General features: G+C 36.8%; 2 protein-coding genes across 4 annotated transcripts; both read left to right on the forward strand.

Moving 5' to 3' along the window:
- The first annotated feature begins 1478 nt into the window (after nucleotides 1-1478).
- Nucleotides 1479-52082, forward strand: LOC107769529 (protein DETOXIFICATION 12-like). Of its 3 annotated transcripts, XM_075249849.1 has the most exons (11): nucleotides 1479-1975; nucleotides 10773-12347; nucleotides 27026-27088; nucleotides 28006-28051; nucleotides 49133-49404; nucleotides 50008-50552; nucleotides 50679-50765; nucleotides 50866-50922; nucleotides 51008-51246; nucleotides 51413-51618; nucleotides 51722-52082. In XM_075249849.1, the coding sequence occupies exons 5-11, from the start codon at nucleotides 49168-49170 to the stop codon at nucleotides 51761-51763; spliced, it is 1413 nt and encodes a 470-aa protein (XP_075105950.1). In that variant the 5' UTR covers nucleotides 1479-1975; nucleotides 10773-12347; nucleotides 27026-27088; nucleotides 28006-28051; nucleotides 49133-49167; the 3' UTR covers nucleotides 51764-52082. The 3 variants fall into 3 exon arrangements, with proteins under 3 accessions (XP_075105950.1, XP_075105948.1, XP_075105951.1); XM_075249847.1 differs by lacking the exon at nucleotides 27026-27088; XM_075249850.1 differs by lacking the exons at nucleotides 27026-27088; nucleotides 51722-52082 and having other exon boundaries at nucleotides 51405-51541.
- Nucleotides 52083-53422: 1340 nt separating this feature from the next.
- On the forward strand, nucleotides 53423-56638 carry LOC107769528 (protein DETOXIFICATION 3-like). Its single transcript, XM_016588754.2, has 7 exons — nucleotides 53423-53726; nucleotides 54347-54891; nucleotides 55003-55089; nucleotides 55178-55234; nucleotides 55328-55566; nucleotides 55906-56111; nucleotides 56199-56638. The coding sequence occupies exons 1-7, from the start codon at nucleotides 53490-53492 to the stop codon at nucleotides 56238-56240; spliced, it is 1413 nt and encodes a 470-aa protein (XP_016444240.2). The 5' UTR covers nucleotides 53423-53489; the 3' UTR covers nucleotides 56241-56638.
- Nucleotides 56639-72089: the final 15451 nt, after the last annotated feature.

The following is a 72089-nucleotide window of genomic DNA, read 5'->3' on the forward strand; positions in this document are numbered from 1 at the left end:
TACAATAAGAATACAAATAATTTACAATTTATCGATAAAATATCTACAAACTAGGTACATTGAATTTTAATATCCCAATTTCCATTCAATTATAGCATAATTGGGATTTTCGACATAATTGCGTTTTTTGCAGAAGATTTGTAAAAGCTTTAGTCGTTTTTGATTTGTGAAAACATAAAACAAAGCATCTACAATCAGAATACAAATAATCTATAATTTATTTACAAAATATCTACAAACTGGGTACATTGAATTTTAATATCCCAATTCTCATTCAATTGTAGCATAATTGGGATTTTTGACATAATTGCATTTTTTCAGAAGATTTGTAGAAGTTTTAGTCATTTTTTTATTTGTAAAAATAGAAAATACAACATCTACAATCAGAATACAAATAATCTATAATTTATCTACAAAATGGGTACATTGAATTTTAATATCCCAATTCCCATTTAATTGTTGCATAATTGAGATTTTTGACATAATTGCCTTTTTTCAGAAGATTTGTAGAAGTTTTAGTCATTTTTTTATTTGTGAAAACAGAAAATAAAGCATCTACAATCAGAATACAAATAATCTACAATTTATCCCCAAAATATCTACAAACTGGGTACATATTTGGACTCGAAATGCTTCCCTTGAAATGTATGTTTCACATTTTTGATACATATTTTTGTCCAAAATAGTACTAAATCATCCACTTAAATACAATTTTTATATAATGTTGTTCAACTTTCATACAATAGGTAAATGAATAAAAGAAAAATAAATAAACAACTGTCTACAATTTCTTTTACAATTTTTCTACAATTTCTGCAATATACGTCTTCTTCTTCTTCTTCTTCTTCTTCTTCTTCTTCTTCTTCTTCTTCTTCTTCTTCGACGAGTTTCAATCTGAAATTCAGTCAAAACCAAGTCTAATCTTCACCAAAACCCCTCAAAATTGAGATATAAACTCCAAACCATATTCCTAATTATTTTCAACAACACCCAATCCAAACAAATAATGATTTTTGAAAACCCAAATTTGAACTCAAAGCTTCAAAGCTTTTTAAAGGTTGTCAATGGTGGAATTGCTGCTCTCTTTTCCTTTGCTTTGTATATTCGCCATAATTGCTTTTGTTGCAGAACAATTGTAGAAGATTTTGTCGATTTTGATTTGTGAAATCAGAGAAAATGTTGAAACAGAGTTTAGCGCAAAAAACAGAGTACGAAAATTTTTTAAAGAAGTCCACGATAGTGATTACTATGCGTGATCTGCGTTGGAAGATCTGGAAAATATTTAATTTTCTTTTTTAGCGCGCCTAAATAAGGAATCCTACAGCTATAATGATTCCTTATTTAATGCATTGTATATACTATGTAGAAATACTATTAGCATGAAGGGTAATATGCAAACTATGAACATATTTGGTAATATAGTTTCCTATATGGTATAGAAACGAAAATTTTCCTTTACCCAATTCCCACACAACCCAAGCCTATTCCCATTTACCCTTATCTGATAAAATAAAATCCTAGACAAAAAAATAACAATGAGATCTCTTTCTCTTCTAAAATGAAGAACGTTGTTTCCCCTGCTTCTTCTTCTTTCTTTACCTACAAAAACTTTAACCTGACTCTTACACTTAGAAATTCTCACCTATCTCGCTCATTGATATAGATGCACACATAAGTACTCCCTCTCATCCCCTCACGGAGATGGGAAACAGTTTTCTGATTTAAACATTTGGACCCAGATCTGAAAAATTCGAAAAAAAAGAAGACCAAAGGATCCCATCCATTGTTCAGAGTTGCTTTTTTACTTTGCTGGATTTTTAAAGCTGTTGGACGTGTGGGATTGTTGCTGCTTTGTTGCAATTTCGCTGAGATCCGTGGCTGGTTTCCTTACTTCTTATGTTAGCTTTTATTCGGAAGTTGTCGTATTGTTCTTTTGGGTCTGGTGTGAGAAACCTTTTGGTATATCTCTATTGAGGTAAGCTCTTACCAATATTCCATATTTAAGCTCACTTGTTATGTTAAATTTAATCCTGAAACGGATTTGATATATTCTGAAATTGATTCAAGAATAGGATGTAAATCTTGTTCATTTTATATGTTAAACCACTGTGTTGATGTTTTTTTGAATGGTTTTAAGTTGAATAAAATGTCACATTTTAATGAGCATGTTATTGATTTTATTGTGGAAAGCTACAACTGCAATTGTTAGCTATAAAGATTTTTGCTTAGTACTTCAAGTTTGTAGTCGTGTAGTATCGTATATCCAATAAAGTGTTTTTTTAGTGTGGTTAAATTGAATGCATCTGGAGTGTAACATTTTTTTTTTGAATTGTTAAATATGTAACTTGATCTCATTTTTCCTGATGGACGACTATAACTTATTGGATTCAGTCATATAAACAACAATTTTGGCCCATAATATATTGTGTTTCCTCCCTTTTAGCCTTAGTCTGTTATTATCAAATACCTTGTATGGTTATTACTTGATATCAGTGCTTCTTCTACCTTTTCTTTAGCCTAGGGTCTATCGGAAGCAGTCTCTCTGTCCTTCTAGAGTAGGGGTAAGGCTACATGCATCAATACCCTCCGACCCCACTTATGAGAATACATTGGGTTGTCATTGTTGTTGTATGGTATACAAGATTTTTATGAAAGGTATTTTAATTTAGTTTGAAGTATATTATATTGCTCATACTTGGCCTCATATAATCTCAAAGACTAGGAAAATAATTCAACCGTAGTTTGCTTTAGGCACGCAATTAAAATTATTACAACTACGGGTATGGTTCCCGTGACGTGGTTGCGATACCTAATTTTAAATTAGATTAAAGTAGGAGCATCTTTAGTTTGCCCTAGAGAAAAATACAAATCTTTTCTTTTAAAAATGAATTGAGGTGTGCCATACGCAAATAAAATCCATAACCTATGACCCTTACATAAATAAATTTAGTATAGAAAATGCCTTGAACTATCGTAGCTTGCTTTAGGCGCGTTAATTAAATAATTGTCATAGCTACGGGTACGGCTCTCGTGACATAATCGTGACGCTTAATTACTAAAATTCGGGGGTACATTTATATGACCCGGCCACAACAACTAATAATGCTAATAATTTAAACATGTTGTAAATTGTGGGTACAGTTTCCGTGACATGATTCGCAATGTGTACCAAACAAGCAAATGTACGACAATCGTAACTTGTTCCAGAATAATTTCACAAATAATTAAAAGCGGTTAAAAGTTAAAAATGCACTATAGGTTTAAAACGTATAGTAAATCAGATAATAGGCCAATATTAATAGTTTAAGCGACCGTGCTAGAACCACGGAACCCGGGAATGCCTAACACCTTCTCCCGGGTTAACAGAATTTCTATTTCTGGTTCACAGACTTATAAAGTAAAGTCGAAATTTCCTCGATTTGGGATTTTAAAATAAACCGGTGACTTGGGACACCACATAAATTATTCCAAGTGGCAACTCTGATTAAATTAAATAATCACATATTGATTTATGTCACTTTAATTGGAAAAACTCCTATATACCCTCGGGTGGTAAAAGAAAGGAGGTCTGATAGCTCTGACGACTCCGCTGGGGAAAAGAACCCAGAATCTCTGGTTTAGGGTTCAAGAATTCGAACTTAGAATTATTTTTATATTTGGCTTTTATTTATTATCTGGTTTTATTACATGTTTGGGCCTAATGTACTAAATGTTGTTTTTTACCGCTTTGATATTATCTGAACTGTATATAAACTGCTACGAAACCCTTCTCTTCTCATCTCTAGGGATGTGCACGCTGGCGTGACTCCTCTCTAGTTAGTGTCATACCTTAAATTAGGAAGAGGCTCGGACAAGTTATAAAGCCGGATGGCCTTTTGGTTTCCGGTACGTTGCCCTCCCTCCCGGCTCCAATTGTACGCTCGGGTAAGCCAGGTCTAGAACAATACACCCAGGTTTTAAACCTAGAATAACTTAGCTTCATGTCAGATCCCTAGTAGGAACGCTTGTTTGTATCATGTGCATTTGACTTTGGGGACTCAACACAGGGGTTGGGTCCGTCTAGGACAGGTTTACCCAAATTAAAAGACAATCCTGATGCATCTTACGTGCTACTTACACATTGTTTATTTCGGCTTGCATGTTGACCGACTTCTAGAATAGGGAAAGAAAAAAAGAGAAAAAACAGAAAATCAAAAAAAAAGTGAGGCAGATGTTTACGAAATTCTGAAAAAAGAAGTCATTTCAAAATGAGCCAAAATTTTCAAGTGTCATGTTTCCCTTGTTTTGTCAAAACTGGCAAACTACGCGGGTCTGATTCTACCGAATGTGAGATACGTAGGCAAACCTCATCGGTTCCGGTCCACCATTTCAAAAAAATTCAAAAATATTTCCCTTTACTTCTTTCTTTAGAAAGTCTTTCTTTTAAACCCAAATTTTTTTTAAAAAAAAATAATACAAAAATATTTTCTTTTAGTCTCTCTCAAAATCCAAAAATATTTTCATTCTTAGTTCAAAAATTCAAAAGAAAATTCTAGATTCAAAAATATTTTCTCTTTTCTTTATAAGTATTTCTTTCATAAATTCAAAATAAAAATCCAAAAATTCAAAAATATTTTCTTTCTTCTTTAGAAGTTTTCCTTTCGAAATTCCAAAAAAAAGAGAAAATATTTTCTTTCTTCTTTAGAAGCCTTTTTTCAGAAATTCTCAGGAAAAAAAAGCAAAAAATCAAAATCGAAAAATATTTTCTTTATAAGTCTTTCTTTCGAAAAAAGCCCAAAATCCAAAAAAAAATGAGTTAGTTTATTTACTTTATTCCTAATTTTCCCGAACTATGCAAGTTCCGATTCATGTTCCCACATGATACGTAGGCAACCCACATCAGGTTCGATCAAATAATTTTGAAAGGAAAAAGAAAGAAAGAAAAGAAGGTGAAAAAAAAAGAGGAAGAATGATAATAATAAGGACTGACTGAGTCCATTCTAACATGTTTTTATTTTGAATTGTGAAGAAAGTTGAGGTGTTCGGTTTGTGGTAAGCTTGCAACACAAGATCCAAGGAAAAAATATCAATGACAACTGACATCGAAGCTGTTACAAATGCTCAAGAGACTCAGGGTTAAAGGGTTCAACAAGAGTCTACTGTAGTTGAGGAAAATAGACTACTGAAATAAAAAATGACTGAAATGTGTCAAGCATGGGCCAATGGCCAAGGACCGCCTTTTTCTTCTCATGGTTTCCCAAAGTTTCAATCCATCTTGACTACTACCATTCTAGTTTCATTGTCTGATCAATCCTGTCCACCTGGGTTCAGTCCTTATCCCAACTGTACGACTACAGCTGGGACTTCTATTGCATGCTCTCAAAGTTTGTCATTCACAACCAATCAGATAACCTCTATTGTTATGCATGTCTTCACCATCCCACATCCGACGGTGGTGCAGAGGAAAACTCATGAGTCACAATTTTCTACCCAACAAGAGCAGTACCATTCTCCTGAGTACCACTTGTACTTGTTTGATCTTCCTACAAACATTGAGAAGCCTGCCCGAAAGATGGCATAGGAAGAAATGACCCAAAGAGTGAAAAGCTTAGAACAACAGTTGAAAAACATGCAAGGGTTGGCAGGTCAGAAGAGTATTGCTTTCAAAGATCTATGTATGTTCACCGATGTCCACTTGCCGCCTGGTTTCAAGACTCCCAAATTTGAAAAGTATGATGGACATAGAGACCTCATAGCCCACCTGAAAAGGTATTGTAATCAACTAAGAGGTGCGAAAAGAAATGAAGAATTGCTAATAGCTTATTTTGGGGAAGGCCTTACGGGAGTAGCATCCGAATGGTTTATGGATCAAGACACATCTTGCTGGTGCGTCTGGGACGACATGACACAAGCCTTTGTCAAACAGTTCCAATACAACATCGACATCGCCCCAGACCGCAATTCCCTTTCAAACCTGAAGAAGAAACCAACTGAAAGTTTCAGGGAATATGCCATTAAATGGAGAGAGTAAGCAGCTAGAGTTAAGCCATCCATGGACGACCACGAGCTAATCACTGTCTTTCTTCAGGCTCAAGAGCCAGATTATTTTCAAAACATGATGTCCGTAGTGGGTAAATCATTCTCGGAAGCAATCAAAATGGGGGAAATGGTTGAGAATGGTCTTAAGACAGGCAAAATTATAAGTCAAGTAGTTCTCAAAGCTGCAACTCAGGCTGTCCAGATTGAATCTGATAATTCTAGTGACACGAATGAGAAGGACGAAGAAATCATGATGACGTCAGGTTCGAGACGAGGTCCTCGAAGAATGTCTCGAAGGTATGACCAGCCTCGTCTGTTTTCCGATGATGCTCCTGCACACTACTATTCACCTCTGAACTCACAATACTCTGTTGCTCCATCTCAGTATGTTGGCCAGCCACCAAAATACCCTATAAGGCGAGTACGAGCATCACAAAATCTCCACCAGCCTCCACAAAATTTTCAAGTGCCCTATAACCCACATCCAAACCAGGGGTATAGGGGGAACAAAGGTTGAAAGATAATTTTACGTCAATAGGAGAGTCTTATGCAAGCTTATTTGAGAGGTTAAAGCATTATGACATGATCGCACCTATTCCTCCAAATCATGTGAACCCACGTGCAAGAAGCTTCGACCCTTCTAAAAATTGTGAATATCATTCCAATGCCCAGGGGCACAGTTTTGAAAGTTGTCGGGATTTAAAAAGAGAAATAGAAAGGATGATCCAGGAAAACCTGATTGTGATCCAAGACAATGATACCCAGAATATCACGCAGAATCCTTTACCTGCACATGATGATGCACACTTTGTGGGGATGATGCCTGGTGACATAAAGTATGAGAATCCTCTTGGAAACTCGCCGATTGAAATTGGAGAAGACCATGGTGATTCCGATGAGCAAATTTGTGGCTAAATGTCAAGCTTAGCAATTGAAAAGTTATTCTCTCCTCACTAGGAAGGAATCTTGGTAGTTTGTTTTGATGTTTTTTCTGTTATTTGGGTTATTTCAAGGTTGTGATTTAGATTTTATTTGATTTATTGAGTCAACCCCTTCTATCGTTCTATTATGTGTGCATGAGTCATGTCTGTCTGTTTTTGTCGCAATTTTCATTATCCGGATTATTTTAGGGTTGTAACTCGGATTTTAGGTTGCTTGTTTAGTTGTCAAACCCTTCTATCCTTATTCAATAAAATACAGTTTGTCCTTATGTGTCATTCTATTCCTAGTTCTTTTCTCATTAGTTCTAATGACATGACATGCATGCGGAAATTTTGGCCAGATCTTAGAAAATGATTTAATCTGAAATTGGATAATTAAGAAAAAACACTTTTGAGGATGAGTAAAGAGTTGAAGTATTTTGGAATTAAGGTCGAGTAAAATTCACCTTCAAATCATTGTGAAGATCGGGCTTGAGGATATTTAATCAATTGAAGTTTGTTGGAAAGTTTGACACTAAGGGATGGAAAGTGTCTTGTGACCACGACACACCAAGAAGAAAGACATGTTCATCAATATCGTGATTGCGAAAGGATACAATAATTGGCGTTCTTGAGGCTGGGAGGCCCTTTTTCTGCTATCCAAACACTTTATATCCTTTGTTACCCCTTTTGAACCTGTGTTATTTTCTTTGACCACCCTCTTTTAAAATCAAGTTTAGAATCAAGAGTCAAAAAAAAATGAAAAGAAAATGAAAAAAATGAAAAAAATGAAATAAAAGTCCATGTCCCAAAAGTACAAACTGGGGCAATTCTTAGAAAGTACAAGTGAAAAAAAAATTAAGAAGAAAAGAACTGGCAAATGTCCATGCCCCCAGAAAATAGAAGCGGGGGCAACTTGTTTTTTAAAAAAAAAAACAAAAGGCAAAAAGGACAACGAAAAAGAAAGAAAGATGAAAAAAAAAATAGTTAGGTCAGATGTTTGAACTACGTTCGACCTGATTCCTTAAAAAAGGATACGTAGGCAGTCTCACGGTTCGGTCCAACCAAATAAGAATTCGAAAAAAAAATTCTAAAAAAATCCCTAATAGCTGAAACTGAGGCAAAGATTTTATTTCATTTTTGAAAGAGTCGATTCCAAGAGTTGCAAGTCTACAACCCCAATCATTTTGAGCCTTCATGCCTACCTTTCTTTCCAACCCTATCTAAAAACCTTCTCAATAAGACCTCTAGATAAGCCTTCAAGAATGTCAAGAGACACATGCAATGAGCAACAGTTGTCACACGACATAGAACACTATCAAGTTGCTCAAGAAAGCAACAGAAAAAAAAAGAAAAAAAATGAGAGAGTTTTACTAGTGAAAACTTTCACGGGCACTGTAAAGCGACGGTAAGTAGAGATGAATAAATGAGAGAGGCTTGTTGGTGAAAATCCCTCGGGGCACCACTAGTCGAAATTGAGTCGTGAAGTTGATGCAAAGGATTGGCACGAACAAGCCCGACTTCAAAGTCATAAGAATGGTAAAAGGGAAGATTTGGTCAGTTTGATAGATCGGTTGTTAAGTCCAAATGCATATAATGATCATTAAGGCTAGTTATTGAAAAAAAAGGAAAAAAGAAAAAAGAAAATAACCTTCCTTCTTTCCTTTCCGACAGGAGCATTTCTTGTTAATACTGTTTCTTTGCATCATTGTGTCCTTCACTCTTAGTCAGTCTTTGTCAAAACAAGTAAGAAAAGATTTCAAAAATTTGCTACCAGCTTTTCAGTTGCACAAAGTAAATTTGGTCAGCGCACTCGGGTGTTACTGTCAACGTGCCTTAAGGATTCAAGCAAAGGCTCCCCCAAAGACTCTTGTCAGCCTACTTGGCGCAAGCAAAGATAACTTGTGATTCTCTTGCTCAAAAAGAAGAAAGTCATTCAAGATATCAGAAAAGGTCACCTAAGCAAATATCTCCAATTGGGATAAGGCTGATTGAGCCACAACTACAAATGGTACTGGGTATGAAACAATTAGGATTGATGCATAGCAAGAGTCTCTTGAAACCAACTTAAGCTGATTGAGCAGAAGCCAAACTGCCAAAGACGTCAAGGCCACGAACCGACCACCACTTTTAAAACTGACAAAATTTTCTTTGTTTGAAACAGGAACAAAGCAGTGCAAGGAAAGTGGTTCAAAAAAAAGAAAAAAAAAAGAAAAAGAAGAGAAGAGAAGAGCCGACAAAAGGAAGTTTCTCAAATCTTTGCCTTTACTTGTCTGCATGTGCATAAAATTTTGTCATTGCTTTTCACATTTTTCCTCCTAGGATAAAAGTCCTAGTCTGATGGATTTTTCTCCCAATAAAAATCTTAGTCTGATGATTTTTCTCCTAAGATAAGAAAACCTAGTCTGATAAATTTTCTCCTAGGATCAAAATCTTAGTCTGATGAATCTTTCTCCTGAGATAGAAGACCTAGTCTGATGAACTTTCTCCTAGGATAGAAATCTTAGTCTGATAATTTCTTTCCTAAAATAAGAAAATCTAGTCTGATGAATTTTCTCCTAGGATCAAAATCTTAGTCTGAGGAATCTTTCTCCTAAGATAGAAGACCTAGTCTGATGAACTTTCTCCTAGGATCAAAATCTTAGTCTGATGAATTTTTCTCCTAAGATAGAAATCTTAGTCTGATGAATCTTTCTCCTAAGATAGAAAACCTAGTCTGACGAACTTTCTCCTAGGATTGAAATCTTAGTATGATGAATCTTTCTTCTAAGATAGAAAACCTAGTCTGATAAATTTTCTCATAGGATAGAAATCTTAGTCTGATGAATCTTTCTCCTAAGATACCAAAAAAAGAAACCTAATCTGATGAACTTTCTCCTAGGATCAAAATCTTAATCTGATGAATCTTTCTCCTAGGATAGAAATCTTAGTCTGATGAACTTTTCTCCTAATATAAGAAAACCTAGTCTGATGAATCTTTCTCCTAGGATCAAAATCTTAGTTTGATGAATCTTTCTCCTAAGATACCAAAAAAAAAAGGGACCTAGTCTGATAAACTTTCTCCTAAGATAGAAATCTTAGTCTGATGAATCTTTCTCCTAAGATAAAGAGACCTAGTCTGATGAATTTTCTCCTAGGATAGAAATCTTAGTCTGATGAATCTTTCTCCTAAGATAGAAAACCTAGTCTGACGAATTTTCTCCTAGGATAATTTGAAAAAAAAAAGGATGTCTCGATTTAAAAAAAAAGAGGCGTTGGGGAAATTTGTTTAAAAGAATGATTTTCTCAAAAGAAAAAAAAAGAAAAAATGTTGATTTTTTTTAAAAAAAAAAAAGAAAAAAAATCCTTCTTGGTTCATTTTAGCATAGGTACACAAGTCAATAGTCTCACTTTCCAAACATAGGGCCTCACTCCCTAGTTGATGTCAGCATAACTTGGTAATCTTTCCAACATAGAGTTTCCACTCCCTAGTTGATTTTATTTTATATATAGGGTCTCCACTCCCTAGTCTGTTTTTTCAACATAGGGTCTCCACTCCCTAGTTGATTTTATTTTAGTCATAGGGTCTTCACTCCCTAGTATGTTTTTCCAACATAGGGTCTCCACTCCTTAGTCGTTTTTCCAACATAGGGTTTCCACTCCCTAGTTGCTTTCATTTTAGACATAGGGTCTTCACTCCCTAGTCTCTATTTTCTTAGGGTATACTAACCCATACTTTTAACTGCTTTCAATAAAGAAATAGTTTAGATTTTTATTACAATAACTCACGAAATTTTCCTAGTGAAAACTGAGGTAGAAAATTTCGTTCGTTTATTTGCTTTGGTACCTGAACAGGTTTTTACCATGAGGCACCAGGTTCGAGACGACATAAACAATGAGTCTCAATCCAGAAAAAGAAAAAAAAAGAAGTGAACTCAAAGTGCAGAAGTGGAGAAAAGATATGGACTGCTCAAGACGTGATTGAAGTCACAAGCTTTGCACGTCCCGCCATTATCTGAGAAGTTGGAAAAGGAGAGAACCAACACCTGCAACTAACAAGCATCAAGATTCAGATCAAAGTCCACATGAAGAACCAACCAAAACTCAAGACCAAGCTTCAGAAGACTCATAGATATGAATCTTGTAACTCGTAGTTGATAGGCTTAGCTAGTTTAGGGTTTGTTTTTCATTTTGGTGTAATAAGGAGCTCAGCAAGCAGAAACAGCAGCAACAGCAGTGAAATCACAGCTTCTCGATAGTCCCAGCTACCAAAACTTCCAAAACTACACCGACCTGATTCCTTTATAACCAAGGATATGTAGGCAACCTCCGAAGCAAGGTTCGGTCAAACGTTTTTTAAAAAATGCTTCCAAATAGAGTTTCAAACGGGCAAATACTGCTCGTAATTGCTCACTTTATTTTTGCCCGAAAACTCTTCATGTTTTCGAGCAAAGAGGGGCAGTTGTGAGCACCTAATTTTTGCCCTACATGAAAATAACTCCTAAAAATAGACCAAAAATAATTTTTATTGATTTTTAGGAGTTTTTCTTTATTTAGTTGCATTTCATGCATTTTTAATATTTTTAAAAATCATAGAAAATCATAAAGAATTTTCATCTTTTAACTTCATATCATCTTAGGTTCAATTTGCATGTAGAAATTTATTTTATTAAGTAAAAATCACAAAAATGATTATTTTCTACATATTTAGATTTTAGTCTTTAAAATTAGCATTTTTCTTTAGTTTTAAGTTAATTAGTTGTTTTAATGTTAAAAATAAATAAAAAATTTTAATTTCTACAAAAAAGATTAATTTAGGATTTTAATTAATTAAAGAAAAAAAAGAAAACAAAAGAAAATGCTGGTTTTTTTATATTGGGCTACCCCAAAGAGCAAATGCAAATGGCCCAAATGCTTTTACCCAATTCCCACACAACCCAAGCCCATTTCCCTTACCCTTATCTGATAAAATAAAATACTAGACAAAAAATAACATTGAGATCCCTTTCTCTTCTAAAACGAAGAACGCCGTTTCCCCTGCTTCTTCTTCTTTCTTTACCCACAAACCTTAACCTGACTCTTACACTTAGAAATTCTCACCTCTCTCGCTCATTGACATAGATGCACACATAAGTACTCCCTCTCATCCCCTCACGGAGATGGGAAACAGTTTTCTGATTCAAACATTTGGACCCAGATCTGAAAAATTCGAAAAAAGAAGACCAAAGGATCCCAGCCATTGTTCAAAGCTACTTTTTACTTTGCTGGATTTTTAAAGCTGTTGGACGTGTGGGATTGCTGCTGCTTTGTTGCAATTTCGCTGAGATCCGTGGCTGGTTTCCTTACTTCTTCTGTTAGCTTTTATTCGGAAGTTGTCGTATTGTTCTTTTGGGTCTGGTGTGAGAAATCTTTTGGTATATCTCTATTGAGGTAAGCTCTTACCAATATTCCATATTTAAGCTCACTTGTTATGTTAAATTTAATCCTGAAATGGATTTGGTATATTCTGAAATTGATTCAAGAATAGGATGTAAATCTTGTTCATTTTATATGTTAAACCACTGTGATGTTTTTTTTGAATGGTTTTAAGTTGAATAAAATGTCACATTTTAATGAGCATGTTATTGATTTTATTGTGGAAAGCTACATCTGCAATTGTTAGCTATAAAGATTTTTGCTTAGTACTTCAAGTTTGTAGTCGTGTAGTATCGTATATCCAAGAAAGTGTTTTTTTAGTGTGGTTAAATTGAATGCATCTGGAGTGTAACATTTTTTTTTGAATTGTTAAATATGTCACTTGATTTCATTTTTCCTGATGGACGACTATGACTTATTGGATTCAGTCGTATAAACAACAATTTTGGCCCATAATATATCGTGTTTCCTCCCTTTTAGCCTTAGTCTGTTATTATCAAATATCTTGTATGGTTATTACTTGATATCAGTGCTTCTTCCATCTTTTCTTTAGCCTAGGGTCTATCGGAAGCAGTCTCTCTGTCCTTCTAGAGTAGGGGTAATGCTACATACATCAATACCCTTCAACCCCACTTATGAGAATACATTGGGTTGTCATTGTTGTTGTATAGTATACAAGATTTTTATGAAAGGTGTTTTAATTTAGTTTGAAGTATATTATATTGCTCATACTTGGCCTCATATAATCTCAAAGACTAGGAAAATAATTCAACAGTAGTTTTCTTTAGGTACGCAATTAAAATTATTAAAACTACGGGTACGGTTCCCGTGACGTGGTTGCAATACCTAATTTTAAATTAGATTAAAGTAGGAGCATCTTTAGTTTGCCCTAGAGAAAAATACAAATCTTTTCTTTCAAAAATGAATTGTGGTGCACCATACGCAAATAAAATCCATAACCTATGGTCGTCACATAAATAAATTTAGTATAGAAAATGCCTTGAACTTTCGTAGCTTGCTTTAGCCGCGTTAATTAAATAATTGTCATAGCTACGGGTACAACTCCTGTGACGTAGTTGTGACGTTTAATTACTAAAATCCGGGGGTACATTTATGTGACCCGGCCACAACAACTAATAATGCTAATAATTTAAACATGTTGTAAATTGTGGGTACGGTTCCCGTGACACGATTCACAATATGTACCAAAAAAGCAAGTGTACGACAATCGTAACTTGTTCCAGAATAATTTCATAAATAATTAAAAGCGGTCAAAAGTTAAAAATGTACTATAGGTTTAAAACGTGTAGTAAATCAGATAATAGGCCAATATTAATAGTTTAAGCTACCGTGCTAGAACCATGGAACCCGGGAATGCCTAACACCTTCTCCCGAGTTAACAAAATTCCTTATCTAGAATTTCTGGTTCGCAGACTTATAAAGTAAAGTCGAAATTTCCTCGATTTGAGATTTTAAAATAAACCGGTAACTTGGGACACCAAATAAATTATTCCAAGTGGCGACTCTGATTAAATTAAATAATCACATATCGATTTATGTCACTTTAATTGGAAAAACTCTTATATACCCTCGGGTGGTAAAAAAAAAAGGAGGTGTGACAATGCGAATCTTGCTCATTCTATTTGGTTGGAATCCCAGTTTCTGCCATATTATGTTTTCTTATACATTTGAGAGCAAAGGGCCTTTGGATTGGACTTTTGGTTCTGCAATACAAGCAACTACTCTTTCCTTCATATTTGGTTTCATTGATTGGCAAAAGCAGGTCCCCTTTTCCTTGTTTCTCCTAAATTTCATTTTCATCCTTACTTTTATTTAACTACTTTGTTATTTGTGGATTGAATTATTTCCTTGTATTTTTAGGAAACCCATATTTCCTATAGGTTTAGGAAAACCCATTGTCCTAATAGAATTGGGAAAGGAAAACCTATATTCCTTGTCAAATTGGGAAACCTTTCTCATATATGTTTGGGACCTTTTGGGATCTATATATAGGGGTTTTAGTTGGGGATTCTAGAGAATGTATTGTGCTTTTCTTCTCATTCATAGTGAAAATCTCTCTCTGCTTTTGCCCCGAGGATTAGGTTTAGCCGAACCTCGTTAAATCCTTGTGTTGATTTTTCTTCTCTATTTGCTTTGTGTGAGATTGTGTGCTAGTTAACCCACGATATTTCACAACAATTGGTATCAGAGCAAGGTTCGGGTTTCTACATATAATCTAGGGTTAAGATGTCTTCATCATCTTCAACAAAGTACGAAGTAGAGAAATTTGACGGAGGTTCTAGTTTCAGTCTATGGAAGATTAGGATGAAATCATCCCTGGTGTTACAAGTATTATGGAAAGCAATTGATGATGATTTTTCGGAAGATATGAAAGAGAAAAAGAAGGAAGGCCTGAAGGAGAGGGCATTGAGTGCGATCTTCATGAGCGTTATAGATAGCGTTCTTCGGGAAATTGCTGAAAAAACTTCTGCAGCAACGACATGGAAGAAGCTGGAAGATCTGTATTATAAGAAATCGCTGACAAACCGCCTCTACCTGGAAAAGAGGTTATACAATCTTCGTATGAACTAAGGTACACCTGTTAAAACTCACCTTGATGAGTTTAATTCAATTATAATGGACCTGAAGAATGTGGATATCAAAATTAAGAGTGAGGATCAGGCCTTGATTGTGTTATGTTCTTTACCACAGTCTTATGATACTTTTGCCGATACACTGCTATATTGGAAAGACATTATTTTATTAGAAGATGTTAGTAATGCACTAAAATCTAAAGAGTTGAAAAAGAGTTTTCCAGACAGCAAAATTGAGGGCGAGGGTCTTGTGATTAGAGGAAGAACACAACAAAAGGACTTTAACAGGAAAAAGTCAACCGCAAGATCAAAGTTTAGAGCAAGGGAGCAACACTGTTATGAATGCGGGGAGCAAGGTCACTACAAGAGAGATTGTCCTAAGTTGAAGGAGAAAAGAGGGAAGCAGAAAATAGATAATTCGGCAGATATTGTTGAAACTGGCAATAATTCTAATGATAGTGACTATGTAGGAGAAGTTTGTGCTGTGAGTTCTAGTCATGGGCAAAATTCTTGGGTTCTTGATTCTGGTGCTACTTTCCACATGTGTCCACACAGGAATTGGTTTGCAACTTACAAACAAATGAGTGCGACTGTCTATATGGGAGACGATAATCCATTACCAGTAGAGGGGGTTGGTAACATCAAATTGAGAATGTTCGACGGAATTATCAGAAACATTGAGTGTTGGCATGTTCCTTGGATAAAGAGAAATTTGATTTCTCTTTCGACTTTGGATGATCAAGGGTATAAATTTCACTCAGAGAATGGAATACTTAAAGTATGTAAAGGATCCATGGTACTCATGAAGGGTAAACTACATTCTAAATTGTATCATATTCAAGCCAGTGTAGTTGAAGGGGAAGCTACTGTAGCTTCTGGGAAAAGTGATCTGAATCAGTCACAGTTGTGGCACTTGCGACTTGGCCATATGAGTGATAATGGATTGTCTTTGTTGAGTAAGCAGAATTTGCTGAATGGGTACAAAAATCAAGTTTTGAATTTTTGTGAGCGTTGTGTGTTTGGTAAACAGACAAGGGTAAAGTTCATCAAGAAGGCCGAGCACAAAATCAGAGACAAGTTAGATTATATACACGCTGACTTATGGGGTCCAAACAGAGTTCCCTCCAAGAGTGGTGCTAGGTATTTTATGACTTTTATTGATGATTACTCAAGGATGGTGTGGGTGTATTTTCTGAAAACAAAAGATGAGGCATTTTCGACATTTGTTAAATGGAAGACTATTGTTGAGAGGCAGACAGAAAGAAAAGTTAAGCGTCTTCGAACTGGAAATGGGTTGGAATTTTGTAATTCTGAGTTTGATAATTTCTGCAGCAAGGAGGGCATAGTGAGACACCACACTTGTGTCGGAACACCACAATAAAATGGTGTTGCAAGACGTATGAATAGAACGCTTTGTGATAGGGCACGAAGCATGCTTTCACACTCATGTGTTAGCAAAGATTTTTGGGTTGAAGCAATCAATACAGCTTGTTATTTGGTCAATAGATCTCCATCCACAGCTATTGAGTTCAAAACTCCTTTTGAGGCATGGTCCGATTCGCCTGCTGATTATTCAAATTTAAGGATATTTGGTTGTCCTGCTTATGCTCATGTGAGGGATGGAAAACTTGAGTCGATGGCAAAAAAGTACATATTTCTTGGGTATGCAACTGGAGTGAAACGTTATAGGTTGTGGTGCATAGATCAAAAGACTCCAGGGCTAATTATCAGTAGGGATGTAACATTCAATGAATCTGCCTCACTGAACAGTCAGAGAGAGACAGCAATAGCAGAAACAAATCGTGGTGTTAGTGACCGCATAGAGCTAGAAATTGAATCTCCACTAGCTCAGCCTAGTAGTTCTAAAGTAGAGGAAGTAGAGGAGGTGCAAAATATTGATCAAGACGATAATGTTGATGCACCTGCGCAACAACAACCATATAGCATTGTGACATACAGAGAGAAGAGAGTGATCAACCGACTGCAAAAGTTTGCAAACGTAGTTGATGGGAATCTTCTTGGATATACGAATCCTGTGGGATTTGTTTTGGTAGTTGCAGAGACCGCTCATGTGTTTGAGTGTTATAGCTATCCAAAAACTATTTTGGGTACAGAACCAAATCGACAGATTAGTGCTATGGATGAAGAGATTAAGTCTCTTAACAAGTTTAGGCGTTGCCTAGACTTGGTTGATGCGTGCGGAAATCAATATAGCCCTTGCGAGGGCTGAGGGCAAGGTAGAGAGACGTTGTTCCTGTTGATGAAGAGAATTCAAGTCAAGGGGAAGATTTGTTATTTGTGGCTTGAATTATTTTCTTGTATTTTTAGGAAACACATAGTCCCTATAGGTTTAGGAAAACCCATTGTCCTAATAGATTTGGGAAAGGAAAACCTATAGTCCTTGTCAAATTGGGAAACCTTTCTCATATATATTTGAGACCTTTTGGGACTATATATAGGGGTTGTAGTTGGGAATTCTAGAGATTGTATTGTGCTTTTCTTCTCATTCATAGTGAAAAACTCTCTCTGTCTTTGCCCCGAGGATTAGGCTTAGTCGAACCTCGTTAAATCCTTGTGTTGATTTTTCTTCTCTATTTCCTTTGTGTGAGATTGTGTGCTAGTTAACCCACGATATTCCACAATATACTTATTAAAGGAGAGCCTTGGCGACTGGTAAAGTTGCTGCCATTTGACCAGGAAGTCACGGATCGAGTCGTAGAAATAGTCTCTTGCAGAAATGCAGGATAAGACTGTATACAATAGGCCTTTGTGGTTCGGCCCTTCCCTGGACCCCACGCATAGTGGGAGCTTAGTGCACCAGACTGCTTTTTATTTTCTTGTTTCAACTATTGTGATGAAATTTTGCAGGCAATAAAGGCTAAGAAGTGGATATCAGAAAGGAGATCATCAAAAGAGAATGAATAGAGAAGGTTAATTCAAAGAAGAAATTAAAAAATAGAGGGCCACATAGGCTGAAAATTGATGTTCACTTGGTTGACAACACGTTTAGGTTCTATATATTGCTATTGGCTACAAAATCAAATCTGATTAGCTACCATTACCAATCCCATACTTTATATATTTTTCCAATTTCAGAAAGTAATTAATGTATGAGGGTGCACCTGCAAAAGGATAATATGAGAGCCTTTGGATCTGTTTTCAAGTTTGACTACTTATAGTGCTAGCAAAATGAGCTCATATTTTGTAGGGGTACAATTTGAGCCCAAACCCGCCCAATTCGTCCAGAGATTCATGTATTGGGCTATAAATATTTTAGCTCATGAGTTTATTTGGGTTGAGCTCAAGTTAATCCATTATTTTTTATAGTTCATTCTAACCCATTAAGCAGCCCAAATACAACCCATGAAACTCACTTAAAATAAAGGGATCTCAACCCAACTTATCTAGAAATTTACTTAGTTGCCCCAATTTTACTTTTTTTTTTGTATTTTTAATTTTCTATTTTATTGTTTTTCCGTATCACCCACCCACCCCTACCCCCTACAACGCGCAAACCCCCACAATTTTTTTTTTTTTTACTTTTATTTTCTATTTTCAATTTTCTGTTTATTTTTGTTTTTCTGCACTACCCACCCACCCTACCCCTTAACCCCCTCAATTTTTTTTTACTTACTTTTTTTTTGTATTTTTAATTTTTAATTTTTTTTTGTTTTTTTGCACCACCCCACCCACCCTACCCCTACCCCCTCCCCCGCGCTAACCCCCTAAATTTTTTATTTTTTTTTGTATTTTTAATTTTCTATTTTTTTTCCTTGCACCACCCAGCCTACCCCCCGCGCGCAAATCCCCTCAATTGTTTTTTGTATTTCATTTTCTATTCTATATTTTTTCGTTTTTCTACACCACACCACCCACCACAACCCCTCCCTCCTCCCGCAAAATAATTTTTAACTTACACATTTTAAGGTAAAAGGTTTTTTATGCAAGATGCGCATAGTTTTAAAACATGAGTCAAGTTGGGCGATTTGGGTTATGACCCATTGTTTAGCCCATCTTGACTCAGCCCATCTTAGCCCAAGTACACTTTGGCCTGGGTTGGGCAATGACCCATTTATTGACTTAACCCATCTTGACCTACCCAAATTCAGTCCAACCCGCTCATTTGCCTCCCCTAATATTTATTCAACCCGCCCAATTCGCCCATATTTTAGTGGGTTGGATGAGTGATACTTAAGTTGAATAAAATTTGGGCTTCAACCCATAAAAATATATGTATTCATGGGTAAAATATGAGAAAAAATATGAGTTAGCGTGGTGGATTATCTTCCAACTTTTGCTCACTTAAAATACATAATATTTTTAAATTAAAAATGCTATAAAGGTATTCCAACTCCTCTTCCTTTGTAAGTTTCTTCTCACTATAGTTGTGTGTGAGTTTTTTTTTTCCTTCTAAACATTGAAAGTATTGTTTACTACTATTGTTTTGCGTTCTTTTTCTTTTTAGATGCATATTTGAATACCAAAAATAGTTTAAGAAGTAGAAGCAAATTTGTATAGTTTTCCCCCATCCCCACCAAACCCCCCACCCTAAATAAAAATATTATTAAGAGTACTTTCTTTTCATGTTGTAGATAGAGTACTTTCTTTTTCATTTTAACAAAACGAATATTTTCTTTTCAGGATGTAAAAAAAAGTATTTTCTTTCTTTTTAAAAAAAGTAATTTTTTTTCATGATGTAGAAAAATATTTTATTTCAACAAAATGATGCTGAAAAAGTATTTTATTTTATTTTAACAAAATGAATATTTTCTTTTCATGATGTAAAAAAAAGTATTTTCTTTCTTTTAAAAAAAAGTACTTTCTTTTCATGATGTAAAAATATTTTCTTTCATTTCAACAAAATGATGCAGAAAAAGTATTTTGTTTCACCTTAACAAAATGAATATTTTTTTTTCATGATGTAGAAAAAGTATTTTCTTTCATTTCAACAAAATAAGTAATTTCTTTTCATATTGTAGAGTATTTTCTTTTTCAACCAAAAAAAATTAGTATTTTCTTTTTAGTTATGGAGCAAAAATTTCAACATTGTCTTGCATGAAATATTTTCCTAAAAGTAGCATAAAAATTATTTTTCTAAAAAATATTTTCTACTCTCTAACGAAACACTAGAAAATATTTTCAGAAAAGGTTTTACTCGCCAACCAAATGAGGAAAATAAGTGATAAACAGGAAATAAGTGATAAAATAAGTAGTCTATTTAGTATTGATAGTACTCTTTTTTTTAAAAAAAAAAAAAAACTCTGCCCATACTAAGTATTCCTAAGTAGGAGCAAAGTTTATGGTACAAAGGAGTATTTGTTTCTTAAAATATTTAATATGTTCATTAGTTATACACATTAAATTTTATTTTTGGTTCCTAATTAAGTCCCAAATTCTGATTTAGTCCTGCCCTTGATCTGTTAATTCCAATCCCAACATGTTCCATTTTCATTCCATATACACTTATTCTCGTGATTGCATGGGCTTCATGTATGTGTAACACTCCTCAAATTTATAAAAGTTTCGAGACATACTAATTATAGAATTAAATTATTATTATTATTTTTTTCTTGCCTATAGTGAAAGAATATATATATACACACCCACGCTTAAATAATTAGATATACAATTAAAAAAATATTAATAATTCTAATATTATTAATTATTAAAAGTGGGCATCACTAATTATTAGTTAAATTAAAAATAAAAATAAAAAATAAAGGAAAAAGGGGCCTAAAGCCCATGAAAGGGCTGTTGGAAAACAAAGGCTTCAAGCCTTATATGTTTCTACGACAATTCACTAAAAGGCGGAAGCCTTAGACGAGAAACAGAACATTGTTTTGTTACGCACAAATCAAAATAAAATTCTAGGGTTCTTTACTAATCACTAATTCTTGAATTCAGGTATGTAAATTTTTCTATTGTCAATTATCCTACAGTGGTGATAGGTAAGAATTGAATAGTTAATTCCCTTCTTCCTCTATATCAACAATAAATTACATGTTTAGGTGTGAAACTTTAAAATTAATTAAAATGCACTAGTTGTTGTAGAATCAATTATTTGACGGGTATAAATTAGGCTAGAGTCTACATATTGGCTCGAGAAGTTTTGAGGTGAGTTGATATAACCTTTTACTAAAGTGGTTTAACTCACAAAAACACGTACATAAGGTGTTTGATGAATTGCATAAAAGATTTAATATATACTTAATTGGAGTAGTAAGTACCTATTAGCTTAGAATTATTTTCTAGCTAAAGTTTAGATGATTATTTTGATATATGTGCATAAATTTCAGATTTTTATGTTACTCTTATATGTCATTTTCATGTTGAAAATTCATGAAGGATCAAGAATCTTTATAAATACTTTTGAATGTTTATTTCATTCTTATGACATGCCTTACATTTAAGGATATATGTATAAAAGATTTAGACTTGAAAAGTCACAAGAAAAAGTTTTAGAAAGAAACGATTTTTGGGAGTATCCTTTATTCTGAGAAGGGGTCATCGTCCAGGCCTAGGGTCCTCACCAAAGCGTTGACTTCCTGAAACTACTTGTGCCAAAGTAGGGAGCACACGAGTCGAGGGTCTCGTTGCTGAGAATTTACTTAGCCATGCTAAGGTATGAGACATAAGCGCTGAGAACCATAAAGCGAGTGGCACCTCGTGGATTAGGCCTATTCGATCAGGTTGGGATCGAACCCATGCCGATCACATGGTGATCGAGACAGAATTACGTCAGAATAGTTGGAACTCCTAGAATGAGAGAAGAGATGAGATTCCACCTCAATCAAATAGACAGAACAATTCTGAGTCCTCAAGAGTGAATGAATTTTTGAAGTTGAATCCTCCAGTGTTCCATGGTTCTATAGTTGATGAAGATCCAATGTTGTGGTTGGAAGGTGTCAAGAAAGCCCTCCGAGTGATGAAAGCATTTGATGATGAAGTTGTGGAGCTGGCTGCTTATCAACTTAGAGATGTGGCTGGCGCTTGGTTTGAGATATGGGAAAAGGAAAGAGATGAAGATGATGGTCTGCCTACTTGGGAAGAATTTGAAGAGGCCTTCATGACTAACTTTCTCCTAGAAGAGAATAGGGAAGCTAAGGTTATAGAGTTCGAACAGCTCAAGCAAGGGAATAAAAGTGTGCAAGAGTACTACATAGAATTCATAAGGTTGGCTAAGCATGTTCCTCGCATGGTTAAGACATAAAGAGCAAAGATTCGCAGGTTTGTTGGCGGTTTAGCTTACCACATTAAGGATACGACATCAGCTGCAGCAGTAGGGATGACAGCCTTCTCCTCTGTTGTGGGATTTGCCAAGCACTTAGAAAAAGACAAACAATAAAAGAGAGAAGAAAAAAAGCATAACAAGAAAGCTCGGACAGTGGGCAGGTTTAATGGTACATCCAGCGGAGGTGGAAGAGATTCATCTAATAAGGAGTCATTAGCACCAGCTTAGTCTAGTCATCGGTCAGGTGGTGGGTCTTCCTTCAGACGTACTTAGAGTTACGGAAATCAGTCTCGCCAGAATCAGAATTTTAGGACATCATCCTCATATAGCCAGAGTCAGACTGAGCAATATTCACACCAACAAGGTCTTTGTGGAGCATGTAAGCGGCAACATTCAGGTCAGTGCAAGCTCAGGTTTTATGGTTGCTATCATTGTAGAGACACTAGGCATATAAAGGCCAACTGCCCAAAGTTGCAACGTAATTTCAGGGTGGATTAACTCATCCTTCTAGTTCCTCAACTACTGCAGTTGCACCATCCCAGGCTCGTGGTTCTCATAATCAGGTTGGGCATGGGGCAAGCAGAGGTGCAGATCAAGTTACTCAGGGAGGGGGACAACCCCGTTTGTTTACTACACTTGATCGTCAGAGTGCAGAGGCATCTGCAGAAGTTATTACAGGTATACTTTTAGTCTGCTCACATAATGTTTATGCCATAATGGATCCAGGTTCAACGTTTTCATATGTGACTCCATACTTTGCAATTAACCTCGGACTAGAACCTGAACAACTTAGTGATCCATTCCTAATATCTACTCCAGTTGGCGAGTTAGTGAAAATCACAAAAGTCTATAGAGGTTGTATAGTTTCAGTCCAAGGTCGCAATACCAAAGCCGATCTCATAGAGTTAGAAATGGTGGATTTCGATGTGATCATGGGTATGGATTGGTTATCTTCCTGCTATTCCATGTTAGATTGTCATTCCAAGATAGTCAGGTTCCAATTGCCAAATGAAGAAGTCTTACAGTGGAAGGGTAGTTCAACATCGCTTGTAGGTAAGTTTATTTCTTACCTTAAGGCACAACGAATAATCGGTAAGGGGTATCTCGCCTATTTGGCTCACATCGTTAATCCAGAATCAGAACCACCAGCTCTTCAGTTTGTGCCAGTTGTTAAAGAATTTCTAGAAGTTTTCCCAGATGACCTTCCCGAACTTCCCCCTGAAAGAATCATATACTTTGGCATTGATCTCATGCCAGGCACTCAACCCATATCTATACCTCCTTATAGGATGACTCTAGCAGAACTTAATGAGTTAAGAGAACAGTTGAAATACCTCCTTGACAAGGGCTTCATTAGGCCGAATGTTTCACCATGGGGTGCCCTGGTCCTGTTTGTCAAGAAGAAAGATGGGTCTCTCAGAATGTGCGTCGACTATCGGCAGTTGAATAAAGTTACCATTAAGAACAAGTACCCACTGCCAAGAATTGATGATTTATTTGATCAACTTCAGGGTGAAAAGTACTTTTCAAAAATAGACTTGAGGTCGGGGTACCATCAGTTGAGAATTAGGGAAGAAGATATATCTAAAACAGCCTTTAGAACTCGCTACGGGCACTATGAATTTCTAGTGATGTCCTTCGGGTTGACAAATGCTCCAGCTGTATTCATGGACCTCATGAACATAATTTTCAAGCCATTCCTAGATACCTTTATTATTGTGTTTATAGACGATATTTTGGTGTACTCTAAGAGCAAGGAAGATTATGCAAAACACCTCATAATAGCCTTACAGACCTTGAAGGAGAATGAGCTTTATGCCAAGTTTTCAAAATGTGAGTTCTGGTTCTAGTCAGTGGCATTCTTAGGCCACGTGGTATCTAGTGAAGGAATAAAGGTAGACCCTCAGAAGACAGAAGTAGTCAAGAACTGGTCTAGGCCGACAACGCCAACTGAAATTAGGAGTTTTTTGGGGTTAGGTGGCTACTATAGAAGGTTTGTAGAGGGGTTTTCCTCACTTGAAGCTCTATTAACTAAGTTGACTCAGAAAGTAGTTAAGTTCTAATAGTCAGACAATTGTGAGTAGAGTTTTCAAGAGTTAAAGAAGACGTTGACCACTGCACCTGTGTTAACCTTGCCAACAGGTTCGGGTGGGTTCACAGTGTATTGTGATGCCTCCAGAGTGGGCCTTGGTTGTGTTCTTATGCAAAATGGAAAAGTTATTGCTTATGCTTCCATGCAGTTAAAGAATCATGAAAAGAACTACCCTACACACAACTTGGAGCTTGCAGCAGTGGTGTTTGCATTAGAAATATGGCGACACTACTTTTATGGCGAGCATTTTGAAGTGTTTACAGATCACAAAAGCCTCCAGCATATTTTCAAGCAAAAAGAATTAAATTTGAGACAGAGAAGGTGGCTCGAGCTATTGAAAGATTATGACATCAATATCCTTTATCACCCGGGCAAAGCTAATGTGGTAGCAGATGCACTTAGTAGGAAGTCAATGGGTGTCTTGGCCCATCTTGCAGTACAAAGGCAATCTTTGGGTCTAGAAATTCAAAAACTAGCAAATGATGGAATTAGATTAGATGAGACCGAAGAAGGAGGTATAACTGCTTATGCCTTAGCGCAATCCTCCTTTGTTGCACATGTTAAGGCTAAGCAAGACGAAGATCCGTACTTAGTGAAATTAAAAGAAGGAGTCAGAAACAGAGAAATCACTGCTTTCACTCTAGGAAGTGACGGGGTTTTGAAGTTGAATGATCGGTTATGTGTGCCTGATGTAGATGGTCTTAGGAAGGCCATAATGGAGGAAGCTCACAGTTCGAGGTACTCTATCCACCCAGGTGCTACCAAAATATATCTAGATTTGAAAGAGTTGTATTGGTGGAAAGGCATGAAGAAACAAGTGGCAGATCATGTGACTAAATATTTAAATTGCCAGCAAGTCAAAGCCGAGCATCAGAGGCCTGGTGGCCTAGATCAAGATATAGAGATACCACAGTAGAAGTGGGAGATGATTAATATGGATTTCGTAGTAGGTCTACCTCGCACGTACCGTAAACATGATTTCATTTGAGTTATTGTAGACCGACTGATAAAGTCCATGTATTTCCTACCAGTAAAGATGACAGATTCCGCAGAGCAGTATGCGCAGTTGTACATCAGAGAAATTGTCTGATTGCATGAGACTCTAGTTTCAATCATATCTGACAGAGGCCCTCAGTTCAAGGCGCATTTTTGGTAGGCATTTCAGAAAAGATTAGGTATCAAGGTCAATTTAAGTACTGTTTTCCATCCACAAACCGATGGCTAGGCAGAAAGGACCATTCAGACTCTCGGAGATATGCTGCGTGCGTGTGTTATAGATTTTGGAGATAATTGGGATGATCACTTTCCACTTATAGAATTTGCTTACAATAACAGCTATCAGGCCAGCATTGATATGGCTCCTTATGAAGCGTTGTATGGGTGGAGATGTAGGTCTCCAGTGAGTTGGTTTGAACCAACAGAGGTGCCGTTGATTGGTCCAGAGTTTATTTGTGAGGCCTTGGAGAAAGTTCAGTTAATTAGAGAAAGACTTAAAGAGGCTCAAAGTCGTCAAAAGTCTTATTCTGACAAGAGGCATCGTGAGTTAGAGTTCATGGTTGGTGATAAGGTATTTTTGAAAGTTTCACCAATGAAAGGAGTTATAAGGTTTGGTAAGAAAGGGAAACTTAGCCCTAGATTTATCGGACCTTATGAAATTCTAGAAAAGAAAGGAAACGTGGCTTATAAGCTAGCGCTACCCGTTGAGTTGTCGTCTGTTCATCCTATCTTTCATTTGTCTATGCTTAGAAAGTACATTCATGATGAGTTGCATATAATACCTGCCGATACCATAGAAATTAAAGAAGGCTTGACTTATGAAGAGGTACCTATAGAAATTCTCGATAGGCAAGTAAGAAAGTTGAGAACAAAAGATTTAGCATTAGTAAAAGTTTTGTGGAGTAATCATGATTCAAAAGAGGCTACGTGGGAGGTCGAGGAAGATATGAGAAAGAAATATCCATATTTATTTGAGGAAAAAGGTATGTAAACCTAAGTTTGGTTTGACATTTATATTTCATTTATTAAATACAAGTTAGCAAGTGTTTCTATCCTTCCTAGATTATACTTAGTTGTTGTAATAATTTAGTTTACGCCGAGTTTTTGAAAATTTAGGGAGTTAGCCAAAATTTTGAGTCCCTTGGAAGAGTCAGTAGTGCTAAGAAAATTTAAGAGGTTCAAGGACCTAAGGAACGATTGTTAGCTTAAGAATAAGACCCTAGCGAGGACGAATGTTTTTAAGGAGGGAAGATTGTAACACTCCTCAAATTTATAAAAGTTCCGAGACAAGCTAATTATAGAATTAAATTATTATTATTATTATTATCATTATATATATATATACACACACACTTAAATAATTGGATATACAATTAGGAAACTATTAATAATTCTAATATTATTAATTATTAAAAGTGGGTATCACTAATTATTAGTTAAGTTAAAAAAAAGGAAAAAAGGGGCCTAAAGCCCATAAAGGGCTGTTGGAAAACAAAGCTTCAAGCCTTATATGTTTCTACGACAATTCACGAAAAGGCAGAAGCCTTAGATGAGAAACAGAACATTGTTTTGTTCTGCACAAATCAAAATAAAATTTTAGGGTTCTTTACCAATCACTAATTCTTGAATTCAGGTATATAAATTTTCCTATTGTCAATTATCCTACAGTGGTGATAGGTAAGAATTGAATAGTTAATTCCCTTCTTCCTCTATATCGACAATAAATTACATGTTTAGGTGTGAAACTTTAAAATTAATTAAAATACACTGGTTGTTGTAGAATCAATTGTTTGACGGGTATAAATTGGACTGGAGTCTACATATTGGCTCGAGAAGTTTTAAGGTGAGTTGATATAACTCTTTACTAAAGTGGTTTAACTTACAAAAGCACGCACACAAGGTGTTTGATGAATTTCATAAAAGAGTTAATATATACTTAATTGGAGTAGTAAGTACCTATTAGCTTAGAATTATTTTCTAGCTAAAGTTTAGATGATTATTTTGATATATGTGCATAAATTTCAGATTTTTATGTTATTCTATATGCCATTTTCATGTTGAAAATTCATGAAGGATCAAGAATCTTTATAAATACTTTTGAATGTTTATTTCATTCTTACGCCATACCTTACATTTAAGGACATAAGTATGAGTATGTATACAAGATTTAGACTTGAAAAATCACAAGAAGAAGTTTTAGAAAGAAAATTTTTTGGGGAGTATCCTTTATTTTGAGAAGGGGTCATCGTCCAGGCCTAGGGTCCTCACCAAGGCGTTGACTTCCTGAAACTACTTGTGCCAAGGGAACACATGAGCCGAGGGTCTCGTTGCTGAGAATTTACTTAGTCATGCTAAGGTATGAGACATGAGCGCTGAGAACCATGAAGCGAGTGGCACCTCGTGGATTAGGCCTATTCGATCAGGTTGGGATCGAACCCGTGCCAATCACACGGTGACTGAGACAGAATTAAGTCAGGATAGTTGGAACTCCCAAAGTATAAAGTGAAGTATTTTTTTATAAGAAAGAAAAAGAAACGAATTTCTTTTAAAATATTCATAAACTTCTATTATGCAATTATTTTTGAATTATTCTTATAAGCTAAATATTTTACATACATTTAGAATCTTTGCTCATAATATATATTTTATTAAAGTTTCGCCCCCTGTTGTTGAGACTCACTGAGTACAATGGATGGTACTGACGTTCTCTTTTGGGAACCTACGTTGGTATGCCGTACAACGTATGAACCGATTTTGCAGGCGATCAGGCTATGGGTTAGGACTTCCTTCTCTTCCAGTGCTATTGGTGAGCTCCACTTTTTCTCCTTTGAGTCATCTTTATTTAGTTATTTCTTTGTTTACTTAGAGAACTTGCCAGGAAATCTCATGTCCTCAGCAGTGCGTCAGTTTATCAGTAGAGGCTTCATAGACATAGTCATGGGTTAAGATTTAGATGTTTTTGATAATAACTTAGCAGAAATTCAGTAGTTACTACAAATAAAGTTTTGGAGTTAATTTATTTAAATATTTAAATTAATCAAAAGTATTTGGTTGGAGTATTGCCTTGTTGCATATAAAGTTTGGAGTTATAATATATTTGATAAGCAGAGATGATTCGCTCGGTCATGTTTAGTGATCGAGTGCCGGTCCCGGCTTGTTCAGAAAATGGGTCGTGACATCATGTACATTTTAGGTTGCTATTCAAAAATATAACAAAATTAAGCCGTATTGTTATGACACTTACTGGCAGCCATATATACAGTAAAGTATTGGCAGTTTGAATATTTTTTGTTGAAAAATTATACTCAATATATAAGAAAATATGAAGTATATTTTTACACACACATATATAATCTTGAACAACTTTAGCGAAGTCAAGTATGAAATTGCGCTAAAAGAAAAGGTTACAAGGTTGCGTATTCAGTGGGAACATAATTCGAATCTTAAGGAGGCGAATTAAAAATTGATAAATAACCCACACGAAGTAAAGAAAGTTTCTCCATTGTTTTTTGTTTGTCACAATTTGGAGTATATAATCTTCTCAACGAGAAGAAAGCTCTCCCTCCGTTTCAATTTATGTAAACCTATTTGATTGAGTACGGAGTTTAAGAAAGAAATGCAAATTTTTAAAATTTGTGATCTTAAATAAGTCATAAAATTTGTGTAACTATACCTTTTTTGAAATTTGTTGTATTAAACATGTTAGAGTGTCTGTGTGACTATAAAAGCTGCTTATTGAGAATAAAATTAGAAGTTCAAAAAAAATTCTTTCCTTATATAAAAAAATCTCATTCTATTTGAAATGGACTAAAAAGGTTGAATACATAAGTGGCCCCTAAACTTCCATTTTTTCATTTAGATTCCTGAACAAAGCTTTGTTTCTATTAAACACAAATTGCTGTCTTTGTAACAATAATAGTGTGTGTTACCAAACGCTTCCTACATGGCAAGGAAAACGAATCAAATTGTGACACGTGGAAAATAAAAGAAACAAAACTTTAAAATTGTTTATGGAACCTCTCCCCCCTCTCCGCCAATCCTTTCTCCCCCTTCCCCCTCAACTCTTGCCCAAACCAACTCCAAAGGCCCTTGCCCCCAGATCGTCTTCCTTCCCAACTCTATAGAGACCATGCTCTTTATTTTCCTCATTTTCATTCTTGATTCTCTTGTTCATCACTTTTTTGGTCTGGTTTCTAGGTTTGGGCAAGCTTAATTGTTTGATTAATTAGAGTTTATGACAGAATTTAATTTGACTCTTGTTCTTTATCTAACCAATTTCAGGTTTTAGCTTTGCTAATCTTAGTATTTGCCATTCTTTCAAAGTTTCTAATTCATTATTTTTTTTACAGTCTGAAAAATTATTTGCATTTTCTTGTGATCTCAAGTTTGAAATATCGAAATCAGATAATTGCGGAAAAATGATGATGAAAATTTCATACCATCAAACTTTAAAAGCTTATTCTGAAGCAATGTCTTGATATTTAAAAAAAGTCTTACTTTTTAATTAATTTGTTTGGTACCAAGCTTTGAATTGTATTTCTTCTAATGATAAATTTGATCTTTAAAATGGGTGTTGAATATTCTAGTAATAATAATGGTGACAAGGATGGCGGTGGCACCGGTGTTGTGGAGAGAGAAGGGAGATGATAAGGAAAGGTTGTGGTGGCAGTGGTGAGCTAATGGTGGTGAATGTGTGGAGAGGGGAAGGGGAGGTGGCTATGGCAGTAGTGGAAATCTGGGGAGGTTGGTAGTAGGAGAGAGAAGGGGAAGAAGTGAGAAAAATATTTTTTAAAAGAAAAATATGTCTTTTAGGCGCCTAGAGCATTTCTATTACAAACACTATGCCATGTTAGCGAATTGTGTCTAATAGACACATTCAGGTTTGAGTTCGGCTGTTTAATAGGAACAAAGCTTTGATTATGTGTTTAAATAAAAAAAAAAACAGACAAGTTTAAGGGTCTGCATATGTATTCAGTCTAGGGTTGTTCAAAACCGAGCCGAAACCGTTAACCGAACCGAACCGAACCGATGGCTTATTGGCTTATTGATATCGGATTATCGATGTAATGAATGGTGAACGGATTGAGATTTTATAATTAACGATTTAACGGTTTAAGAGCGAATTACTCAATTTTCTTATCGGATAAACCATTAACCCGTTAAGAATTTTTCTATTTACACCTACCAGCAGATTCAGACTATATACTTGCAGCAAATTCAGACTATGTTGCCTTATATGACATTTGACTTAAGTAACTTGGATGCCTTTATAATAACCAAATGAAAAATAAGTGGAAACTAATAAAAAGTTAGAAATGCATATGTATTCTCTGCAGTAGTGATAGATTTTTTTTTCATAATAGAATTTTACCAGCTATATAATACAATTGTTTAATCAATACTTTTCAGAAAATACACATAAAAATTGAGACAGTACAAACACAATTCCAAGATAGAACCAAAGAAAACATCAACACAACATCTCAAGATAGAACTAGAGAAAGAGATCTATGATTTGAACCGTTTGACATTGATTGAATGATTGTTAAAAAAATTTCTATTTGGTTTAACCGATAAACAGTCCGATAATCGTTAATCCGATACCAATCCGCCCGTTGTCTAATTGGATGGCCAGCGGATTACTACATATATCCGATAACCGATAAGCTGAATCGTTAAACATAATTATCCGCCTGATCCGCCCAATAAGCACCTCTAATTCAGTCAAATATGTTTACATAAAATGAAATGGAGGGTGTATATATTTTATCTTCCATAAAAAAATAGATAATTCAACTTACGGGTATGCATTTGAACACAAAAGTTGGTGCGATAAGCCAACTAGGACATATAAAAAACCTTGAAAGACAAGTTAGTGGTAGCCAGGCGCACCCCACCCTTTAAAATGTAAAGTACATAATACGCTATCTCCGCTCTGCGTCCATCGTATGATTAGCAGAGAGACAAGTCAAGTCCTGGCACTATCAAAAACTCTCATCCATCACCAGAAAGAAACTAATGGAAAACCCACCCAAAATACCAAACATACCACCGGAACCGTTGGACGACACTATCATGGAAGAGGATACCCCCAAGCCCATTCATACAAGGAAATGCTCCTAGATAAGCAAGATACCACACAAGCTGACTACTTTGCTTCCGAGCTAGAATCCACAATAACGCAACAAAAAGGAAAGGAAACAACAAACCCAATCCTACTATCTCAAGAGGATAAAACATGTTATATGAACTATAGCGTTACTCAGTCATCATCAAGTTTTTTGGAAGGCGTATGCCACACTATCTCCTCCGATCTAAATTAATTGAATTATAGAGCCCATCCGAATAGTTAATCTTGATTGACTTAGGATGGGATTTTTTCATAGTCAAATTTGGTAAGGAGGAAAATCTAGTGAAGGCCATCCAAAAAGGGTCGTGGTTCATCTCTGGCAGCTTCCTCTCAGTCAGAAGGCGGGAACCTAAATTCGTCCCATAAGAAGCGACTCTATCCTTCACTGCAATTTGGGTACGCCTCCCACAACTACCCACTTAATTATACGACAAAGAGGTCCTAGAAAAAGTAGGCAGAAAACTTGGGAAGCTCCTAAAAATTGATACGTGCACCTCCGCCACGCTGAGAGGTAGATACGCAAAAATATGTAACCAGGTACCCTTAGAAACACCAGTTACTACCTCTGTTACAATAGGGGACCATAAACATTTGGTGGTATATGAAGGAGAAAACGTATTGTGCACTGGGTGTGGAAGGATAGGGCACCCTATAAGAGGATGATCACACAGACAAAAACAACATCAAACAACAAATATGCAAGATAGCCTAGAGTGCTCAAATACAAAGCCTAACGGTGATTCATGTCAAAAATAAAATAATGAGGAAGAAGAGGAATGAAAAGTTATTTCTTTTCCAAGAAGGCGTAAAAAGGAGAACACCATGCAGCAAAGTGCAGCAACGGACCAGAGTAGAAAGAGCAAACCAACAGCAAAATCAGATGGCATCAAAGTCAAAATGTTTGATGCTACATCTAGTAAGTTTTTTGGCACTCAAACATTTCAATACACCTCAAAATCTAACCCTCTACAGGACATGGACGAAGCCCAACCCATAAACATAAAAAGGCAACAATCAGAAAAGCAAGCTACAACTGGGAAACCCACAAAAGAAAGGCCCAATACAAGTGTGAAGAGGAAAGCAGACCCAGGGCCTGCAGAGCAACACCCAAATACTGAAAAGAGGCCTACACCACTAGCAAAAATCAAATCGAACCCCACACACAACAACCCAAATCCAATGGACACTACCCCACACCCAAAGTCAACTAAGCCCAAAAGCCAAGGGGAAAGTCAGAAAATTCAGACTGGGCCCTCCCCATATCTGAACAACTAGACTCTATGGTAGACCTCAATCATGATTCCTACAACACTACGTCTCCTCTACCAACACCAACTGGAAAAAAACCCTCCATGAAAGCTCAAGAGACAAAGCTAAGCAATCAAAAGATCTTAAGTGATTTGACACAACTCATCAACTCAACCGGATATCACAATAATCCCACAATCTGTGTATCAGACACAAACTTTAAAACATCAAGCATGACTGTCGATTCAATTCCACAACCCCCCAAAACGGTTGATTACCCAAATAACCTACCCCTTATTACTAACCCAAAAAAGATCAGACAAAAGAAACCCAAAAATGGAACCCAGTACCAACCCCCTAATCTTCCTAACCTCCACCCCACCACCGCTAGACCACATACCAACATCGTGGTTGGAACTAGCCCTCCATGGCCAAGACCTATATTACGATTTTCAGTTGGGCGATCAATTAATCTTTCTAATCATCCAGAACCCAGCTCATCTGGCAAGGGTAACTACAGAAGCCCTAAACAGGGATTTGGGGATGTTTGGAGCATAACTATGGCAGGCAGTCATGGCATAGAGCTACCCAAGTCACATGCAACAGAACAAAGACCCATCGGTCAACAACAAGATGCAACAAATCTTCAACAACATGCCTTTCTTCCCATATCTATCAGTAGAGGACCCTTATGTGACCCACAGTTCAAGATCCTCCAGCAGGAATCACGCCAGAAAACTTCGTCTTCAGTGCAAGAGAATCAACAACAACCACCTCAGGAGAAACAACACCAATTGCCTCTGGGGAATATCTCCAAAGGAATATCAACGGCCCTGGAGTTACTGAAGAATCACAAGGTGCCAATGGAACAGGAAACAACCCCAATCGACAACCTAGTGAGGGTGGATTCACTATGGATGGAAGTAGTTCGAGCGGTAGAATTCAGCGTGTAACACAATCATGAGTACTCTCAACTCTTTCAACTTGGCATCTGGCAAAAGATCAACCTTACAAGTGTAGACAATAAATTTGCGTCGAGAAAATAAAATCAAGACCAAAAAATATTGCAACAATTGTAGTATTTTATTTCAAATATTTGAGTGTTACAATCTTTATGATTCCTCTAATTCTACTTTTCTAGTATAAATTCAAGGGCCTTTGAGCTTGATCTTGAATTTGAATTTGATTTAACCGTCGCGAACACTTTGATTGTTGCCACGAATTGTATCACGAACAAGTAGACTTGATCTTGAGTGCCTTGTATTTGATTTGACTTTGTTCTTGATCTTGAATACTTGATTTGTTCTTCATTCTTGAACTTGAACTTGATTTCTTAAACTTGAACTTGGTTTCTTGAAGTCTGAAACTTGTAGAGAAATTTGTGGCGTTTGATTCACGAGCTCTCTCTTGCTTCTTTTTATAACTTCTGGTGTCTTTTTTGAGTTATGAAGACCCCTATTTTATAGTTGTGGAAGGGAGGTGTTATGATAAGAACAAACTCTTTCCGACCAATCAAATTAAAGTGTGACAAGGCCGCATTTGATTGGCTAGAATATGTCACTTGCACATGTGGCGCGATTTCATTGACCCTTTTAATGTGACTTGACATGCTTTGTCATTTTGACACGTGGCACAATCCTATTGGCTCTCCTGTCTAACTTAGCGCACCACGTCATTTGACACGTGACACCAAACTGGGCCTCCAGGAAGATGACATCTTGGGCTTAATGAAGTGGGCTCGTTACTTTAGTCAATTAAATGGGCTAGCCCAATGGATTGAGACTTACATTTGAATCGAATGAATTTTACATGTCTATAAATGTCCCCTACTTCAAGACTTCTTAGGATATTAAATCATTAGGGTTAGGCTTGAAGTATCATGCGACGTCCTTTGAATATCACGTCAAAATGTAGCTTGAGATCTCATTTGATTGCAAATATGGATATTTGATCACTTGGTATTTGAATTTTAACATTGCCAGAAAAATTCCACTTTTGCATGATTAAAATAATAATTTTTTCCTTACTACATTTAATTTATGAAGAGGCTCATATACAATAGCCACGTTGGATATATCCTTTCTTTGTAGTTGGATATTTGCCTTAACTTTAGGTAAAATCTCTACTTTAGAAAAGGACTCCACCGCAACTACTAATAGACTATTTGGCCAAGCTTCTCAAGGGGAAAAAAGCACTTTTTTTCCCAAAAGCACTTTTTTTTTAATTTGAGGTGTTTGGCCAAGCTTATTTGGGAAAAAAGTGTTTTTGGGAAGAAGCAGAAGCAGTTTCAGAGAAGCAGAAAAAAGTAGCTTCTTTCCAAAAGCTGAAGCAGAAGCAGAAGCAGTTTTGGCTTTTCTTCTTACCTAAAATACCCTTAACAAAATATAGTATATACCAAAATAACCCTTAAACCTAATACTTAGGATATTAATTTATAAATATTTCTTCTTATATTTAGGAAAACTTTCTAATATATAGTGACTTTAGGGGTGAATGCTTTTATATTTGTTGAAGGAATTTTAATATATTTAACTTATATTAAAAGAATTAAGTACTTTTAAATTTTATTTTCATATTTTACTTAAATAAAATGATTTTTTTAATTATTGCATGTAATAACAAAATTTTGATATTATTTATTTACTTATAATATTAATTATTAAGTAAATCTATTCATGTCCTTATTCGTAATTTGACACTTAAAAGCACTTTCTAAAAAGCTTGGTCAAACACAAATTATTTCTCAAAAGTGTTTTTCAGACTGATTAGCCAAACACAAACTGTTTCTCTCCAAAAGTACTTTTTTCAAAAGCACTTTTGAAAAAAACACTTATCAAAATAAGATGATTTCTCCAGCTTAGCCAAACAGGCTATAAGTCAAATTCTAATTGGAATCAAACAATTCAACCGAAAGGCGTCAAAAGCAGTCCCACATCGAGTCAAAAGGATTTCATCAGCCGCCCCCATATCTATATATAGCATCATGTTTTCCAATTTCCTTGAAGCAATTTTCCTCGGTTTCAAGCTTGTTTTGAGTCCATCATCAACAGGTGATACTTTTTTTGTTTCTGCGTTTTCCCTTTATTGTTTTTTTCTTCCTTTTTTTTTGTAGCCAAGAAAAGAAAAGTCATTGAGTGTCAAGTTGACGGGCAATTCCATGACGTCCCATCGAAGGATAAATTCATAACAACTTATAGACGATTAAATCCATAACAATTTATAGACGAACGGATCTTGCAACAACTTATAGACGGACACATCAACATATAGACGGACACATCCCCCTCAACATATAGACGGACATATCCACCTCAATATATAGACGGACACATCCACCTCAATATATTGACGGACAAGCCCGCATCAACATATAGATGGACAAATCCGCATCAACATATAGACGGACACATCTACCTCAACATATAGATGGACAAATCCACATCAACATATTGACGGGGATAAAGGGATTAACATATCCACCTTAAGATTGAAAAACTAGAAAGCCTCAACTTAAAGACTTGGTGGATTTGTAGACCTCAACTTGAAGACCGACAAACTTGACGGTTTAACAGGCTTGAAGATTTGGCGGACTTTGACGCGTCAACTTGAAGAGTGATGGACTTTAAACTTCAACTTGAAGCATTAGTAGACTTGAAGACTACAACTTAAAGAATTGGAGGGCTTGAACAACTCAACTTGAAGACCCGCGAATTTGAGGACTTCAACTTGAAGATTTTGCCTTCTATAAAAAGTCTACATCCATCCATTGGAGATGCCAATTTGCTATGGAGTCTTGCCCCCATTGAATCAAATGAGATCAAAGTTCAACAGGAGGATGGTTTCAACTTGATTTTACATTCCTTCATACTTTACTCGGACAACAATTGGGGCAATATGTATCTTTTGAACTTATGCGACTGAACTTAGAATGAAACTCTAAGCTGCCTACATACCTCGGTGAAGAGGATCAAGTCATACCATAATTCAGAATGGGTGATTTTATTTTATTATTATTTTTATATCCTAACTTTTGCCTAGGCCGCCTCTTTCGAAGTTTTCAAGCTAGCGGACTTTTTTTTTGGTGGGGCCGTACACAGTTTAGACTCATGCAGGCCAGGAGTGTAGCAACATGCAATTTAGGCTCATAGTCAAGGAGCGTTGCAACTTCAAGGATAATACTTCTTTAAAAACTTGGCATTGATAGGGCCGATTCTCATGCCATCTGCATCAACCAACTTGTAAGCCCCACTTGAGTAAGCTTCTTGTACGACATATGGCCCATCCCATTTTGAAGTGAACTTCCCTCCACAGGTTTATGGGAAGTAATTATGGGTCTTCATACGGCAAGGACTTGATCTCCTATTTGAAAGGATCTCGGGCGAACTCTTTTATTGAAGGCGCGAGACAATCGAGCTTGATAACATTCAAGACTCTGTTGAGCTTCCAACCTCTTATCATCAAGAACCTCCAACTCTGCTAATCGAAGTTGAGCATTTTATTCATCAGTGATCCCTTCTTGAATATCCAGTCGTAATGAAGGTATTTGAGGCAAGACAGCTTCGACTCTATAAATGAGTGAATAAGGAGTCGCTTGTGTTGGCGTGCAATGAGTCGTCCTATATGCCCATAGAGCTTCTTCCATACAGTCATTCCAATCTCGTTTGGATTTGGAGACGACACTCTTTAGCAAGTTGCATAGAGTTTTGTTGAATGCCTCAGCTAGACCATCAACAGAAGCATTGTACATCGAAGAGTTACGTTGCTTGAAGCCAAAGAGATCACAAATATTGTTCATCAACCTATTATCGAATAGCTTTCCATTATCCATTATTATGTAACGAGGAATGACAAAGCGATAAATAATGTTTACTTGGATGAAATTTGCAACATTTTCCTGCTTTACTTCCTTGAGGGCAACAACTTCAACCCATTTTGAGAAGTAGTCGATTACAGCCAGGATGTATAGGTGCCCACCAGAGGACTTTGGTAGTGGTCCAATAACATCCAATCCTCAAATGTCAAACGGACAGGATGCCACAGTCGGGTGCAACACTTTAGGAGGTTGGTGAATAAAATTCGCATGGAGTTGATAAGCCATGCATCTTCGAGCATAGTCCAAGAAATCTTTTACCATCGTTGGCCAATAATATCCCATCCTTTTTATATGGAAGTGGAGTTTTGTTCCAGGCTGGTGTGACCCACATACCCCAGAATGCACTTCTTGCAAAGCTTGGAGTGCTTCATCTTCCCCTAAGCATCACAAGAGTACTCCCTCGAATGATCTTCTGTATAGGGTATCTTTGTAGTAAAGGAAGCAAGGCGCACGACAACAAATTTCAGTTCTTCTCCATGGATTTTCTGGAAGTATCCCATAGCACAAGTAGTCGATAATGGGTTGTCGCTATTCTTCTTTTTCGGCTTCAGAAACAACGACAAGATGCTTGAGTTCATTTCCTTCACCTTCAGCCTCATTTGGTAGCGGTACTACCCATTTTTGGCAGACAGTAACTTGCTCTTGATCAGGAGGGCTAATGACGAAGCTAGGGCAGCTAAAGCATCAGCCTTCTTATTTTCTTTCCTTGGCACATGCTAAATAGTCACATCACCGAACCATAACTTTTTAGCATAATTATGATGTGGGCGTAGTTTAGGCTTTTTAACCTCGTAACTACCTAAAAGCTGATTGACCACTAACTAGGAGTCACCAAAGACTTGCAATTGCAATTGCTTCATATCAACGGCCATTTCAAGCCCAAGTATTAATGCTTGATACTCAGCAATATTGTTGGAACAGAGTTGTGTCAAGGTGAAGAAGTAGAGCAAGACTTCACCTTGGGAAGTGACAAATACTACGCCAGCACCAGCTCCTCCACGATGTGCAACACCATCAAAGTACATCTTCCATGGAGGTTGAACTTCAATGATCATTGCATCCTCATCAGGTAGTTCATCAGTTAGCTCCCAGTTATCAGGTATCGGATGATTTGCCAAGAAGTCTGCCAATGCTTGTCCTTTTACAACCTTTTGAGGGATGTACAAAATCTTGAATTGTTGAAATTGGAGGTACCATCTCGCTAATCGATCACTAAGAACATGTTTTGACATCACGAACTTGATAGGATTTGCCTTAGAAACAAGACGAATAACATGAGCTTGAAAGTAGTGCTTCAACTTTTGAATTGAGAAGACTAGCGCCAAACAAAACTTTTCAATTGGTGAATAATTTAGCTCATTCGGTGTCATCATCCTTCTCAAGTAGTAAAGAGAGTTTTCTTTCCATTCACTATTTTCTTGGGCCAACAATGCTCCAACAGACCTTTCTTGTTCCGCAATGTATAGTATTAATGTCTTCAGGTATAGGGGCTGCTAAAACTGGAGGCTTCATCAAGTAGGATTTAATGCTCTCAAAGGCATTACTGCATGCTTGGTCCCATTTGAAAGGGATACCTTTCTTCATAAGGCGACTGAATGGTTGACACCTCCCAACTAGGTTCGAGATGAATCTCTTAAGGTACGCTAACTTTCCTTGCAGACTTTTCAATTCATGGATATCCCTAGGCTCAGGCATTTTCAAAATGGCATCTACTTTGGTTTGATCAATTTCGATCCCTCGATGTTGGACAATGAAACCAAGGAACTTTCCAAAAGTAACTCCAAAGGCACATTTCAATGGATTCACCCTAAGTTGGTACCTCCGGAGCAATTCAAATGCCATCCTCAAGTCCTTCAAGTGGTCGCCCTTCTCTCTTAATTTTACCACCAAGTCGTCAATATAGCATTCGACATTCTTGTGGAGAAGATCATCGAAAATATTCTGCATAGCCTTTTGGTAAGTAGCACTAGCGTTCTTCAAGCCAAAAGGCATTACCTTGTAGCAATAAATATCCTTTGGGGTACGGAATGCAGTAAGCTCTTCATCTTTTGGCGCCTTTAGTATTTGGTTATAGCCCAATGAACCGTCCATAAAGGACATTGCCTTGTACCCAGTAGTAGCATTGATCATCAGTTCTGGAATGGGAAGCGGGAACTCATCTTTCGGACACGCATTGTTAAGATCACTAAAGTCAACGCACACTCGAATCTGGCCATTTTTCTTCCTTATAGGGACAATACTTGAAACCCATGTTGGGTATTTAACTTCACGAATAAAGCTAGCTTTGATGAGTTTGTTAACTTCTATTTCAATCAAGGGAACCAAGTCCGGCCTAAAACGCCTTTGAGCTTGTTTAACAGGGCGAGCACCATTTTTTACTGCAAGGTGATGGACTGCTACTTTTGGGTCCAAGCCAGGCATCTCTTTGTAACTTCAAACGAAGACGTCCCTGAACTCCTTGAGTAACTCAATATAAGTGCTCTCTTCATTAGCTTCTAGTAAAGCACTTAGGTAGGTGGGTCTTGGCTCTTCATCGGTGCCAAGGTTGACTTTTTTTAAGGCATCAACTGTCGTCTTCACTCCTTCTTCAAGTTCCGGGGGAGCATCTTTCGCATCTTCATCTTCTTGAGGGTCCCCATCATTGAAGGATATGTGATAACACGGTAAAACATCATCCAATTTCTCGTCATCCTCCATTAGAGATAAAATACCATGCTCGCCTGTACAGTGACATGATACGAAGAACCTACACTTTCTTCATCTTCGTCACATTCCTTAGTGTAGACCACAGTATATGGCTTTACCATTAGTACTTCTTTACATGAAATCACAAGTTTTGTTTGTCGCCTCATTCTTGAAGGAACCAAACTTTGGAATTCATTAGAGATCTTCTGGATTTTGGGTGGAGCGGGTGTTCTTATGCTTTGAAAATTTCTCTGGAACTTGTTCCCCTTCTTTAATGGACCCAACCTCTCAAATACAGAAGTTCTCACAGTTGATTTTCCAAGTCGGTCAAAGATAGAAGGCTTGTTAGAAGCAGCATATTCGTCTTCTACAGTGATATAATTGCTACTCGCCCTTCTTATAGAGATGCGCACTGGTGACGGTTGCTTGTATCCCAAACCTTTATGTGGTTGTCTCATGGCAACTTCTGATGGGAGCTTCCCTAACTTTGACGGCTCATTGGGATTGTATCTAGCTTTTGCAAATAGCTTGTAAGCGTTAGGATCAAAACCTTCATCTGTTCGCTTTGTAGGGAGTGCCACATTCTGCAAACGATTTTGGGCTACAAACCCTGCAAGCGGCTTTGAGGACAACTTTACTACCTCAATTCGTTTTACCGAAAGAGTTAACTCATTTAGCATCTTGGTTTGGAGATTAGATGATTCGCCCTCGTCTTTCTTCCTTTTAGGGACATATTGGAGCACATGACTTACTTTCTTGCCATAAGACGCAATACCCCTTTATGAGATTTATTCACATGGGCGTGTACTTCCTCAGTAACAGCTTTGGCTTCACCAGTAGTCACCTCTACTCTTTTAGTTGTGGGCTCGTCATTCTTGATTTTGATGCCATTATCAGCTTTTAGCTCCTTCACAATGCAGTTTTTCAAGTAGAACTTTGCATCGGCGAAGTGTGACTCAACCGCGATGAATGGCTCATCATCAGCAACTATCTTCTTTTCGCGAGCCAAGTCCATAACTTTGTCCTTGAAGACAAAGCACTTCTCTAGAGGGTGGCTCACAACGATGGTATTTGTAGTAATTTGGGTCATTTATTTTCCCAGCTTCATTTGGTCGCTTCATCTCCGGAAGCTCAATGAGATTTAACTCGAGGAGTTCTTAAAAAGTAGCTGGCACATGAGAATCCAGAAATGGATACTCTTTCTCTTGCATTTCTTTTAAGGTCAACTTTCCACTTGGCTTATCTTGAAAAGAAATAGATTTCATACTCTGCTTCTTGCTCACCTTTCGTTATGAACTTCACAGGTGTTGTGTTGACATTCATAGCTTCCTTGCTTTCAGAATTGGGTACGAACTTGCCCCACTTCCTGACTTCTTGCTTGTCATTCCTTTTGTGAGGTTCATAGATGGGCAGTCTTTTATTTCCAGCGGAGGCCATATTCAATTCCATGTCATGGGCACGAGTTGCAAGTTCTTCAAATGTGCCAGGCTTGATACCTTGCAAGATGTAGTACAATCCCCAATGCATGCCTTAGATGGACATCTCTATGCCTGAAGTTTCACTAAGTCTGTCTTTGCAGTTGAGGCTTGCATTCCTCCAATGATTGATAAAGTCGATAACTGGTTCCCCCTTTCGTTGACGAGTATTTGTAAGTTCTATCATACTCATAGTACGACTTATACTATAAAAGCGATTGAGGAACTCTTGATCTAGTTGCTCCCAACTATCGATAGATCTAGTCTCGAGGTGTGTGTACCAGTCAAAAGCATTTCCTTTTAACGAGCTGACAAACTGCTTGATGAGGTAATCTCCATAAGTTCCAACATTGTTTCACGTCTCCACGAAGTGCGCCACATGTTGCTTTGGGTTACTTTTACCATTAAATTGTTGAAACTTTGGAGGTTGATAGCCAGCAAACATCTTCAACATATCGACCCTTACAGTGTACGACTTTCATATGTAAGGGAGGATTTGGCAGCAACCTCATATTTGTTCTTAATGGTTCCTTCAATGAACTCCTGCAGCTAATCGATTTGAATCATCCCTTCAGATGAGACAAGGATAGCCTTAGTGGATGCTACTTGTCTTGGGGGAGAGTCACTCTCTAGAACTTCTGGGAGCTTGCCGAATGCATGGGTGGATTCTTCTTCTATCAAGATTCCCACCCTATTTGTTAGCTTGTTAATTCTAGCCTCATGATTTTGCATGCATTTTGTCAAGCCAGCGATTGCTTCCGTCAAGTTTGCCAACTGCTCCTCAACAGATGAAGTATTTGTCACCATGGCTTGTATGATTGTCGTGGACGACAAAGAGTAGCATGGATTTTCACATAGATTGATCCTTTATTGACTCACGCTAAGTGCTGTAAGTGGGGAGGATCCATCACTTGAAGCATCATCATCTTCCTTCACAGCAGAGCGCTTGGATCCGGAGAGGTCAAGCAGAGCAAGAGTTTTCTTGATCTTTTCAGCAACATCGCTTCCTCCTTCAGGTGTGTTTGTGGAAGATCTTGCTCCTTTTGAGGATGAAGATCCGAAGACATGGGTTGATGCAGACGACACTTGGGGTGCTTATTGTCCTAAAGAGCTTGCTTTGCTCCTCGTAACTGGTCCAAAGCTTCCAAAGGTAACATCGAGGATGCTTTCCACATCAGTATAGAACCTGGAGTTAGCAGCCTTGGTGGATGTTGATCTGGAGTTAATTTGTAGACAATAAATTTGCGTCGAGAAAATAAAATCAAGACCAAAAAATATTGCAACAATCGTAGTATCTTATTTCAAAGATTTGAGTGTTACAATATCTATGATTCCTCTGATTCTACTTTTCTAGTATAAATTCAAGGGCCTTTGAGCTTGATCTTGAATTTGAATTTGATATAACCGTCGCGAACACTTTGATTGTTGCCACGAATTGTATCACGAACAAGTAGCCTTGATCTTGAGCGCCTTGTGTTTGATTTGACTTCATTCTTGATCTTGAATACTTGATTTGTTCTTTGTTCTTGAACTTGAACTTGATTTCTTGAACTTGAACTTGGTTGCTTGAAGTGTGAAACTTGTAGAGAAATTTGTGGCGTTTGATCCACGAGCTCTCTCTTGCTTCTTGTTATAACTTCTGGTATCTTTTCTGAGTTATGAAGACCCCTATTTATAGTTGTGGAAGGGAGGTGTCATGATAAGAACAAACTCTTTTCGACCAATCAAATTAAAGTGTGACAAGGCCGCATTTGATTGGCCAGAATATGTCACTTGCACATGTGGCGCGATTTCATTGGCCCTTTTAATGTGAATTGGAATGCTTTGTCATTTTGACACATGGAACAATCCTATTAGCTCTTCTGTCTGACTTGGCGCGCACGTCATTTGACACGTGGCACCAAACTGGGCCTCTAGGAAGATGACATCTTGGGCTTAATGAAGTGGGCTCATTACTTTAGCCCAATTAAATGGGCTAGCCCAATGGATTGAGACTTACTTATTTAATCCATATATATTAGCCCATAATTTATTTGGACTAGTATATGTAAAATATAATCTAAATTATTTATTTAATTTGAATCGAATAAATTTTACATGTCTACACCAAGTCTAAAGTCTGTTTCAGTGCAAATTGCAAACCTCACCAAATGGAATTCATCTCAAACACTCTTGCCATTAAAGCTTCAGCAAATATTGAAAAATACCTGGGCTTTCCAATCTTCCACAAAAGACCAACTCACAGTGATTTCTAGTTCATCATTGACAATCATCATTCTAAAATGGCTGGATGGAAAACAATCATGTTGAACATGATTGGAAGAACCACTTTGGCAAACGCATCCTTGAAATCCGTCCCAAATCATGTAATGCAACACATTAAGCTCCCTGCAAAAATAACCAAAGAGATTGATAAAATACAAAGAAATTTCATCTGCGGTACTACTGCTATAAAAAGAAAGATGCACCTTGTCTCATGGGAAACAGTCAGTATGACTAAGACTGGAGGGGGGGGCTAGAAATTCAGAAAGCTGAATTGAAAAATAGAGCCCTTCACTCAGGGCTTGCTTGGAGGCTATATCAGAATTCCTCAGCCCTCTGGGCAAAAACACTTATTGCAAAGCACTGCAACTGGAGGAACCCCCCTAAAAAAGCTAAGTCAACACCTGGCAATGCATTCTAAAGGGATGAGAAACTTGCATGAAAGCAAAAAGATGGGTACTGCATTCAGGGAACAAAGTCAGCTTCTTCAATGACCCTTGGATAAATAACCTCCCAGCTATAAGGTCCTTAATAGAAAGACCCTTGACAAGAGAAGATATGGCCAAAACTGTAGCTTCTGCTCATAATCATGGAACTTGGGATCTTTCTACCATCTCTCTTACCATCCCTCAAAACATCAAAAACTCCATTCAAAACACCTTCATCTCACCCAACCCAATTAAGGAAGATAGAATGATCTGGGGAGCCACCTCAAATGGAATCTATTCCACAAAATCATCTTACTCCCTCTTGGATATCCTTCAACACCAAAAAGATGAAATCATAAGCAACAATTACTTATGGATCTAGAACTAAAAGTCCCCAAGAAGATTTAATCATTCTTTTGGCTACTCTTCCATGATAGGTTCCTCACTGGAGCTTTTCTCCATCATGTTGGGATACAACCAGATTCCATATGCAGCCTTTGCAATCAAGCTAATGAGACATCATCACACATCTTTTTTGAATGCACAAACTCAAAACTTTTCTAGCAAGCAATCCTCTCACAAAGCACAAACAACGACACTAATCCTATACCATCATTCACAACCATGGATTAACCAAACACATGGGCATCCCTTAATAAAGATCACTACAACAATATCATCACCTGGGAAGAGCTCTTGCCATTCTGCTTCTGGAAAATCTGGCTCACAAGGAACAACAATTATTCATTAACAGAAAGGAAAGGGTGGACACCAAAAGTGCTATAGCTAAGGCAACTGAATTTGTAACCATTATATTGAATAAAGCACCCAAAATAAAAAAATTCTGGGTCAAATGGGATCCACCAAAAATCAACACTTACAAGCTCAACACCGATGAAACTGCAATAGGAAATCTTGGAAGGGGATGACTGGGAGGAGTCTTCAGAAATGCAAGTGGAAACTGGGTAATAGGCTACATGGGATCAATCCAGCATACCACTAACACTCAGGCAGAATTGCTAGCCATTCTAAAAGGGCTGCAAATTGCAGAAGAAAGACAGTTAACACCGTTGGAAATAAACACTGATTCAACTGAGGTAATTAGAATGCTAATCAATGGAAACCTCCTTTTTGACTCACTTATTCATGAATGCAGGTCAATCGTCCAAAGACTAAGCGTCGTGGTGGTGAAGCACAGCTACAAAGAGACCAATAGAGTTGCTGACCTATTGGCAAAGGAGGGCACTACCAAGAACTTTTGTGAAAATATTTTTGTAACAGCAGTTCCTCCGGTGTTTGTGACGCATGTCTTTTGGGCAGACATTGCAGGAACTGCTTTCCAAAGACAAATTATGGACTGTAATATTTTTAACGATAGACAAGTAGTGGGGGATTTGATATATCCACCCACAAACAATTCGTCTGTAACCCCTAACGGGTAGTTTAGTTTGCTTATTATAAAATGCATCCAGTTTAATAAAAAAAATAGCAATGTATTAAATGTATATTACCAAAGAAGAAGTATATATGAAATAATGCACAATAACGTTACTTAAAACTATCCAAGTGCTGGCTAATTAGAATCTTTATATATAATATTTGGTAGGATGGAAATATTTTCTCAATAATTATTTTGTATTTTCTTTTGTTTGGTTACACTAAATAGTTAAAAATATTTATTTTATTAATTTTTGGAACAAAAAATAATTATTTTAAAAGAAAATGTTTTTTGAAATTAGTGAAAAGTAACTTTCCTATTAATCCAAGTGAAGTCATTTTCTGGGTTAAAAATTATTGGGTGTGCGAATAAAGTCTCACATTGATAGCTGAAAAGATTGAGAGCCTACATATAATGTGTGAATGCCTCTTAATGGTGTGAGGCCTTTTGAAAAAAATCATGCAGACTTGAGCCAAAGCGAACAATATCACACTATGTTAAGAGTATCATTGGGTCATTTTAGCTCAACAACTGGTATTAGAGCCCAGATTCAACGGGACGAGTATGATGATGACAGAGCGATGGAATGAACAACCGTTTGGACCCGTGATAGGGTGTGCGGACTAAATCTCACATTGGTAGGCGGTAGATGAAAAGATTGGGAGCCTACATGTAAGGTGGATGTTCGGACTAAATATCACATTGGTAGGCGGTAGCTAAAAAGACTAGGAGTCTGGACTGGGAGCCTACGTGTAAGGTGTAGAGATCTCTTACTAATGTGAAATATTTTGGGAATGTGGACTTGGCCCAAAACGTACAATATCACACCATATTAGGATTTTTACATACCTATACACTATTGGAAACTTTATTACCCTCCTTACTCAAGTTTTAATTTAATTACAGCCTATATACAAATTTACCAATTATATACACGTTAGGAATTAAATGAGTATCCTTTTACATTAGGAATCAATTATTTCCCATCCTTATTTTCTCTCTCATGTGCTCTCTCTCTCCCGCTCTCCCTCCCTCCCCCCCTCTCTCTCTACGTCTCTCTCTATCTCTCAATCCCTAATTTCAGTAATGTAGAGCAAAGGAAAAGAGAGCAACAATTCCACCATTGACAACCATTAAAAAGCTTTGAAGCTTTGAATTTAAATTTGGGTTTTCAAAAAATATTATTTGTTTGAATTGGATGTTGTTGCAAACAATTGAGAATTCTCTCTACGTCTCTCTCTATCTCTCAATCCCTAATTTCAGTAATGTAAAGCAAAGGAAAAGAGAACAGCAATTCTACCATTGACAGCCATTAAAAAGCTTTGAAGCTTTGAATTCGAATTTGGGTTTTCAAAAATTATTATTTGTTTGGATTGAGTGTTGTTGCAAACAATTAGGAATATTGTTTGGAGTTTATATCTCAATCTTGAGGGTGTTTTGGTGAAGATTAGACTTGATTTTGATTGAATTTCAGATTGAAACTCGAAGAAGAAGAAGATATGATATACATTATACTTACGAAATTGTAGTAAAGTTGTAGTAAAATTATAGGTAAATTGTATTTTGTTGTAGTAAAGTTGTATAAAATTGTATTTAAGTGGTATGATATTGTAGTTGTATATAACTGGGGTAGAAATAATGTGTGAAAGTTGTAGATAAGTTGTATAATTATAATTAGTTGTATGAAAAAGGTTCACATTGATATTAGGAAAATAAATTTGAGTTAAACTAAAATATTGTTTGAAAAAGAAAAAAATAAACTGAAAGCACGATTAGTAATTTCCAGCTGCATGCTTCCGTCGAACTTCTAGTACGTACGTGCAAAGCATAAAACTGTTGCTCCTCATCTTAAAATTTCTAGTCAACTGAAAGTCACTTTTATTGGTTTTAGACCAAAAGCAAATATAAAGTAATTCACTTTTCGAAAACAAAATATTTCAAAGGATACAAAATCACAGATTCTTATTATGAAATTAAGACGCAATTATTTACGTATTATTATTTGATAAAAAATCAACTTTTATTAATCGAAAAGAATGGGGCGGGGAGTACTCCTTCTATTCCACTTATTTGTTTGATATAACTTTCTAATATTAATTTGTAACAAGAAAACAATTTTGAATAGTTTATTGAGTAGACACATCTGTTCCTGGATCCCAAGGGTTCAAAGCAGCACCACTATTGACAGGCAAACACCTGATCAAAGCAGCAAGAGCAAGGATGAAAGTGAATGGGAAAACTGAACAGATGTTGCAGCTACACTAATACAGTGAGAGCATTTGATTCAAACTTGTACACGAAACTTCTTTATTTTGACCCTTACGGGATTCCCCAAGTATGACACAGTTAGTGCAAACTGGCTATATTTTTATCCAGGAACTACTACTCGTTTTCAAGAACCAATAAACCTACGTAGCAATAAAACTTAAGTTCCTAACTTAATCGTATAGAAGTCTACTCAAATTAAAAACAAATTTCTCTGGAATTAGAGAGGAAAAAAGGAAAAAGGGTGTAACTAAATCCCTTGATTGAAGGCACTAATAATGGATTGAGAGCCTTTTAAGGTGGAATGTATATATATTGTAAACAAAACTTGTTTAGGTCGGATAATTAACTAAACATAGATATTTAGGATAATAAAGTTATAGATATGTTATGATGGTGCCATTTTAGCCCAACAAAAATAGAGGCGCTAGACAACCCACCTCGCTTTCTGCCGGCTTCTCCAATCAGTCAACACAAAGCAGGATGATCCATGGAGTTTATTTCATGGAATTGACTGCGCAGTCATGCCTTTATCTTTGTCTGTCAAAGTACTCATCTCCACATGCGACATGCCTTCTTTTGTTTTTTTTTTAGGTCATGGACATGCCTTTATCATTGTCTGCATAAAAACCTTATTATATTAAAAAAAACTGTTTTCTTTCTCGTCATTTGTAGGCGTTTGTTTGAAAAAAATTCTTGCGTTTTTGTTAGAGTTCTTTTTGCCAAAAAGTTTTAAAAATAAAGTATTTTTCACTTACCATCAAACATTAAAAAATAAGTCAATCACGTATTTAATGATGGTAAAAGAACATGTATGTTACGAGTTTCGCCTTTGAAAATGGTTTCTTGCATGTCATACTAGTAGTCAATTGGGAATCAAACAAAAGACAAATGGGGTTTGCTAGTAGAGCTAAAATTGTATAGCAAATCAATAAATAATGACAAAAAAGATAACCCTAGAGAAAACATTTATAATATGTAATTCTCCAAAGTAAGCAAGAATCTTTCTGTGCTACGACAATATCATATACTCACAGCTAGCTAAAGCGTGTATTTCTAATTGTGCATACTATTATATATAAGGGGCATCGTCTGTGCAAGTGACAACAAGTAGAACTATGGCAGATGAGTTACCACAGAGCTGGAAAGAAAAGAAATGGCAGATAAATTGGGATGCTGTATCTCAAGAACTGAAGAAGACGAGTCGCATTATGGCTCCAATGGTTGCAGTCACAGTATTTCAGTACCTCTTGCAATTTGTATCAATCGTTATGGTGGGACATCTTGGACAGTTAGCCCTGTCTAGTGTTGCCATTGCCACTTCTCTAACTAATGTCACTGGTTTCAGCTTACTTGTAAGTCCTCTCTACATCTTACACTTCTTTATGCATGTTTGTTGAGTGTTGAGTGTTGAGAGAATGAGTTATTGTCGCGTTATATGATTTTGGACAATACTCACATGAGCTCTTCCAAGGCGAATTAATCCTGAATATGTTCAACTTTTACGATTCTTACTACTGAATCTATCGCACTTTTGATATTATAGGTTGAAAATTAGTATTTGATGAAATTTCGTAACCACATATATATCTATACTTTGTTATAAGAATACTAGGTTCAATTGAATCCAATGAGCTCCATCGTCCCCTAGCTATCTTTGGGATTGAGTCTATCTTATTAACATGGTATCACAGCAAAATCTACCCGGCTATTCCTGTTCTTATTTTCACAATGTTGGTCATATTATGTCGTCCACATTCTAGATGTTTAGGCCTAGGCGTTGAGGTGTTATATTCTCACATCGGTTGAAGAAATGGACTATTTGTCTGTTTGTGGTCTTGGACAATGCTCACCACATAAGTTAGTTTTTCGAACTGAGTTAGTCCCAAGGTCTATTTTTCTCGACGTTTCATGCATGAAATCATATTAATTGACTGAGGTTTGTGAATATGAAACAGTCAGGGCTGGTTGGTGGTTTGGAGACACTATGTGGACAAGCTTATGGAGCTCAGCAATATCACAAGCTCAGTACATATACCTACACTGCTATAATTTCTCTGTTTCTTGTATGCATACCAATATGTGTTTTGTGGTTCTTCATGGACAAATTGCTTATATTGATCGGACAAGATCACTCAATCTCAGTGGAAGCGCAGAAGTATTCAATGTGGGTAATCCCTGCTTTATTTGGTGGTGCAATTTCTAAACCACTAGTTAGATACATGCAGACACAGAGCTTGATTCTTCCTATGCTTCTATCTTCCTTTGCTGTTCTATGCTTCCACTTGCCCATAAGCTGGGCTTTCATATTTAAGTTGAAGCTAGGAAACATAGGAGCTGCTATAGCCTTCAGCGTATCCTCTTGGTTGTATGTGCTATTTCTTGCATTTTATGTCAAATATTCAAGCTCCTGTGAGAAGACTCGAGCGCCTTTCTCAATGGATGCATTCCTTGGTATCGGACAATTCTTCCGTTTGGCTGTCCCTTCTGCTGTGATGGTTTGGTGAATATTCCTCTTCTTGAACGAATCCCTCATGCCTGATGATCTATTGGATGCAGTTATTTATTTATGTATTTTCATTTCAATGACTCTTATTTTCCAATTTCACTGGCAACACTCTTATTGTAGCCTAAAATGGTGGTCACTTGAGGTGCTTACTTTACTCTCAGGCCTTTTACCAAATCCAACACTTGAGACATCAGTGATGTCAATATGGTACCATACTCTAATCCACAACCAATTCACATTGGTCATGAATTCGGGAAAATTTTCAATAGAAATGCGTCTAATATCTCTTTTTTTCACACTCTTGCAGCTTAACAATTTCCACATTACACTTCACTATACCATATGGCTTCGGAGCTGCTGCAAGGTTTGACTCAATAACTATCGACTATGTTCATCACTGAAAACTCATACAAAATCTTACTCCATTGCTTGTTGTCTTAATTTTAAAGTACTCGTATTTCAAATGAATTGGGAGCTGGGAATCCACAAAAGGCTCGATTGGCAGTTCAGTTAGTAATGTTTCTTGCAGTCATAGAGACAGTAGTATTAAGCACAAGTCTATTCGGAAGCAGGCGTGTATTGGGAAAAGCCTTCAGCAATGACAAGCAAGTGTTGGATTATATAGCTGAAATGACTCCTTTTCTATGTCTGTCCATTATCACAGATAGCTTGCAAGCAGTCATCTCTGGTATGTTTCCAAGCATCCATCTTTTGATGTGTCATATTTACTAGCAAATTAAAGCGCCAACGTGGCGGGTAAAATTCAGTGACCATACGTAATATTAACCCTGATATATCCTGAAAAAAGTTTGTACTGCACTTCGACTTAGATTTTTTTGTTGAAAGAAATACAGGTATAGCAAGAGGAAGCGGGTGGCAGCATATTGGGGCATATATAAATCTAGGGGCATTTTATTTGGTAGCTATTCCCTTAGCAGTGGTGTTGGGATTTGTTCTACATTTGAAAGCAAAGGGTCTTTGGATTGGAATAGTGGCTGGTTCTACTGTACAAACCATCATTCTATCTATTGTTACAAGTTTCACAGACTGGAAAAAGCAGGTTCATTTTTTTTTACCTTTTTTTAAAGTCTTTTCACAATTTTCTCGTGTCGTTTTTCTGTATTCCAGTACAGTAATTGAAAATTTGGGAATGGACTTTGCAGGCAAAGAAGGCAAGAGAAAGGATACACGACGGAAGATCTTAGGAAGACTAAAAAAAGGCGGCTTGCACAATGTATTCCGCGTTCACGCAGGATTCGAGGAAGGGCGCACATCAAGGGGTGTAATGTTATCTTAATGCAAACATTAATAGCTGATCCCACGGCTCGAACCCGCTTAGGAAAACTAGCGAAAAAGAAATAAATGCCTTTTTATAACATATTTCCTGGATTAGGATGAGGTCATTTCATTTGCAATGGCCATTTTTACGCTATTCAAGTCTTTACACCAAGTGTTGAACTAGAATTGAGAACTTTTTAAGTGTTCTAAATCATATGGTTGAATCTCATATCCCTGATACTATATGAATGGGGGCCCTCAAAAATGGTTTCTCTTTACTCTTTTTTTTTTCTTCAAATTTTTATCATGCAAACGAATATTAAAGCTTAATTTGCCTCAAAACACGCATTAAATAATCTGACATAACAATTCACATATTATTCCACGCGAATAAATTGAGGGGACTAATTCAAAGAAGAAATAAGGAAAAAAAAGCCATAAAGGGCCACATTGGCTTGAAGTTAATATTCACTTAGTTGACAACAAGTTTAGGTTCTATTTTATGCTATTGTCTATAAATTAAATTCTGATTAGCTGCAAATCCGATACTTTATATTATCCCAAATTCAGAAAGTTATCAAAGGTGAACTTGCAAAAGGGATAAAATGAGAGCCTTTGGATCTGTTTTCAAGTTTGACTACTTAGTGTAGGCAGAATTTTTGAAAGAAAGAAGCATTTGTTCTAAAAATACTTAATAAGTTCATTATTTATAGTAAAACTTCAATTTGGTTCCTAATTAGGTCCCAAATTCGGATTTAGTCCTGAACTTGTTGTGTTAATTCCAATCGCATCCGGATGTTTAGGTATAAGATATAGACTTGTAATTGGTTGATTTTCATCCAGATTGCTTTCAAAAGATAATAAGATAAAAGGCCTATTGTTAGAATAATACCACTTAAAAAGGCAAATATGAAATTACCAAGAAAAACAGGAACTGTTCAAGGTTCCAATGAGTGAATTGGGTGGGAACACAATTCCATGTCTTAAGGAGGTGAATTACAAATTGATAACTTGCCCAAAGGAAGTAAAGAAAGTTTTCTTCATATATTTTTTTGATATAAAATTTGGATTATATGATGATCTTTGTAAGAAGAAATGAAGAATGTAATATATATCATATTCCATAAATATAAAATTAGATAATCCATCTTTAGTGTCCGAACGCAAAAACGGGTGCAACAGCTAACAAAGACATTAAAAAACCTTGGACAAGACAAGCCAACAAGGACATAAAAAAAACCTTGAAAAAGGACACGTTGGGGGTAGCAATATACAAAATATCGTTAAATAATTCTTATACCTAGCCAAGTGGTTAGGATCCTTATAATTTAATGGTAAAAACAACATATAGTTGCCTTTGAAAAAGATGGTTTCTGGCAGGTCATACTAGTATTCATTAGTCAATTGGGAGCCTTAAAATAGTCCGGATCGAACAAAAGACAAATGGAAATTTGCTAATACAGCTAAAACTGTATAGCAGATAACATAAATAATGGCAAAAATGGTTACACCGAGAAAATATTTTTAACAAGTATCCGACAAAGTAAGCAAGCATCTTTCTGTCACGTGTTAGGAAACAACATAGAATTAGTACTAATTGTGCATTGGTTCTTCGTCTTTTGGAAGTGGCAACTGGCAACAAGTAGAACTATCATGGTAGAGGAGTTGCCACAGAGCTTGAAAGAAAAGAAATGGCAGATAAATTGGGATGCTGTGTCTCAAGAACTGAAGAAGACGAGTCGTTTTATGGCTCCAATGGTAGCGGTCACAGTTTTTCAGTACTTGTTGCAAGTTGTATCAGTCATGATGGTGGGACATCTTGGAGAGTTAGCTCTGTCTAGTGTTGCCATCGCCACTTCTCTAACTAATGTCACTGGTTTCAGCCTGCTTGTAAGTGCTCTCTACATATTAATGGTCCATATGCATTAGTGTCTCATGTGCGGGGAATGTCTTGTGTTTGTATATACTGACCTCACGAACTAACTTTTGCGCTTTAGTTAGAATCAATATTCATTTTTTTATCAGAGACAAATTCATTCCGATTCTTAGTTTACCCATTGTCGGTCCCTCATACTATGTTGTTTACGCTCCAAATGTCCAGGCCTGGACGAGAGGGAGGGGAGAGGTGTTAAAATCCCGAAGAAATGGACTATCGTCTCCTTATATGGTTTTGTACAAGCATCATGGACTAATTTTTGGGTTGAGTTGGTCCAAGCAGACGCGGACCTATGTATAACATTGAGGGGTCACCGGATCCCGTAAACTTTGATCCAAATCTTGTATATATATATATATGTATACCTTGAAAATGGTTAATTTAAATAAGTTGACACCTTGAACACTAAAAGCCTTTCGAGGGCACTGACTGAGTAGAATACTGGTGCCCTCATTGCGTTAAAATCCTGGGTCCGCCTCTGGGTCCAAAGTCTTTTTTTTTTTTTTTTTTTAATATATAAATGTTCGTCCATAAAACTAGTATTGATTTACTGAGGTTTGTGAACTTGGAACAGACGGGGCTGGTTGGTGGTATGGAGACACTATGTGGACAAGCTTATGGAGCTCAGCAATATCACAAACTCAGTACATATACCTACACTGCTATAATTTCTCTGTTTCTAGTATGCATACCAATCTGTGTGTTGTGGTGTTTCATGGACAAATTGCTTATATTGACGGGACAAGATCATTCAATCTCAGTGGAAGCGCGCAAGTATTCATTATGGGTAATCCCTGCTATTTTTGGTGGTGCAATTTCTAAACCACTAACTAGATACTTGCAGGCACAGAGTTTGATTTTTCCCATGCTTTTATCTTCCTTTGCTGTTCTATGCCTTCACTTGCCCATAAGCTGGGCTTTCATATTTAAGTTGGAGCTAGGAAACATTGGAGCTGCTATAGCCTTCAGTATATCCTCTTGGTTGTATGTCCTATTTCTTGCATCTTATGTCAAACTTTCAAGCTCCTGTGAGAAAACTCGAGCGCCTTTCTCCATGGAAGCCTTCCTTGGTATTAGACAATTCTTCCGTTTGGCTATCCCTTCTGCTGTGATGGTCTGGTAAATATTCGTCTTCCTGAATGAATGATCAATTGGATGAAGTATTTGTTTATTTATTTGTATGTTGTTATCTCAGTGACTTATTTTTCATTATGGTTCAACTTATTGTAGCCTAAAATGGTGGTCATTTGAGGTGCTTGCTTTGGTATCAGGCCTTTTACCAAATCCAAAGCTCGAGACATCAGTGATGTCAATATGGTACCGTATTATAATTCACAATTCCTATTCCTTTGGGAGAATTATTTTAATAGAAATGGTTCTAATATATCATTTTGTTCACACACAGCATAACAATTTCTCAATTACACTTCAGTATACCATATGGCTTTGGAGCTGCTGCAAGGTTTGACTCTATAAGTTTCAAACATGTCCATCAGTAGCAAAAAGTACTCATACAAAATAATCTTACTCCAGTTGTCTTGATATTATTTTGTAGTACTCGTGTTTCAAATGAACTGGGAGCTGGGAATCCTCAAAAGGCTCGGATGGCAGTTCAGGTAATAATGTTTCTTACCGTCATAGAGACACTAGTGTTCAACACAAGTCTGTTCGGGAGCAGACATGTATTGGGAAAAGCATTCAGCAATGAGAAGCAAGTCGTGGACTATATAGCAGCAATGACGCCTTTTCTATGCCTGTCCATTGTCACAGACAGCTTACAAATAGTCATCACTGGTTAGTTCCATAACATCTCCGCCGTTAATTTATCTAACAGTACTGAACTTTACCTACTATAACAGTAAAGTCATAAAGTTTTTTTTTTTTTTTTTTTTTTTTTTTTGTAACATTGAATAATGAATATACTCAGAAAATACGAACGACCGGAATGTTAGACACATCACTCTCCACATCACCAGCTTTGCCACTGTCAATTCCATATCAAAAAGTAAACAAAAAATGAAAATCTGATGTGTAAAATTTTATTTCATTTTTAGTGGTAAGTCGCATGATATTATATTTTCCAAAAAAAGATTTTTCACTTGGACTAAGATTATTTTTTCTAACGAAAAACAGGTATAGCAAGGGGAAGTGGGTGGCAGCATATTGGGGCATATATAAATCTAGTGGTATTTTATGTGATAGCAATCCCTTTAGCAGTGGTGTTGGGATTTGTTGTACATTTGAAAGCAAAGGGGCTTTGGATTGGAATAGTGGTTGGTTGTGCTATACAATCGATCGTTCTATCTATTGTTACAGGTTTCACAGACTGGGAAAAACAGGTACATTGTTTTTACTTTTCTGAAAGTCTTTTCATAATTTCCTCGATCGGTTTTTTTTCTTATAAATTTGGGGAATGGACTATGCAGGCAAAGAAGGCAAGAGAAAGGGTACACGAAGGAAGATCTTAGGAAGACAAGAGATTAACGAATTATGCCTTTGTATAACATGCATAATGGGATCATTTCCTTTGCAATGGCTACTTTTACGCGCTATTCAAGTCTTTACGCTAATTATTGTACATCTGAATTGAAAGTGTTTGTAAGAGAATCTGTTGCATCCACCAGCTCTTTCAAGAATTTTTAGAGAGAGATCTGGTGTTCTTTGAATTTCGAACACTTCGATGGGTATTTTTAATTTTTTTTTTACACGTGCCACTTCGTGAGTGATGCGTGTGTATGAGTTAAAGGCGTTCGAATTTAGGGGTATAGTATGTTAAATTCTTTAAAGAATGTGCAATGTGCATATGGTGTTCTCTGCCTTTTTCTTTTTGTGGTACACTAATATGAGAGTACTTACATTGACGTAAGGGTGAAGCTTCCCCATGGATCTCATGTTTCATATCTTGGATCAACTCTAGAACTTAAAATGTTTTATTTTTTAATAAAAATTATCGGATGAAAAACACTGTACGAAAACACATAAAATATAGAAGTCAGCTTGAATTTGCACATATGATCAGTTTAAGGACAGCTCATGAGATTGAAGTGCAGTTGTGTATAGAAGTAAGTGTGAATCGAAGCTTCTGCTCACGTATGTCAAGTTCCATTCAACCATAGTACTTGATCAAAACAATGATAGAATAAAGAACTAGATCTATACGTGATCCATCCGGCGTAGTCTCTTAAAAATTGCCAGAAGTCAACTAGAATTTGCATATATGGAATTAAAAACTGTTCTGTGATAAAGACGAGAAGCTTATAAAATTCCACGAAAATTAAAGATCCTAAATATAGGCTGATCAAGAATATTGTTCAACCAAAAAATAGAATTTCAGTCACAGCTAGAATTTAGAAGAACACGGGTTACTAATAATCAAAAGAATATGCAAAGGAAAGTAATTTGAAGTAATCAGAATGTAATCAAGAGAAAAACAAGTGAATCAAAGTATATTCCGATGATATCCCTTGTCCCTACAATTGATCAGATACCTCCCTTTTATAGGTATCTTAAAGATATGCGTTTTTCCCAAATCATAATGAGGCTATTATGAATAATTAAAGACGTTGAATGCTACGTTACATAATCATTATAATCAATACAAATTCCTTAACGTATCCAGTATTTAATGCCCGTCAAATTCTGTATCTGCGCTCTTTACTATGGTCAGATCTATTCCTTTTGATTCTTGGATATAAATGACTTAAACAGGTACGGCCACCCGTGCCTCTTCCTTTGTCCTTGCTCGTTTCTATTGCTGCTCGTGCCTCTTAATTAATTGTAATTCTTTGACTATTTGACCAGTCCACGTGTCTCGACGCGTATCCTTATATAAATGTAATTTTTCCCAATACAAATATCTTTCCTGAGGTCTCCCCTGTCATTCTATCTCTCAAATTTCCTCAAGCTTATAGCTATCATATCATTGTAACATTTAAGGATTGGTTTTAACCGTTAAAGAAGGTGTTGCTCGAGGAAATGGAAAGGGCTCTGCTGCCATTGAATAATGAGATCAGCAAAAAAGCGGTGTTTAAAGACGAGGTGAAAGAAGTGAGTCGCATGGCAATTCCAATGATAGTGGTGCATGTGTGTCAATTCCTGTTGCGCTATGCACCAATGGTTATGTTGGGTCACTTAAGTGAACTCTCCTTCTCAAGTGCCTCCATCGCCACATCTTACTGCAACTTTACTGGATTTGCCATCCTTGTAAGCTCCTAACTAATTTCTGTTCTCAACATTCTTTAATTTGTAGTAGTACCTTAATTTTAAATTGTTGGGTGTGCGAACAAAGTCGCACATCGGTACCTGAAAAGATTGGGATCCTACAAATAAGGTGCAGACATCTCTTAATGGTGTGGGACATTTTGGGGAAAATTATGCGGGCTTGGCCCAAAGCGGACTATATCACACCGTATTAGGAGTATATTTGGGCTAGTTCAGCCCAACACAAGCATTGATGAACAGTTTAAGAAGGATTATTAGTCATAGAATTCTAGTATGATTAATCCGCACAGAGAAATATGCATGCTCTCAGATTTCTGGTTTTAGACTTACATTTTTGTTTTGATATTATAAGCTAATAATAATTCTTTATCCCACCTACTAAGCAAGTACTCCATCCATCTAAAAAAAAAAATTGCCAAGAAATAAGTTCAAATGTCAAACGCGGATTTGGCCAAAGTCAACTGGCCTAAGCTTCTAGATCTTTACATGATAAACTATATATAAAAAAAACTAACAACGGTTAGTTGGAATAATTATGCTTTTCTAAATTGTGCATAAGCTTTTCACAAGTTAGACTACGAAAATTCACAATAAGAGACAAGAATGTTCAAGCACTAACATGTAAAATTTGTCTCACCTCAGGTGACTTAAGAGCTAATACAAAAAACTGACTATAGTAAGTGTGGGTTTATATTCTGAAAAATTAAATGATGTATGTAATGTTCTAGCTACAACCAGATAAATTACAATAATAATGTAAAAAAATGTGTATAAACTTATCTGTTCTGATTTTAGACTTGCCTCTATTTCCAAAATGTGAATGTATTTTATCACTGTTTATCTCGAGATTGCTTGAGGTACTTAAGTCATTTGAATCTGAATTTGGTGTACAGTTTGGACTGGCAACTGGGTCGATAACTTTATGTGGACAGGCCTATGGAGCAAGGCAATATCAGAAAGTTGGCACTGTTACTTGTGCTGCCATTATATTTCTATTATTCGCGTGTCTGCCAGTTTCTCTTCTATGGATCTTCACTGGCAAATTGCTTCTATGGATTGGACAAGACCCATTAATCTCTGTTGAAGCTGGTAAGTACTCGATTTATCTCATCCCAACTCTTGTTCCTTATGCTATTCTTCAGTCACTTGTTTGCTACTTTCAGACTCAAATTAAAGTTTGATCATTCCAATGGTATGGAGCTCATTAGCATCTCTATGCTTTAATGTACCACTCAGTTGGGATTTAATATTCAAATATGAGTTAGGGGCCAGTGGTGCAGCTATGGCGATTGGTTCATCATATTGGTTGAACGTGATTTTACTTGTGATTTACTTAAAGTATTCGTCAACTTGTCAAAAGACGCGTCTTTTTTTCTCAAAGGATGTTTTCCTTGTTATGCCGGAGTTCTTCCAATTTGTTATTCCTTCTGCTGCAATGGTTTGGTAATTTAACTATCAGATTTCCTAGTCTGGACTCTGGAAAACTTATGTCTTCCTTTTGTGTTGTTTATGACATCTTATTTATTTAAGGCTTTATTTACTTTCCTTTGTAGTTTGAAATGGTGGGCAACAGAACTAATTGCCTTACAACTACTTCATACCATGTTCCTTCAGTGCTGCTGCAAGGTTTTCTCTTCCAACATACTTCCTAACAATGACTTTTTTGGTTTGGCGATTAGTACGATATGGCATTCTTAAATTAACGCATTACCATTTTGTATGTAGCACTCGGATTTCAAATGAGTTGGGAGCTGGGAATCCAAAAGCAGTTAGAATTTCTATTTGTGTAGTCTTCGCTCTAGCAACTGTAGAGTTCCTTCTGGCAAGTGCGATTATTTTTTTCTTGCGTAAAGTATGGGGATATGCTTTCACAAATGAACAAGAAGTGGTGAATCTTACCGAAGAACTAACTCCTATTCTCTGCCTCTCCATCATCCTGGATAGCATAATAACATTATTAGCCGGAGTTGCAAGAGGAAGTGGTTGGCAACATATAGTGGCCTATGTGAATTTAGGAGCATATTACCTGATTGGAATTCCTGCCTCTTTGTTAATGGGATTTGTTTTGAATTGGAAAGAGAAGGGCCTCTGGAGTGGACTAATCATGGGGTCTATAGCACAAGCTATTCTGCTTTCTGTTGTCACTTATCTCACAAATTGGGCAAAACAGGTAATAATTCGTTTAGTTGTTCTGAGTTCATGTTAGCAACGGTACAATTGATTTGCAAATCTTATTCTCATTCTCACCTTTCCTGAGAAAAGAATTCCTATGAGATTCTCAAATCAAATGATTAATACAGTTGATTTGGAAATGTTCTTCTATTCCACATTTTCCGAGTAAAGAAAAAAAAACTGGTTCTATAAGTAGATATGCTTTTCACGATTTTAAGATTGCTTACTTTTGGTATTACGGGCCAAGGAAGAAAGAGATAGGTTATTTTGATGGGAAAGTTCCTCCGGATTCAACTGACATGAGGACAAATGAGATTATACACGCGAACAATCGGAGTTTTGGCTCTGATACCAACATGTATGTTTGATGACCAGCTTAATTGGTCAAATATACATATGAGATTATAGGTTGTAAAGCTAATCAGTAGCTCAAAACCGTGTAAATCAATATGTTATATAGAAAAGGAAAGATGGTCGACCAAAGGCATATATGTCATTTTATAAGAACTCCATTGTTTGTATTTTTTAAATAATGCCCCTCCTTGCATTTCTTAATATGTAATGTCTGATACACGTAGACCCCACATTCCCCTATTCACAACTCTCCTTTTTGCATGAAGTAGTGTAAACTTTTTTGCTTAAATACATTGTGTCAATATTGATTAGATTATTTTTGCCGGAAGTACTGTGAACCTTTTTCCTCATTTGGTAAAATTATTACTTTTGTTTTAGTCAAATAAAAGTTTCCATAGAAAAAGTAAAATTGATTTTTTAAATAATAGGGCAACAAAAAGAAATAACGATAAATATTTACAAGATTTTCATATTTTCCCATACTATTTTAAAGTAGTTTAAAAATGAAAATTAAGTGGTTTCATCTATCCACACTATTTGAAAGCGATTTCAAACTAAAATATTTTATATTCAAAAATAATTTTAAAAATTATAGTTTGTTAAACCTCAAAAGTTAATTTAAGTAATGAGATTTGTTTTTACTGTACTAGGAGGCTATCTCTTATATACTTAATTGATGTAAAAATATAATCTATATAGGTTGAACTCCATTCTTCCATGATAAGTTTTCAACTATCAATAAATTATTTTAAATATTACCTGTTATAATTTTTATATTGTTTCATTATGAAAATTAACATATGATAATTCTATAAAAATAAAAATATTTCTCTCATCTCCTTAAATTGAGAAAAAAATTAAAATCCGTATAATGTATATAGACTTCTATCAAATGTTTATTATTTTATCTCAAGTGTGCTACCATGGATTAAGTACTTAAAAGCTAAAATTTCGTAGTGCCAATAATACAAGCATCAAAATGAAAATTAAGCTATAAACAAACTTTTGAGACGTTGATGAAAAAGAATAAATTGCATAGAATATAGTGAGAAGAAAAAGTTCAAGAAAACTAAAGAAGATTATAAAGCTACGACATGCATCCAATTAGCCGATGCTATTTTATAATTGGATGCATGTCGTTATAATCTTCTTTAGTTTTCTTGAACTTTTTCTTCTCACTATGTTCTATGCAATTTATTCTTTTTCATCAACGTCTCAAAAATTTGTTTATAGCTTAATTTTCATTTTGATGCTTGTATTATTGGCACTACGAAACTTTAGCTTTTAAGTAATTAATCAAGTGTGAGTTATCTTTTAACGTTTTAATGTCTCAGATATTTCTTGCTCTAATTATTTTATAAATTATTATCATATATAGAAAAGTACATTGACTAATAAAATTATTTTTGATGATATTAGTATAGTTCTAAAGTATTTTAAAATTTTGAAAATCATTGAAAATGTTATCTTCAGGGAATTCTTTATAACAATCGAATTATTTGGGATGCAGAAGTGGAGGAAATTTGTTTTATCTACTATTTCGTTATTATGGCAATTAAAAAGAGTGTTGTTTCTTGAAGATAAAGCTGATCAATAGTGACACCTGGAAACAAAATGGAGCATTCGTGAAATAACGATAGACAATTCAGCCCATCAAGGAAAATACTATGATGGATTTTGTTTCTATTTGATGAACGATGCTGACGGAAATTTAAAGTCCACCAAACTGTATAAAGAACCTGGTTCTTTATCAGTTCTCACAGAATACACATAATAAGAGATAAGTAAATAACACAATAGAGTAATACGTGAAAAACTCTCAACTCACGGGATTAAAAAATCACGACCTACACTTGTAGGATTTTAACTTCACTATTGAACAAACTTCAGATTACAAACTATTGTAGAATTAAACTCTTAATCTCTCACTCACTTGTAACAACTCTATTACAAACCTTTTTGTAATAACTCTATTACAAAGCTCACAGCTCGACTAACACTAGCCAAGATACAAACACAAGGTTTATGGTATAACAAATGGTTTCCTACACAATGCTTCTAGCTAAGCGAAGTAGGAATCATAAGTAGATCACTCTAATAAAGTTACAACACAATTAAGGACATATGATAGCACAGTGCTGGAAACTGGTCCTTTGTTCTGTTGTTCTTTGTTCTTGAAGCCATGAATATTACTTGCAAGATGGTAGCATACTTGAGAGAAAACTTAATCAATTTCCAGATGTGCAAGTATGTGTTTTTCCTTTGCTTCATGTTGATAATATACAAGTGATGTCACTTGGATGATGCAAGCAATTCCGGTACAAGGCATTCCCCGTAAAGTGACTGTTGCACTATTTGCACTGTTGCGTGTGTGTAGAGGAATAATTGCAGCGACTTTATAGCTGTGGGGAGTTGACTGGCACAGTCAGCAAGGGAATTGATGTCCATCTGTTCCCTATGTCGTCTCTTTGACTCTAGTTGTTGGAACTTGTGCCCGACTTGAGACTTATTATTCTTGAGCACTTTGATGATATGTAACAAGTTCCCGATTTGATTCTTATCATAAAGTTTGTTAGATCATCAAAATATAAAAACCTTTTGGGTCATGTTTTGGATTTTTTGTCCAATTGACCCACACAGCCTTAAAAATTTTCGTCCCCAAGGCGCTGAAGGGCCGTGTTTGCAACACCAAGTTTTTATTATAATTTGAAAAGAAAAAAAAAACACAGAGTCGGCGGTCAGGTGAATACCGTTTGAATTTTGTCATAATAAGCCGAGCCAGCTTCGGCCGCGTCATAAACCGTTCTTGCCGAAATAGCCTTAGAGTATCTTTCAGTTGTCGAAAGGCTATTTTCGTAAAAGAACGGACAAGTTTGTAAAGTGTCATAAATAATCTTCCCCGGCCTCAAAATTCATGTGAAATTTGGAAGGGGCTACATTTGCAAAAATATGACTGTTTTAAGGAGCACTAGAAGGAGGAGGCAGGGATGAGGAGGTAAGGGTTATAAGGAGAATATCCATTCGAGCATTTGCACACATTTGCTCGTTAAGCAACCGCTCCTTCAGGTCCTCGACCTCTTTCTTGAGATCTGCATTTTTCTTGGTCAGGCGAGCAACCTCTGTGGCTTGTGCATTGTTAGAACCAGGTGCCTCCTGGGCCTGACTAAGCTACCCTTCAAGAATGACATTCCGTGCCTTCAACCTCCTTATCTCCTCATTCACTGCATTCTGAGCATCAATCAATTGAGAGATAGTGGAATTGCTACCAACACCTCCTTTCTTATCAAAACACTCACATTCTTCCAAGGTGGTCTTTGAGAAGGTCTGCTTGCGAGTTCCCACTGTTGCCTTTCCCAAATGGACTTTGAAGAAGTTAAACACCTTGGTGATCAACAACTCGTAGGGAAAACCATGATTCCCATCCTTAAAGTCTGCTACTTTCTTCATATGCTCTATCATGAGACCAGGCAGATTGATAGTAGTGTAGGCATCTAGTGCTTCCATGAGGAATAGGTCTGCTTTTGACGTAATGGAACGTCTTTCTGCACGTGGAAGCAAGACCTTGTTCATCATCTCGAACAGAAGTTGATACACTGGAACGAGGGCCTTCTTGTGTACCTGTTTCCCTTGCTGCACAACATCATCCTTCAGAATGACACTTCTAAAATTGGGAGAACAAGTCCCCTCAATGGATGAGATCCCTTCAGTAGGTACTCCCAAAATGTTCCCCAACATAGCCTCGTCCATCAAAAATTTTACTTCGTTGACCTTCAAGCAGATGTTGTCATCTTCCACTGTGAATAGGTCTGCGTAGAAGCTACACACCTCTTCATCATACACCTTGGGGCTCTCATTGGTGAACAAGCATGTCCATTTTTGAAACTCACAAATATCAACCAGTTGACGCATCCCTGTCATGTCAAGAATGTCAGGATCAAATGTTCTGCCCCATAACACTCTCTGTTTTCTAAGATTTTCTCTTTATTTAACCTTAGACACACTCACTTTGACCTTCTTGGAGGAACCAGGTTCCTCCTTGTCACCAGCCTTCCACTTAACAGAATTTCTCACACTTTTCTCTTTCTTTGTAGACTTCTCAGACAATGTTTCACCAGACTTCTCTCCCTTAACATTTTTCACTTCCACAATTTTCACAGATGACTCTCTCTTGGGTTTTGGAACTACAGGTTTCTTAGAGGACTGACGAATTAAGGAAGCAGGTTCCTCATTCACCTCTTCATTGTCAACATCAACAACAAGTGTTGGAGGCATGTCCTCCTCATTCACCAGCTTCCTCCTTATCTTCTCTTCTTTGTTTTTCTTTAGAACATATTCAAGGTCTTTCTTATGTTGCATTGTAGTAGTAGGTCTTTTAAGAGTGGGCTCTTTGGGAACTGCCCTTCTATTCCTAGCTGCAAAGAAGCTTGCTACAGACACCTTGTCAAAGTCTTCCTCACTATTTTCTCTTTCCTCTTCAGATAGAGATCTCATCTCAGGAAAAACAATGGTTAACGACTTAACATCGAAATGAGGAGAAGGAGTAGGATCAGTACTGACCTGGGGCTCTTTTGAGGAGGAAGGTGTTTCATCCCAAGTAGGAGTAGAGTCCTCTTCTTTGGCAGATGGATCAGGTCCCTCTATTAGTTCCCCAGCAGTACTGACATGTGCTAGATGTTCAAAGGGCACTGGTTCCCTACCCTCATCCTTGTGACTTTCACCTTCCCCCCTGAGACCCAATGGTCTCATTAACACCCTCATAACCACCTGCAGCACTTAATAACATATTCTCAATAGTTTCTTGTTCATTTACCCCCAAAGTAGAGTTAGAGGTTATAGGAGAAACATTACCTATAGAATTGGCAATATTCAGATTAAAGCTTGGAACATGCACTGTAGAGCCTTCACTACTACGAACCACATTTTGTTGGGTTTCAGAGAGCTCCCCAACTTTCTGACTAGAAACTTTCTGACCCCTGTCTTCGTCTACTGTTTCGCCTTCTATCGATTTTTCCGACGAGGAAGAAGGAGAGGTCGCAACAACAAATCTTTTGGGGTTCTGAGTCTTACGACTACAGTGAGAACCAGAACTCGATTGGGTTGGAGAGGAGGTATTAGGTGGTTGTTGGTCTGGTATGGGGTTTTGACTGGGTGACAGAAGGGACTCAGACTCTCGGTCCGTTGCTTCGTGAGACAAAGACACAGTGGGGACTATACTATAAATGTTTGAAACTTCTGGATTTTGAGACATAATGGAGATTTGAAGTGAGGACTCGAGAGGAAGAGTGTTTTCTTTGAGAGAGAAAAGGAAATTTTTGGCTTTGATGTGGATAGTGAGGAAAGAGACAACATTTAGGGTTACTTAGAGGAAGTAATGGCTTTGATGTGGATAGTGAGGAAAGAGACAGCATTTGGGGTTACTTAGAGGAAGTAAGGGACCGATTAAAATGGGTATGAATTACTGGGTAGACGAGTTATTTAGTAACATGCATAGTTTGAGTTCTAAAGAGATGGGAGAGAGAGACTGAAACTTTTTAATGATGTGGCATTTTTATAGCTGTTACAAAATGTGCATGAGAGTACAAAGGAACTACTAACTTGAGTCAAGGGAACCGGGTTCCCTGACTTCATTTTGTAAATGTGAGCATCATCCTTTTACCAAGATGCAATGTCATTGGCTGCTTGTTTTCTCTGTAGTTGCAATGCATGTTACCTGTGTTGGTATAGAGATGAGTTAGAACTTGCCAGAAAATACTTTTTAGTTGTTTTACCTGTTTATTCTTTCATTGCCAATCATTGGGGGACCTGGTGCCAGTTTTATTTTATCAACTCCAATTCCAATCAATTCTTTTCAAAGTGCTCTCTGCTTAGTGAGTTGGTAAAGATATCTACTACTTGGTCTTCTATTTTGCAGAATTTCATGCAGATAAGACCATTTTCAACATTGTCTTTGAGGAAATGATGTCGCGCATCAATGTGCTTTGTTCTCTTATGCTGAACCGAATTCTTTGCCATGTTGAGAGCACTGGTGTTATCATACAGTAATGGCATACAATCAGAAAATACACCAAAGTCCTCCAGTTTCTGCTTGATCCATAGAAGTTGAGCACAACAAAAGGCAGCTGCCACATACTCAGCTTCTACATTTAAGAGAGCCACAGATTTTTGTTTCTTTGTACCCATGAAATCAAACATAATCCCAGAAAATGTGTCATGCCAGATGTGTTCTTTCTACCCACTAGATAACCAGCATAATTAGTATCAACATACCCAATTAAGTCGAAATTGTCCCCTGAAGGATAGTAGAGAACCAGGTCTTGCGTTCCTTTAAGATACCTTAGAATCATCTTAATAGCTTTAAGATGAAGATTGTTTTGCACTAGATTGAAATCTAGTACATAATCCCATACTGAATACGATATCAGGTCTACTAGTTGTGAGATACAAGAGTGAACCAATGATACCTCTGCACATGGTTTCGTTCACAGGAGAACCAGGTTCATCCATGTCCAGACGAGTGGCAGTGGCAATAGGAGTATCAATGGCCTTTGAACTTTCCATTTCAAATCTCTTTAGGAGTTCTTTAATGTACTTCTACTGACTTATCGTTGTGCCCTTAGAAGTTTGCTTAACTTGCAGCCCTAAGAAAAAGTTCAATTCCCCCATCATATTTATTTCAAACTCGCTTCCCATAAGCTTTGCAAACTCTTCACACAAGGAATCATTTGTTGCAACAAAGATGATGTCGTCAACATAGACTTGCACAATGAGCAGGTTCCTCCCCCGTTTCTTCATAAATAGGGTGTTGTCGATTTTTCCTCTTGTAAAGCCATTTTCAAGAAGGAACTTGGACAACCTTTCATACCATGCACGAGGGGCCTGCTTCAGTCCATATAATACCTTGTCAAGTCTGAATACATGTTCAGGATGCTCATGATACTCAAAATCAGATGGTTGTTTGACGAAGACTTCTTCCTTTAGATATCCATTCAGAAATGCATTTTTGACATCCAATTGGAACAAATTGAATTCCATATAAGATGCAAAGGCAATGAGGATTTTGATGCCTTCCATTCGAGCAACTGGCGCAAAAGTTTCATCATAGTTGATCCCTTCTTCTTGATTGTAGGCTTGCACTACTAACCTGGACTTGTTCCTTGTTATATTTCCAAATTCATCAAGATTATTTTTGAACACCCACCTAGTTCCTATAACAGTTCTGTCTGGGCGTCGAGGAACTAGGTGACATACGTTGTTCTTCTCAAATTGATGGAGTTCATCTTGCATAGCAGTAATCCAGTCAGCATCTTTCAATGCTTCCTTGATATTTTTGGGCTCAATTTGAGAAAGGAAAGCTGAGAATGCAAACGAGCTTCTTGTCTTTGACCTGGTTTGAATTCTTAATCAAGAGGAGTGATCACATTTTGGAGAGGATGTGAACTTTTGTGCTTCCAGTTAGACACCTGAATCTTATTGTGTGAAGATCCAGATTCCTCAAAATGGGATCCATTGTTGGCATCTATGGATGATGAATACCACTTCTCTACTCAGTATCAGGAATTCTTTGCACGACATTAAAAACTCTATCTTCTGCTTCAGTTGTTGTGATGGAGGGACTAGTTTTTTTTGCATCAGTTGAGGATTCAGCTGCATCATCTTCATTTGATTCCTTGACTTGACTCATCATGTCAACCTTTCCATTTGCCATATCAATGACTTTACCAGGAACCTTTGACTGCTCTCCATCTTGATCAACCTTATCGTGTGGATCTTTCCCACAAAACTGGTATGATTCATCAAAGATCACATATATGCTTTCTTTAACACATTGAGTTCTTTTGTTGTAAATCTTGTAAGCTTTGCTTTGTGATGAATAGCCAAGAAAGATTCCTTCATCACTCTTGGCATCAAATTTTCCTAGTGTTTTCTTACCATTATTGAGAACGAAACATTTACAGTCAAACGTCCTTAAGTGTGTTGGCTTGGGTTTCCTCTGTTTAGTAACTCATATGGGGTTTTTTTCAAGAGGGACTTGATCATGCACCTCTTCACCAAGTAGCACGCAGTGTTGAATGCTTCTGCCCAAAAACCTTTTGCAACACTGCTGTTAATCAGCATTGTCCTTGCCATGTCTCCAAGGGTCCTATTTTTCCTCTCCACAACACCATTTTGTTGGGGTGTTCTAGTAGCTAAGAAATTATGACGTATACCATTTTTAGCATAGAATTCACGAATTTTACATTGTCAAACTCTGTGCGGTGATCAGACCTTATACTCACAACATTATAGCTCATCTTCACTTGAATCTTCCTCACGAAGGCAGCAAGCGCTGAAAAGTTTCATCTTAGGTTCTGAGGAACAATGTCCAGGTGAATCTGGAGTAGTCATCCACTATGACGAAAATGTACTTCTTTCCTCTTCTACTTGGCACCCCATAGGTCCACACAGATCCATATGGAGGAGATCAAGTGGCCTTGAGGTTCTTACTTCTTTTTGGGCTTGAAGGAGGACCTGACTTGCTTTCCTCTTACAGAAGCATCACACATCTTGGGATCTTTGAACCTTGACTTGGGCAGCCCACAAACTAGGTCCTTCTTGACTAACTTGTTCAGTAATAAAAAGCTTGCATGTCGCAATCTTCTGCGCCACAGTTCAGCATTGTCATCAACAACAGTTAAGCATGTAAGATCTCCATTGTTCAAAGATTCAAAATCAGCAACATAGATGTTTTTGAATCTTTTTGCCAACAGAACCACTTCACCAAATTTGTAACAATGCAAGTCTTTGATAAGAGTTTCACTTTCTTTCCTTTGTCGCATATCTAAGAAACACTCAATAAGCTATATTTCAAACCATTCACATAGTACACATTTTCAATTGAATGAGTGAGTGTCTTCCCAACTCTTCCTACTCCCAGAATGTATCTTTTTTGCCATTGACAAAGGACACACTCTCTTCTTGCAGGGATTTGAGTGAAAGAAAATCATCGATGCTTCCAGTCATATGCTTAGAGCAGCCATTATCCATATACCATCTTTGGCTGCTTCCTTTCATTACTCCTTGCACAAGGAAATCAAGAGTTAGACTTAGGAACCCAAACATGTTTGGGTCCCTTGTAATGAGGAAAAGGGTGAATTGAACTTCTTTTTGTCCAAGCAGACATCACACATTTTTTATTTTTATTAGTTACTTTTTCAGCAAAAAATTTGTTTTTCTGTTGGGACTAAAATCTAGCTTTACAGGTTTCTTTAAAGTGCCCAGTGTTACTATAGTGAGTGCAAAGCTAGTTATCAGGGACAGTGTCATACTTGCTATATGGATTGGGAGTCTTTTCCTTTTGGAAAACGATTCCTTGCATGTTCCCCCATTGTTCTTACACACGACAATGATTGCATCAGAGGACCAGGTCCACTTGAGAGATTTTTCTAGGTCATTTTTAACTCTGCCTAGATCTTTTTGAAGTTGTCTGTTTCTTTCAATCTCAACACACAAACTAGATTTCATCATTTTTAGCTCATTCTCAAGCTTAAGGTGCCTCACTTGCAACTTCCTTTCCTTTTTGAGTGTTCCCAGATTTGTTTTCCCTTTTTAGTTCCTTAATTATTTCTTTTAAATCAACAACTACCACCAACAACTCATCTCTCTCATGTTCACCAGTTGTAATTTTTTCAATTAAAGCATCCTTTCCCTTTTTTAAAACCTCAATGGTTTCTTTTAAATCAACCACTACGATTACTAAATCATCTCTCTCATGTTCTACTTCTCCCAGTTCCACAGTTAGCACATTTTTATTATTAATGAGATTATGATATGTATCAATTAGGACTTCAAATTTCTTTGAACGTCCAGAAAGTTTACCTCGTCATCATCATCATCTTCATCCTCATCAGACTTTGCCATTAATGCAAAGATAGAGTCATATTCAGCTGCTTCACTTTCAATGGCCATCATCGAGGTGTTGCCTTTTTCGTCATCTCCTTTAGATTCATTGGAGGAATTTCCCCATGTAGCAAGAGCTTGTTTCACAACATTGTCAGCGACATCTTTTCTCTTGAATCTCCTGTCAGGAACCGGGTTCCTCTTGACTACTTTGTCTGTGACTCTATGTTATGCTTGTACTTATCCTGCTTGTGCAGAGGACAATCTTTGATGAAATGTCCTGGCTTCCCACATTTATGGCACAAGTCATAACCTTTTGGTCTGCTAGAGCTACCCCTTTTTGGAATGCATTCATTCTCGCGCATCATTTTCTAAAATCTTTTTGTCAGATATGCCATGTCAGCATCCTCACCACTTGAGTCATTGTTGTCAGCCTTGAGGACTAGGTTCTTCTCCTTCTTGGGTTCTTTTCTTTCATGGTCCTTCTTTTTCTTCATTTCATAGGTCTTCAAATTTCCGATGAGTTCATCGATGGTCAAATTTTGCAGACATTTTGCCTCCGTGATAACATTTATTTTGTTTTTCCAGGAACCAGGTAATATACTGAGTATATTCCTGACAAGTTTGTTCCTTGGAATGATCGTTCCTAGAGAGTGGAGCTCATTGATAATGGAGGTGAATTGAGTGTGCATGTCCTGAATGGACTCATCATCCTTCATCCTGAAGAGTTCATACTCATTGGTGAGCATGTCGATCTTTGACTGTTTGACTTGAGTTGTTCCTTTATGTGCTGCTTGGAGAGCTTCCAATTCCTTTTGGCAGATTGACAGGTAGAGATTCTATTGTATTCGTCTGGACCAATACCACAGACGAGGATCTATTTTGCTTAGAAGTTTTTATCTATAGCTTTGCGATCAGCATCATTGTATTCCTTCCTTATTTTTTGGAACTGTCACTACTGGCTCCCCAATGGTCTTCATGGGAATGAGAGGCCATCGCAGATAGCATCCAAGAGTTTAGAATCTTTAGCCATGATAAAAGCATGCATCCATGTCTTCCACCGTCCATAATACTGTCTATTGAATCTTGGTGGTCTTTAGGTTGATTGACCTTCTTTAAAGTTTGGTGGAGCAGCCATGTGGATCCTTTCTAGGTGTTAGACTTACAAAAAGAAACTCCTTTAATACCAAATGATGGAAACTTAGGATCCACCAAACTATATAGAGAACTTGGTTCTCTATCAGTTCCCACAAAACACACACAATAAGAGATAAGTAAATAATACAATAGAGCTTTACGTGGAAAACTCCCAGCTCACGGGATTAAAAACCATGACCTATACTCGTAGGATTTTAACTTCACTATTGAGCAAACTTCAGATTACAAACTATTGTAACCTAGGAATTAAACTCTTAAGCCCTCACTCACTTGTACCAACTCTATTACAAGCCTCTTTGTAATAACTCTATTACAAAGCTTACAACTTGACTAACTTTAGCCAAGACACAAACATAAGGTTTATGGTTTTACAAATGATTTTTTACACAATACTTCTAGCTAAGCTAAGTAGGAATTACAAGTAGATCACTCTAACAAAGTTACAACACCAACTAAGGACGTATGGTAACACAGTGCTGGAAACTGGTCCTTTGTTCTGTTGTTCTTTGTTCTTGAAGCCTTAATATCACTTGCAA

This window comes from Nicotiana tabacum, chromosome 3, assembly GCF_000715075.1.
Source record: "Nicotiana tabacum cultivar K326 chromosome 3, ASM71507v2, whole genome shotgun sequence".
NCBI classification, from domain to species: Eukaryota; Viridiplantae; Streptophyta; class Magnoliopsida; order Solanales; family Solanaceae; genus Nicotiana; species Nicotiana tabacum.

Coding starts and splice junctions, on each gene's coding strand:
- LOC107769528 (XM_016588754.2), top strand. CDS start 53,490: ATGGTAGAGGAGTTGCCACAGAGCTTGAAAGAAAAGAAATGGCAGATA. Junction 55,090..55,177: donor ACATCAGTGATGTCAATATG/GTACCGTATTAT, acceptor GTTCACACACAG/CATAACAATTTCTCAATTAC. Junction 55,235..55,327: donor GGCTTTGGAGCTGCTGCAAG/GTTTGACTCTAT, acceptor ATTATTTTGTAG/TACTCGTGTTTCAAATGAAC.
- LOC107769529 (XM_075249849.1), top strand. CDS start 49,168: ATGGCAGATGAGTTACCACAGAGCTGGAAAGAAAAGAAATGGCAGATA. Junction 50,553..50,678: donor CCTTCTGCTGTGATGGTTTG/GTGAATATTCCT, acceptor CTCTTATTGTAG/CCTAAAATGGTGGTCACTTG. Junction 50,766..50,865: donor ACATCAGTGATGTCAATATG/GTACCATACTCT, acceptor ACACTCTTGCAG/CTTAACAATTTCCACATTAC.